General features: G+C 38.5%; 1 long non-coding RNA gene across 1 annotated transcript; it reads left to right on the forward strand.

Annotated features, from left to right (window-relative positions):
• The first annotated feature begins 53,144 nt into the window (after nt 1-53,144).
• On the forward strand, nt 53,145-54,243 carry LOC112692142. The gene is made up of 3 exons (XR_003149387.1): nt 53,145-53,368; nt 53,679-53,794; nt 53,888-54,243. It is a non-coding gene; the product is annotated as an uncharacterized LOC112692142 (long non-coding RNA).
• Nucleotides 54,244-72,089: the final 17,846 nt, after the last annotated feature.

Genomic DNA, 72,089 nt, shown 5'->3' on the forward strand with positions numbered 1-72,089 from the left:
ACACATACGTTTCGCCGGAAGAAGTGTTCTTTGCCTTGCGGGCGGGTTAAATTTTATTTCTACGTTCAACCCGTTGACTTGATTATTACTGAAGTTCTAGGTGGACTTCTGAAAAGAAATAAGAAATGAGAATAAAAAATTGACTTGGCGTAAAATCGTATATTTTTCGTTACAAAGCGTACACGTGAAGAAGCGACGTACTGCATTATAATTGGATGACTTTTTGTGATAAAAGTTTTCTTGATCAGAATATCGGTATAATTATTATATTAAATAGTTTTAACGGAATAACGGCTATTCGCGGTGCCGAACTTCCGTCTAGGTAAACTAGGCAGTCGTCTAAGTATACAAAACAACAACAAAGTGTCACTCGAAATGGATTAACATGAAGAGATATTTCGTTCATAGAATTTTTTTTAGGACAGGTAGAAATAGGCTTATAAAAAAAATTGTTATATTGTTATGTTCTTGTGTATTGAATAATGCGTTGTTCAATGTAAATTCACAGTAAAAAAAAAAAAAAAAATTTGATATAAATTATAAACAATGGAGTTAAGTAATAACCGGGTAATGATCGAGCCACGGGTTAACTTAAACGATTAAACGGGTGTACTTTAAACAATCACGTTTCATCTAAAATCTGATAAATCGAAATCCGAGTAGGTACACATGGTATTGTATTCGAGTGCGTTGAGAGACCCATCTCATTTTTGCATTACATTTATGTTCATCTAAAATAATATGTTACATACCCTTCTACCCCCCTCCCATCGTTAACGCGTACCTATATGCAGTTCTATGATAATAAATGCTCGTAAAATATTATCGTAAACGAAATCGTTGTACGTCATCGAACTGTAATTAGTGTACACGCGAGTTTCTTGGTCGTGCTCGAGCACAATTCGAATGACACAAATACAATATCATACAATTATATAATATATATTATATCTATAGAGCGTTGTACAATGCACAATACGTCTAGAATAGAAAGAGGATTACAATGTTAATTGTTTTTTTTTTCCTATAGAACGATTCAAAAGGATAAGGATAATATTTACGCCCACTGAGAAACGTTTTTATTTATTTATTTTTTTTGTTTCCCCGTTCGCCATCGTCGCAGCGCGATGTTTAACTTATGGTTCTGAACCTGCACACGATTATTAATAATATAATATACTCGCGAGAGGATTTTTTTTTTTCCCCAGTGGGGGTTGTTGAGATATCGATCTTATTTCCACTAAAGATGTTGGTACGTACGTTGATTCTTTTTTTACGTTTCGAATTCGAAATAATACTGAAAACAATATGAAAACAATAAGAACGAAATAGAAATTAATAAATAAATATAAATAATAAGCACCGACATTTTTACAAAATCATTCCACTGTAACAACCTTGTACATAATATTTCAGATATTTTCGTATTGTAATCACTCGGGAAAATCTCCTGCGTTCGCCTTTCGTCGTCAATATTTGATAATGTATCGGTGGAAATAAAAACGGGGAGAATTGTAGTTGATCGTTTATAATTTACCGTTTAATCTTCTAGATTTCAACGTTTTTATGATTATTATTATTTTTTTTATCATTATTCATATTATAAACTACACTGAAATGAATAGGGTTTTAAATAAATCAAAAAAAAAAAAAAAAATGTTTGCGCTTAATAGTTCCGTTTGGACTTTCAAACACCATCGTTGTTCACACATTAACATACATCATTAATATTTTTAAATATTTCAAATAAGAACTGTTGCGTCTGACCATCCAAGTTTTAACCGACGTGAAATATTTTCTTCCCCACGACCAACCATTAAAACGCACATGAGCGCGTCTATATAATATGCGCCTATGTACACGTTTCATTTGGAACTTATGAATTATTTTAGTATGTTATTTCGTTTGTTTATTAATAGTTACGACGTTGCGTACACCTATATTTACAACGTCCGACGTCTAAACAGTGTAACTCAATGATTTATCTGACCATATGGTATTGTTTTAGTCATTGCGTGACGAGAGAGTGATAGGACCACCCAAAGTTAGATCTAGAAAGCTTTTGATGAAAATTACTCTGATCATATTTTATTTATATACGCGTTTTATAGATATTATGTACACGTTTTGGATGATGTATACACGTTTCGCGTGCGTTTATGTATGATGTTTAAATAATTGACGTTACGATAAGCGCAAGACGAATAATTTCAAACTTGAAATTGTAATATTTAACAAACTTTACTTACGCACGCCATACACGCTGGTACGTTTATTTCACTTCGCTTTCTTTCTAAAACGAATACGTTTTTTAAGTATATTTAATAGATTTTATTGTGTATAGATTTCGTTTCAGTATACTTGTAAAATATATTTTCTAAAATTAAAATATTACGTTTTATCATTTCTTTTACCACTCCAATATGTTTAAGTGTTTTTGCTTATGCTTCGACGATTAATATTGACAATAAATTACAGGGATTTACGCTAAATTATAAATCTATAAAACGATTATATTAATATTTAGATATTATAAGTAGTTTTTGCTTGAACATTGAAACACGGTGGAACTGTTTACATTTATGTTATTTTTATTACATAGGTACCTATGTTATTGTTATAATTTGATCACAGTTTGTTAATTTTGAAACTGAATTTTAAGATAGACCATTTTTCGTATCAATAAATATCTATAATTACCTATGATTTATGCGTACTAATTAGCCTCCGAGCGATGATCGTCATTATTATACAAGCCCGGTTCTTTATTGGAACAGCAGATTGATTATTATGGCTTAATGATTATAATTAAATTAATTTACATAATACATCGATTTGGGGAATAGGCCTTTCGCCGATGAAACGTCAATGCATCATCGTCAAAAGGAGATCATCAATGAAATTTTTATACATAATTCACTTCATTGTGTGCTACATTCTATTATAGAACCGTATAACGTGTGACCGATAAATGCGTATTGAACGCAATAGTGTAAACGAATAGTGTTATGAATTACGAACGGCATCGCCGAAACTGCAATACACGTTATTATATTTTAACGTGCGTGCGTCTACAAACAAAACATATTATAACCCGTCGACACGTGCTCGCAGACCAACGCAGCATTATATAGGCGACTGTAATAATGACTATATTATTATAAGCACGTTCGTAGGCGGCCGAGGAATGGAGGGGTGGTCAGCCGACTGCACTCTGTTGCGGCGTCCAAATAATATTAGATACTATTATTAATAATAAAAATGATCACATATTAATGTGAAATAATAACGCGTGCTTGCGAGAAATGGTTGTTGACGAAAGCTGACGAGAGAAAATTAATGATATTCGATAGAAATATAATCCGGACCGTATGCATGGGCCACGATTCGAGCAAGAAACAAATACCTATGAAAGGAGATGAAACGAGAGTCACAGAAATTGTACAACGGACCAGATTTCTTAGAGTTTATTAGGAGTAAGCGACTAGAGTGGTTTTTACACAGTTGAGAAGCAGATGGACAATCGATGAAAAAAAATACTCGTCGGAAGAATGAACGAAACAAGGCCCCTCGGAGGATGTAGTCGATTTGCACCGAAATTGATCCAAAATATACACAACAAATGCAATTTGCCCCAAAACAAGGATATGTAACTTGCACCATCCTCAGGTAGTAAGAATTAGGAATTATAATTCGCATCAAAATGAAAATCTATTATTTTTTCGACAGCATCTCCATAGTAGCAACGTACAAGTTTCTATATATCGAGCTAATAACATTTTAGGTTTAAGGCGGTTATTTAACTTATTTACACCGAGGTCTATACGATACCTGAAGTATTGACCTCAAAGCTACCTTTTGAGAATAGTCAAATAATTTACGATAACAGTATAATTTCATTATTTTAGGTAAAAAATTATTATTGTCATTCAACTCTATCTAGTCTTGACGTCGACGAGGATACCGAGGAATAATCGATTAATATAATATCGAATATTCGATGATCGAACAAACAGATACTCATTTTGGTACAAGTTACAAACAACACTTTCGACTATCTGCAGTGGTGCAAATCACATATATTTAATTTAGTGCAGATTATAAACTCCCCTCTAGGAACCCGGTAGATCGATGTAATGACCAGACACTTGAGAAAGATAGACCAGAATGGAACCTTTTACTTATAACAGAGATGGATTGCAAGACCTATTGAACGAAGCAATGATCCTTAATGGACTGGTTAACCGAGAACAAGAAAAATCATTAGCATTATTATTATTATTATTATTGTTGTTGTCTTTACTACGAGTGGACCACACGTTGTTCCGGATGACGGCGTATGTAGGTACACGGTTTGTCAAACAAAAACCCGAACAACGTCTACAGTCCTATTTCGGAAGACGATACCCTAATTTAGATTTTAATTGCGGTCGACCCAGCTAACACGTGTCCTTATTAATTAGCCCGCACAGGCGGTAGCACTACACTTAGGATTACGCGTTCACCGCAGCGATCGGTTTGGACTTCTGTGTGTATTTTTATTTTTTATTTTTTTTTTTTAATTTTTTTTTCCTAAACGTTTTACCGACGCGGTGATGGGTTTTTAACTACGAACCGTGAAACTCGTTATTATTGATGAATTGAACACGTCACGACAAGATAGCTGTGGGTTTTCTGTGCTCAATAAGACTATGAGTAATATCGACGGAAGGAAGGAAAACGACGTGCGCGTAACAAACGGTCGGTCATGTATAATAATATGTTATACATAAATATATGTTTGTGTTATAAGTGTCAACCGTTAACGGTTTTTTGTTAACAATGCTCGTTCTTAAGACTCTATGGAAAATCCATGGGGCCCGAAGCATCAGGAAAGCCAATTTTAAACCATAACTCTTGATAAATGATAAATGTATGTATATAACAGGAAACTAACAGGATTTAAAGAACTGTCGGAGGCTCGGATGCTGTCCGTTCGATGTTACGCGTGTTCACTTCAACCGAACGGATAAATATCCAAAGCGATCTTCTGCGATTCGTAAGCAACAGGCCGCGGGGCCGTGGCTGGACAAATAGGTCGGGAAGAGCAGTATTTGGAGTTTTCAAAGACAGCCGTAAGAACATCCACGTTATTCTACGCTCTGTTGTTCTTAGTAGTCCGTCGTTCGAATCACGCAAGGTTCTCGTCGTTGACCTGAATCAGGGGCGTATTTATTGGTGAGGGGTAACTCGGGCCCCCTCCAAAATGAAAAACACCATTGTTAAAGATTGATATTTTTAACATGGATATGTCTTAATGATGGGGGTCTCCGAAAATTTGTCGCGACACTGAGAATTTTGCTTATGCGATAATTTAAAATTTTATATTTATAAAATATGTTTATTTCGTTAAGCCGACAACGTGGACGCGGCTTAAAGAGCAACCTCCTCTCGCATACCGTCAGTGCCGGCTTTTCGGGGCCCCATATACATGTTAATTTATTGAATGTTTATAGAAATCTATGTTCGTTCGTTTTTATATATAACAAAATATACACATTACATTTCGAACCGTCGTCGACGGTAAACAGTTTTGCGAGTGCACGCACGTACAACACTTCATAGCCATGCGCAAATGGGTACAGTCCTTTAGTTCTCGTCGGTAACGACACGTTCTCATCGGAAAACCACACGGGTTGGTGGCGATTTGCTTACCGGTTTTTACTCGCAGACGAATCGTGATATCCGTAATACATAAATCAGAGGTGGCCAAACATTTTTCGGCCACGATCTACTAAAAATAGGCTTCACCTCTGAAGATCGACTTTCTCGGAAAATTTTTTTATAAACCAGAATAATGGATAAAAAATATACAGATGAAACTTATCGACGATTTGTTCATAACCACCACGATTAATTTTCGTGCACGTGGTCTAAAACTAAATTCTAACATGATCGACTCCGAAATCGTCCGTTTGACCGCACTGACATACAATGTGATATCCGTTGGCCGATCGCACCGCTTGTCCCCATCTAGGGCCGGCACTGGTTACCGCGTGACCGTAATCGTCACATGTCAATGGCGCAACCAGGGGGGTGGACTCCGGGTCTAGACCTCCCCTTTGGTACGTATAGTAGTATATTAATATCATATTCTAGATGTATATATATATATATATATATTATTTATTTATTAGTTTATTTTGTCAACCCCCCCCCACCACAAATGAAAAAATTCGTGATCGCGCTACTGTCACTCGTACAACGTTGTTCCCCCTCCCCCCTCGATCGTTCCGACCCGCTACCGAATACGTTTGTTCGCGCGCGTGCCCGCGTCGGTACTCGTGACCGGTAGGACACCCGACCACGCGTGTAAACGCGCCGCACGTGCGGAAGTGTGCACGTGCTGCTCCTCTCGGGTGCTCGTCGAACGCGCTCGATCGGTGCACCGTGGGCGGTGCGCGCGCGCTCGTCAATGGATACGCAATCTTAGACGACGACGACGACGATGAGATGAGTTTTTTTTGTCCAGGTTCCGACCTCGTCCGCCCATCACTTTCCACCGGATTCCCGTCGTCCGCACGGGCCCCCACGCGCAAAGTTCCTCCGCCGAACCGTAAATCATTACCGTCATTATCGTTACGGTTTCGACGCGACACTCGTCGTCGAGTGTTTGGACCGAATTTCGAAACAAACAAACGAACCGACTCGAGCGCGCGTGTTCACACACGGTCATGCGTTACTACCGTTCTTCGTGATACGAACAAATATTGACCACGAATCGTCGTCGCGCTACAGCTGGACTGCGACGGTTCTACGTCGTTCGTCCTCTTCCTCGGGTCGTCGTGCGCATTCTCGGAGGGTCGGGTGCGCGCAGAAATCCGTTTTAAGTAAACGTTCGTGCCGTCCGGAAGGATTGAATTCACGTCGGACGCTAAGATTTTATATCTTCTTTTTTTTTTTTTTTTTCGTACGCCTAGGCCACGAATAAAATCTCGCCGAACCGCAGTGGCGTCAAACCAGTGATGGTATGAAATAGCAGGAGCAGCTGTAACAGCACTGCCGTTGGTGGCAAACAATAGCTAAACTTCGTATTGTGGTTTTTACGTTTTCCAACGCCGCGTTATATAGCTGCTGTTCCGTTGTAACGCGTACAACGTGAATCAGCGGCAGCAGCTACGCGACGGAGTGGCACGGCGTACGATAATTAATAATGCGCGTTCTAACATTAGTCGCTTATAAAATTTGATATCTATATGTAAATATCAATTTTAAAACACACAACACGCGGTATAGAATCAGCGGTTCTTACGAAATGGCCCCATAGCTGCTATTTCAAAATAACAACACCATTAGCAGATTCAAAAAAAAAAAAAAAATAATAACAGTTTACCATTACTACGTCAAAGTCCTCTAGGACGTACTCGAAATATTTCACAACTTAGACGTTTCGGCTTCAACTTTTCTACGTTTTTACATAGATTTATATAAATGTTACCATCAATAATCAATGTGGTCTCCAAGCTCGGTCTTTGCACTATGCATTTCGGTGCTACCAGATCTCCATTCATCGCGGCATTCATCGTGACGTCTTGTATCTGTAGTCGGTGCACTGCGTAAGACTTCGCGATATTAGACCCAGTGTTTGGAAAGTTCTAAACAATAAAACGGTGCACGTTCGTTTTGTTGAAGAGAAAACTAAATCCTATTACGATCCTGTCTTAAAGTTAGGAACTAGTTACTTTGTTCCTAAACAAGGAATATTTCTTGTTCCACAATCATTTTATAATTAAATTTATATAATTTATGATTGAATGATTTTATTAGCCTTTTACGATTTTACACCAATAAAAGTTGCTCTTACATTATATATATATATATATATATATATTATTAATTTTATATCAATAAGTTCCTGAAAATTGAACAAAATCAAAAGTTTCAAACGACTTTTTCAACGCGTTCCTACTAAACATTGCACGGGACCATGTTTCTTCAAAAAGCGTTTTAGCACTATAATTGGCGATAATTTAAATTGTCAAAAGTGAACTTTTACCTATTTTTATACTAACCATCATGTACAAGTAGACGGATTTTCATTGTTCGCTCTATACCGCTGTGAATTTATAATGAAACGACTAAACATTTATGCAACCAAGAAACACACAATAAATTATGATGTGTATAAAATCATTTTATCGTAGGCATTGCATTCATTTATAAATTCAGTGGCATAGCTGGGGGAGGGAGTTAACGGGTTATAACTCCCCCTAAATGTTTCTCTTATTTTTTAAGGTATACCATCATTTTAAGACGAATGTGTAATGTTATATAATTTTCACAGTTTTAACGAACTAAATCATGGGTCGGCAACTCGCGGCCCGCGAAGCCATTTTTTATGACCCACACAAAGGTGGTTAATTATTATGTTTCATTTTTGTTCAATAAAATTTTTCATACAATTTTCAATAATATTCAATTCTTTTTTCTTTATAATTAAAATCTAATCTAATCTTTAATAATTTTTGTTAGTTATATATAGTTATATAGTCAGTTTAATCTATAAAACTGTTATTATTATCTAATCGGAGTCGAAGATAATGATGGCTGCACTACTCAGTCATAGGATAAATTAAATATACTTATATATATATATTTAAAAATTAAAATTTTAAATACATTTAATCTATGTATTTAATACATATGTATCTAATATATTTAATCTATGGGCATAGTTTCTTTGCGTTTGTAGCAATTATTATTACACTGTGATTACGCCCGTACGTGTGGCTGTTTGCGTTTGTAATAGTTTAATTTTACAAGTAAATTCAAACACTATGGTGACTAAAAAAAGAAAACTTTGTGATGAACATCGTTTTTTTTAATAATTTTTGGGTTGATTTATACTTTTTCGTCGAAAACAAAGGTAAGCCATTATGTTTAATTTGTCAAAAAATTAAATTTTTTCTTAAAAGCAATTTTTTCTAGTAACATTCGTAATTTTACATTCATATTTCCATGTAAAATAATCAAATATAACAGCAATACAATTATTAGTATAAATCATATGTAAAAAAATAATGGTGCGTCGCGGGACGTACCGCAAAAGAGAGAACTATATTTTCAGGTTAGATATTATATTATTTTATGATGGCATGATATGATAAATGTAGTTGATAATAAAATTGTGTCAATGTTAAGTCATTATTTCTTTATAAATGCAAAATATTTTTACAATATAACAATCAAATATACATATGTCATCTTAATATTAATTATTTTCTACTGATACAATGGTAACACTTTCAATAGCTCTTGCAGGTTCTACGTTAACTTTTAATTTATAAATTATCATATCATGCAATTACGTACATATAAATTTCTCGCTTAAAAAGTTTCTTACATAAAATAAAATTTAAAGCGGTGTCCGGCGATACGTAATTATCCGCGTCGTATATTTTATATAATATTATCCGCGATATTACGCGCCGTGCGTACACAGAGTTGTATAAAATGAGACGAAAAAGAATCTGTGCTTGGCTGCTTGCGCGCGCACAGATGCTGAAGAGAGGAGTGTCGCAGCTGTTATGCGCGCGCCCCGCACCATGCCCCGTCATCGGACGGACGCGGACGTTCGACGAAATAGGTCTCCTACCAAGCGCGCGCAATAAAGTTCTCACTTTGAAAATTTTTATTTAAAGTGGCCCTTGATAAACATTTGAAAAATAAATATGGCCCACGTGGTTCAATAGGTTGCCGACCCCTGAACTAAATGATAAAATATTTTAGATTTTAACCGATGTTTAATGAACCTATTATTAAAATTAAACAGTTTGCACATAATTAGGAGAGAGAATTGAAAATGTAAAACGTCCCCCGAAATGTTTTTCTAGCCACCGCATTAGTTTATACTTGTTCCGGATATAGTTCGTGATTCGTCCGTTTAAAAGATTACTCGTAATTTATGATACCCGACAGTGGTATCTCCAATTAGTGATAATCTTATTGTCGTTTAATATTTTTATGTTATCGAACTGATCGCGTGCGAGTGTTGTTTTTTACAAAAGTTAACACGGAAATAATAGTAAACTTGTGATTTTTTTTCCCGGCTGAACTTGCTGATTTCTCACACACCATAGGGCAATGTCTAATGTACTGGATATCGTATGCACAACTTTTAGACTGTTATAACCGCATTCGATTTCGAGTACAATAATGTGTCTCGCACTGGGCCGATAATATTTTCTTCTCGTGCACCTGGTCAATAAATTTTTCGTGGTCCCCGCCTCACGCATGACGAACGCCGCGGGACACGACCTCCGCTGTATAATACAACATCATGTTATTAGACAATCGTAACAAAAACAATTTACGGTTAAATTTATTCAAATTTTAACCCGACTCGTTTTCATTCCGAACGGACCCAGAGCAAGTGTGCATCGACATCACGGTTTTACGTGCAGATTCGCATCGCTTTTACGCGGCCCACAGGCAAGATAATCCGATGCAGCAAATGGCACGATTGCATTTGCACGATGTTACTACAACGCAATAATATCGATGGTTACTACGAGCGGATCATCATTTGACGGACAAAAAATAAATACACCACGTGACGTAACGGTTTAATGGAAAAGACAGCTTTACGTTGAAATCACGCGGACACACGTCTGCGCGATAACAGTTCACAATTCGATTGCTGTTAATACGTGTTTATAAATCGGTTTCCGACGTAATATTCTCAGTTCAGATTTTAAGATTGGTACGACTGTTTTGGTTTTGATTCGACATCAAGAAAACCGTGTACACAACCAAATCGATTTTAAACATAATATCGGTCAGTTAAAACGGAACAAGTGAAACGCTGGTGATTGGACACAGCGCACGATCACGTTACGTTTAATATCGAAAGCAATAACTGTTGAATAAATTAGATGTTATCTGGTTCTCTTAAGTTTAAAACGTTGTTCAACAACACTGGAGGGTGTGTTCAATAAGTGGACACTTTACCCTAGCGAAATACCTAAACGGTTTTGTGTACCCGGTGCTTCGATTTTCTACAACGTCATATCGAATTCGTTCTACATTAACAACGGAACAAGGAGATCGACGATCCATAGATGGCCCAAACGACGTACATTTGACCCGCGCGCGCGATTGAATTCTTCTCCGGCGGACGCAGTCTCGTTTTGTGTACACCATATTTTTTATTATTATTATTATTATTATTATTTTTTTTTTCAAATATTCCCTACGGTTCGAAAAGCGACTTCGGACCGCGTTTACATATCACATGCTGTACGGTACACGTTCGGTTGAGTTATGGTCCGCGAGCGCACGTATTTATCATTATTATTGTTATTATATGCGCGCGTATTCACAACATGTCTTACGATTAAAATTGATTTTCTCGTGACACGACCGCAACAAGTGAGCGCACGCGCAATAATTCATTTCCGAACCCGGGTCGGGGGTTTGTACGCGGCACAAACGTCGTACCGTGTCGCATTGTATTATTGCGATCACATGCGACGACGTTATAAAAATGTTAAAACACGCATGCGCGTTCGCGAAACACTTGGAACTCGCGCCATCATTGCGACACACGTTTTGCGGTTGTCGTTTGAAAATCGTTCGCATGGAAAATGGTACGACAATCGTCCTAATCACAACGATGGTACGCGGAGTAAGATTTGTTCTCTTCCGCATGGATGATAACGTGTTTTTATATTTTAATCGTTCGTCGTCACGCGACGTTCGTTTTGCTGTCGCAATAGCAATAATACTAATAATAATGCGTAACATCCAGTTTCGTGGCACGTACGCGGTCAAACGTTCGGGGCTGATTTATCGTTTTACCAGCACGCGCGCCGCGAGTGTTCGCCCCGGAGACATCAGTTTTCGCCGGTGCCATACGCTCGACGGGACCGACAAGACAGGAGTGCGTTAACGGTGAACCCGACGGACCGAAAAGCGGTCGTCCCTTTTAATTTACCGTCCCGCCGCCTACCCATGTCCGCCAATAAGACGTCAATCGTCTTCCGTCCGTTTACTACTTCGCGACCGTTCCGCCCCGTGCAGACGGTACTCGCGTACAAATAATACGCATGCACTTGTTCAAACGCGAAACGTTTTGATGTTTCGCGAAACGACATTAATCCGGGTCGTGAGCACTAGCTGCAGGGCCGCCGGCGAGATGGTGGAGCAGTGAGGACTAGAGCCCCGGGACCCGTCGTCTCACCGTTTTATATAAAATGTTTTCATAATCTCATTGTCCGTAGCATAAGATGCGAGTTTGAATATTTTTATTATACTTAAGTACGAACAACCAGTGTGTAATCATTGGCCAAACGAGTGCAAGTAAAAGGGCCTGGAACAGCTGTACAACAACATAGTGTTATAGAATGGCCGTAATAAAAAGCGATTGTTTTTAGGTTTTCGTGTATTTCCACATTTTGAGAACTCAATCGTTTCAATAACCTAACACTAATGAGTCAGTGTTTTCCTCTTTAGTTGAATAAATAACGAGTCGAGTAAAACTTTAAAACGTGTACTTGATATCTTCTCATTGTCAATCACGTTCGAAATAAAAGACACTTTACAGGTACCTGTATTATTTATACTTACGGTACATGTAGTAAATTCTAATTACTCACAAAGTTCAAAAGTAGGATTGCTATCAGCTGTTACGAAGTACAAATGCTAATTTACATTAACAAAAAGCGAAACGGAATCAATTTCTTCCGCGAAAAAATCTTACACACGTTTGTCCGTATGACACGAATGCTTGTCTTTATGTATTCGTACGTCCTAATCGTATTTCATATCAATTGCTCGCATGAATTGGGTTCGCTATCGAGAGGATATATCGGAAACGCGTTCGATAGCAAAGGGACTTGATGTTTGCGGAGATCCTGCAGGATCGCGCACAGTAGTCGCTTATTATTTTTTAGCTTCTTATCAATTACACATCCTTTTGCAATGCTGTAAGATTATTCAAATACAATATAATTAATGCGTCTACGGCATTGTAAAAAATATTTTAGCCGAGTCGGAAAAAAAAAAACCGTATGATATTTCCTTGGTTCGCGTATTTTTAATAATAGCTAAATTACACTCGTACTAATGCATAGTACATACTTGCGTTGTTCGATTCAGTGCGGCGAGTCGGTTCCAAATTCGTTAATCGTCAGATTAAAGCGAAATCGTACAGATATATTCGACTTGTTCCGTGGCTGGGGCAACGCGATACGCGTTTCCGACACATTTCTAGAGCGATCGCCGATAACAGTAGTGTTATTATAGTGATGCGTTGGATCCGTCGACACGCGATCGATCTAGGTTGAACGGCGGGTTGGTGTGAGAAATCATACGGTCATTGTAATGATGTTGAGTCTCTCGCGCGCAGCATAATTTACCATGATCAATAAATTAGTCGTCCGGTAGAAGAATTATAATACGTGTGTTTGAAAACGTTTTTACAGCCGTTTTAATTACGTACTTACATCTCTTCTCCCCGTTCAACACGCGCACAACGAAACCCGAAAGCATTACTCGTACGTACCTATCTTTTTTACTCTCGGTCCGTTTCACGCGTGTAATTATCTTCCTCTCTCTCTCTCTCTCTCTCTCTCTCTCTTTCTAGCGCGCCGTGCCGTCCTTCTGACCGTTCCCAAGTGTACGCGCGTATAATGTACGTATATTTTACACGATATACGTATACACACATATTCAAATGAATGCATAATGCAAGCCGCCGAAAGTCTCTCTCTCTCGAAAAAAAACTGGTTTATAAGCTGACTCACGGAGACTTTTTAATTTACCCGTATTAATAGAATTTAATAATAATAATACAATATATAAAGACTTCGATTCTTATCGCGAACGCGCGCGGGCCGTTACGATTCTTACCCCGGAGCGGGTTAGGTGTCGACGTTTATTAATGGACCCGGAATTCAAATGAGACGTACGCGTACCTCTGGCGGCGGGATACGTACATCGCGTACTTATATATACATACGTATATATGAGTGCTATAATATATATATATGCGTATATACACCTTACCTATGTATTTTTAAGCACACGCGTAAGCTCCGCCGGAGTGGCTGACTGACAGACGACCGCGGGTGCGACGGGGGAAGTTACAGCGAGATTGTAGTAGGAGAAAGGGTTCCGAAAACGAACCATAATTTGATAGCTGTGGCCGACTGCGCGTCATGTTACCTTCGATCTTAGATCGTACAATATGCATCGGACGGAGCTATGTAGGGCTGTAGCAATGGGGAAGGGGGAGCTAGAGGTGCCTACGCCCCGGGCGCAAAAATGAAAAATTGGCAATTTAATCGTTACTTATAAGTAAAAGCAATATTATGTAATTACTTATAAAGCTTATAAACATTATTATGTTATACCTATGAACATACTCATAATTATTATGTATGTTTATATAAAATTAAATAACGCTTACACACTTATAAGGAAAAATCATTATTTATATTACGTCTATAAAAAATATTCAGTGTTTTGTGAGTTTTCTTTTATAAATTAAAATAGGGCCCTGTAGCTATGGGAAATGTGATCGTGAAAGTCGCTTCCGGTCATCCCGTACCGTGGATGACGCGTAACAGCCCCAAAAACGCGTCGATGTGCCAAGAGTTTTTCCGTAGTCCGTTGAAAGTTAAGTCTCCTACTCGTTCTATCTCTAGTCCAATCATACGGAAAGCACAGTTTGTTATTGTTGTTGTTTTTTTTTTTTTTCATTAAATCTACGAATTCGTTTTTTTGGTTTATAATTTTTCGTATCGTTAGCAAAACGAACAATATTTTAAAAAATCTATTCGTATAACTACCACTTAGTGATGATCAAAACGAGACTAAGACCAAGGCTTTCAAAATCTTGGTCTTGGTCTTGCGCAAGACTCTGGTAAGTCTCTTGCTATTTTCACAAAATATAAAAAAAAAACTATATATCTATCTGTTATAGCTGTGTAGGTTTTTTGCTATGACTTCTAAGATGAATCTTAAATACAATATTTTATATAGTATATTAATAATATAAAACAATCAAACAATTTAATTTTTATTATAGGTACTCATTTACTCATTTAAGACTTAACATTTTAAAATATTATGTTTATATTATTTTACTTGTATTTATATTTGATGAATTAATTTACCAGCATAATTGACTTTGTACGTTCCTATTACATTTATAATAAACATCAATATTATTGACGACAAGTTGACGACAGTGATGAAATGATATGCTGTACAAGACACTAGTTTAAGTACACAATGTCTAGTATAGAAAAATCACACAAGCTACGAACGATAATAAAAACGTACTTCCAATCAAAATTATATCTACCGTAGTCCGTAATGACTTCCAGCAATTATTAGTATATTCGATTTAAAGTAGAGGTGTATTATGGACATAGTCATAAATTATTCTATGAGCAAGACAACTTTCGACGTTTTCATCGATTTTGGGAAAAAAGTATAATTTTTCAGTAATTGCAAAGTATGAAACAACTATATTATGTTATTTTGTAATATTAATTCCAATTATTTCTAATCATTTTTTTTCAATAATTCGTCATTTCCTCGAATACTAATCAAATTTAATAACAGTACAAATAATTTCTTATTATTTTCGTTATAAATAATCAGTCAATCAAATATATATAACTAATGTGTTTTCTGGGAAAAAAAAATTTGCAAGACTACAATCTATTTCTATTTCTATGTGGTGATCACATAGAAATTGAAAATCAAAATTTTCAATGTAAGTGGTAGTAGAATTTGCGATCAGTAGTTCAAAATATACTATGTTATTAGCTTTAATATCAAACTAAGCTGATAAACGATGAAACATAAAAGAAAAATCGTTATCTGTATTATTTTGGTCGGTTTCTTACAGTTTAATTTCCAAGCGATTTATGAGTGGTTTTTTTTTTTAATTTCAATATACGTCATACATACTCGTCTGAAAACTAAAATATGACGACGAACCGTAAAGAAGAGTTAATGTTCTTCCCCCGACGTTTGATATTAGGTTTGTTATCACTCCCGTAGCACAAAGCCACAACATTTGAACCGGTCAACGGGTCAAATTGCTCGCCGTCTTACAAACGTGCAACGCAGCGCATACAGGTTTGGCGTCCCCTCGACATATCGCGGTCGTAAGAGCAAGTAACATTTGCGGATCCGAGTAAAATGTTTATCACCGCGAGACGGAAAGCAACGACGGTTTTAATAGACTTGTTTCGACGGACGAGACAACGCGAACGCACACGGGTAATTATATAGAAATGCTATGTTACGATATTATTCTACCCGTAGGTGCGTGTATAGATAGTGCATTATAAACGGCCCGAGGGCGTCACCGCCGAGAGGAGAGCAGAGATTAATGTTTACATTGCGATGGTTTTTCTGGTGCGTTTAAAAACGCATTTATCGTGCTAATGCTTACGAATCGATTTTCGTAGAACTTTTTTAAATATTCATTCCGCACCGGTGCTGCAGTTGTACAACACGAATACATATATATATATATATTTGTATACACATTCCAGGTGTAATAACATATACGTTTAACTGTATTCGAACACAGCGAGGAGAGGTCGTCCGCGTGAAACTCCAACGTGTTCGTCTGCGGTCGTTTTCCGCTCGCGCGCGCACACTCCTTCTCCGTCCCTCGCACGCTCGTATAATTCACTCTGCACGAAACTCATAACGTATACGTTGACGTGTACGGTATGGTCGGGCCTCGTTTAATTTCGCCCGTGCACCCTCCGGCACGTATTTCCCCGGCCCGTTGTACGCGTACTGGGTTAGTACATGCGAGACGTACTCGTTCGCGTGTGCGGTGGAGTCGGTGTTTTCGCCGGGGACCTGGTAGAAAGACGACGAGCACAGGAGCAGCGGCAGCAGCAGCAGCAGCAGCAGCACCAGCAGCACCAGCACCAGGAAGAGGAGGAGAAGGAGGAGGAGGAGGATCAGGACGCGGAATCGTGGAACGAAAACGTGTTTTTCGGTCGGAGGAGCGTATATTATACGTATTTTCGAGTCATGCGTGTGTATAATATATATTGTGTATACACACACGTGCGGGCGGCGGCTGGCGGACTGACACTTATAAGCAATACACGGCCGTGTGTTGCTTTAGGCAACATTTTACATCTCGTGTGTTGTTCTGCTACGTGTGCGTGTGTGTATTAAACGAAACAAATATATATAAAAATACGAAACGTAACAAAACGTTGTTCCAATAATTTTCGAAACGTTTGACAGCCGGACACGGAGACCCATTACACGGCCGTAATGCGTACGGGAGGGGGGGGGGGGGGGGGAATAGTTATAATATAATAATAATGATAAAAAAAAAAAAAAACTCCAGCGGTCTCGCGCGCGAACGACTTTTCGGATTTTTCAACACGGTCTCACCGTTTATCCTTCGGGACGCGCTGGTAATACAATGAAACGCAAATTCCGCGCCATTGTTCCATTATTGCGCCGACGTGTGCGTGCGTTTAAGACGACGGTGTGCGTAAAAAACCGTTGTTATAATAAAATATAAACGTCCAGCTGAGCGGTGTACACAGGTAGTGGTCGTCGCCGCGTGCACGTGTGCGCATCTGATGCTCATATTTTCCCTACCATATTGTTCGTACCGGCTCCGGGGCACTTCATCACCCGGCGCGCGTGTGCACGTGTGCGAATGCGATTACGTTGCGTGCGTGTGAGTGACCGGTGCACGTAATTTTGCATAAATATCGTTTTATTATGCCCGAGCCACATTTACGCGCACGACGGAAACATTATTTACGAGAGATCCCCGGGACGAAGGAGGATCGGGGGGGGGGGAGGGGCAGGACGATCGGTGCGCGTGCTGTTGACCGCCGCGATCGGTTCGACGGCGACATCCGTACGCCGTCTGGTGATCGCCGCCGAGTGAAAGCGTACACGGGTACGTTTTGGCGCGCGAGCCCGCGATGTCGGAAAAATCGACTTCCGACGGTACTTATTACTCGTTACCGGCGTGGCTCGGTTAGAGGTGCAGCGCGCGCAATAACAACAACGATAAGAATACGCTAATGTGTACGGCCTAACGCGTCGCACACGTCCACACGGTATCATTCCTTGTTCCCCCCCCCCCGCGCCCGTGACGTGTTGTTGTTACATTATCATCGTGTCCATCGCCGGTATATAAGCACGCGCGTACCTGTACCATGTAATGTAAACGAAACGGACGTTTACGATCCAGTTCGTTGCACCACCGGCTCTACTCGTGTAAAATGTATTTACGTTACGGGTAACGTGCGGTTAGTGTGATTTTTGAATCGTCGAAACGTCGATGACGGGAAAATAATCGAATAGAACAAGACGCGATTACATATAAACTTATCGTGCGTAACGAGGAGATTTCTCGCCACTTTTAAGATGCGTTAATCGTACTTAAAATATGAATTGACCTCGTAGTTTTTCCCAGAAAAGTTTTTCGTATAAACGATTTCCGTTTCAATCGAATGAAAAAATCCAAACACTGTACTGCACTCATCCGCATCACACGGGAGAATCAACTAACTACACATCGGCATGGTGTATTGTACTTGTATTGTATATTAAGTTATAATCAACGCTCGAAAGTTGTAACATTAAAAATGTCACTTTTTTAGCTATTAAATATGCACTAACTCTGAAATATGCATTTAACATGAAAAAATTATAAGTTTATTAGAAAAAAAATTTAATATAATTTTACACATTTTTTGGCTCATAGACGTCCAGACTGGTTGAATTATGTTAACAAAAATGTTAAATTACTTAAATTTATTTGTAAAAGTGTACTATAATTCAATTATTTTATACATTTACCTTGGTTTATTAAAATGTTAAATAATCTAATGCAATGATACAATATGGGAATAACAATGACGTCACTAATTATTAATACATCGAATCGTCGATGAAAACCTACAATAATATTTGATGATTTATTTCTAATAATTTAAATATTTTTAAAAATATAACCAAGGGAATATCATTATTATCAACGAAATGTGATCATTTCCCGCACTATGTGATAATATACCCAAAAATAGCACTATAAAACCTAAACTAGCAAAATAGCAATAAAACCCGTGAATATGCGAAAAATATCAAAATTAAATTTTGTTTATGATATCCGAGTAGTGCGAAACATATTTGTATCTTACTTTGGATGTTCTAAGACGGACCAAGAAAAATATGCATTTGCTAGAACTTCCGAGCCCTGGTTATAATAAAAACATCGTCCAATTTAGATACCTAACTATAATACTAGACCTGTTTATTCACTTTATCGTTAAGATATACTATAAGTTGAGATTTATTATTGGCACATTGCAGTATACAGAATGGTAACAAAAACTCTTGTTTAATTTCTTTTAACACTATCCGGATAGAGTGGATACTTCGTAATCGAACGGGAAAACTTACACATTACTCAAATACATTAACATTACCCGTAACACACCTATAAATATATACGTATGAAATCCGTACGACCGGATGTAGAAAGTACGCAAGTGTAATGGCCATGCTTAGCGTCGTTTTATTGCGACCAGATCGTCACCGGAAATATGAATCGAAGTCATCGCAGTCGTGAGCACGAGATATACGCCGTGGTTTAAATACGATTGTTCGCGGAGCACAGTAATCGAGAAAAACTGATCGTTCGCACGTGTGTATTTACATATGTATTGTAAGTAGTTGCTCCGGAAACTTCGTATTTGATCCGCCGGAATCGAAGAGCATCACATTAGATAAACGATTGTTTATCATTCCAGATGATTGATTCGCTATTACTTAACATCGCGGACTGAGGTATACGGGACTGGACGCGACAAGGCCGGAAGGTGCGAAGGGTTCGCCGGTGAATTGTCGTAGCAACAGGGGATTATTTTCCTTTTAGCGAACACTAATGGAACTGGATCACAATATCATATCACCCCGGCACACACGGCATCTAGTTCCTGGAGTATCCTTCGGCGTCAGTCCTGTTAAAAGTAAGATCACCCACCGACCGACCTATAACACTTCGTAAACGTAATAATCATCTCTCGTGCCCTGTACATCATGGTACGTGATTTACGACTCGATGTTTCGTAATATGTCATGACGTACTGACAACACTGCAGTGCACTACTCGGGAAACGCGGTAAAGACGTGTTACGGTTCAACTCTGATAACACTAACCTGTGAATCGGTATCATTAAAAAAAGCAACGGTAATCAAGCCATTTCTATCTCGTCGAGCACATTTCACGGTTTTACGATGGTAATTTCTTCGTATCCCTCGTGGTAGTCGATTCGCTGTCAGATTTTTTGATGATCGTTTCAGTTACATAAATCGTGCCCGTTCCGTTTATTGAACTCCAAATGGGTCACTGATCATGTTGATAAACCCGAACACAATACAATAAATCAATTAATAAATGCATTAGAATCCTTACGCGTCCAACACGCGTGTATTATATATATACCGAAGTCCTAATGGAGTGATGTAGTAAACGATCGTTTTCGCGATTCCAACGAACGACGCGTTTCCAAACACATATTCTTCCTCTCGATATTCGTATACCCAGGGCTGGCGTTACATTTTGCGAGGCCCTATGCAAAACGTATTTTACCCACAACAACAATCACTTATAGCCTGTAGACCGCAATCAAAGGAGATAACATGTGATCGGACTCGGCGACAAAGCTGCACGCGATATCGGGTAACGAGTGATTTCATTTGAGAAACGCGATAAAACAAATCTCCCATGTATCCCGGTTTCCGTATTGTGCGACGTGCCGTACGGGTCGTCGGTGGTGCATACATGACATTTTAGATATAATGTTGTTGTCTCGTTCATTGGTTTTTTTAGTACACGCCAACGGATTTCTCTTTAACTCGTACTCGCCAGACGTTCTACACGTTTCACGTTTTATTTTATGAGATTTCCGTACAAAATATTTTTCAATGAAAATGTGAAGCGTAAGGCCCTTGAAGACGCGACGCCCCGTTTTGCCTCCCCCTAACGTCTGTCATGCGTATGCCTATCGAGTTCACCCGTGTCCGGAAATGTAAAACGAACGTTTCAAAATCACCGTTCCACGAGTGCCGACGACCACGTTGTGTTTTTTAACAAATGGAAAAACGTCGGCTACACGGTCTCGAACCGCTCTTCGGTTTTCGTGCGACACGAGACGCAGAAACGTGTGGTACTCCCAACAAATGGCGTATTTTATCGTACGCGTCAAACGCCGCCGGATGCCGCGCACAGCTATTTCCATCCGATTCGAATAATAATAATAATGTAATTGACCTCAAACTGGGCGCGTAGGCGTAGTACGACAAACGACGTAACACTCGAGTCATTAGCGTACGACCCCACCACGGGTAATATAGTGTTTGTGCACCGTGTTCATGTGCATATGTGCACGTGTACGAGTTGATCCGCGGCAAGAGCCGGGACACCGTTGGCGGACCGGAGGACACCTTAAGCGACGGATGATAAAAGGTCAGGACGAGACGATCCTGCGCTCCGCGGCGTTGGGAATAATGTGATTAGTATGGCGATGAAAAACGTGCAGGCCGTGGACCATGACGAATATTACTCGGCCAACGACCGACTTAACGCGTGCATATTCCAACTAACACGCTGGACGACATGGTTGTCGCCTAGAAGTAATCTTCAACTATCGGGCGACAACGATGTACTGGCTAAAATTAAAATATTTTTTAATTATTTAATTATTTTATCTAGTAGTCGTTCGTTGTGCTTGATTTTGTTATTTGTATATCGTTTCGTTTGACGGTTTGAAGTTGAAACATCAAAATTGTATTGATTATCAGAATGTCAGCATCGGAAAACCGATAAAAACCATATTGTATTATTTATACCATTAGGGGTTCGGATGGTATTATTGAAGTAGTTTCTGAAGTTTGAACAACTTTCTAACACTGGTTTCTAATACTGACACTTTTTTTTTTTCTCATAGGTTTTTCATAGTTTGTTGATGTTGATCATATTGATTTTTATTATATGGGTAGACATTTTTTTTTTTTGTCGCCCAGAAAAAATTTCTTAAAATATTCACTGCCGAGACGGAGTACACCATCCACGAAACCGCGTTCGTCATGTGTTACGTACGCGTTTACTCGTTCTTCCGTTTACCAACATCGAAACAGAATAACGCCGAAGCATACAATTCGAAGACCTTTTATTTAGAACGCGCGAGTCGAGAACCGTTTCGGAATGCACCGTTCGTCAATCGTTCCTTAAATCTATTTCACGACTCGGCTTCGCACGTCCTTTTAACAGACGTTGTTGTTAAAATTTCGTCGTTTTCACCGCACCGAAACGTCGTTTGCCACGTGTTTGCATGCTGCGGTTAGGAATCGTGTACTCGGTGAATATCAACCGTTTTGGATCACGATGCTTTACGAATGGTGCAGGAGGCGTTCGGTCGTCAAGTACGGCGATCGTTATTAACCGTCGAGTCGATTCGCGTTGTCCGGTGAACGTGACGCGTTTGCAGGGAAATTATTAACAATCGCGTTTATTGATCGGCGAGCGTACGACCCGTAGTGTAGCGGCCACAGGCGGAACCAGGGGGGCGAAACAGGGTTTTTAGCACCCCTGAGTTCGAATGTTCTTTTTTTTTCTTCGCGTCTACACGGTCCATAGTAATTGCAGTCGAACGCCGTTTAATTTTATTTTCGGCGATTTCAGCGCCCCAAACACTCGATCTCCAGTGGCGACCGAATCGTCGAGTCCAGATACTCGGCGAACACGATGCCGGGGTCAGGTGCACGAGTCGCGTGGGACCGGCTTAACGCGACCGGTACCGAATACCGTTGTCGAGGTTTAAACATTTTAACGGACATAATACGACAATCGCGCGACGACGATACGCGATAAAAACGTGTGGGCGCGCGCGATCACGTATATGAGTACTGTCGCGCGCGGCGTTGGAACGGACGCGTTTAATCCTCGTCCGAATCCGCTCGGGCTTAATTAATTTTTCTGTTGCGATTTGAATAAAAAATACATTTATTCCGCCGCGGCGTCGTCGTCGCGGCGTCGTCGAGGGCTGTGCAACAACAACAACAGCAACAGCAGCAGCAGCGGAGTCAGGAGGACACAACCGTACCGTATTTATAACCGTGGCCGCGCGGTGCGCGTACAACAATATGAATCATCGGACCTATAAACATTGATAAATGATAACCATTATTATTTTTTTCCTTCTTCTTCTTCTACATCCTTTTATATCATTCACTACGTTGCGCGCACGCACACGCACACCGGTATAAGCACGGACGTATAATGCCACCAACGACGTATGGTTTCGCCACGGATTGTTTTTTTTTTTTTTTTCTTTCTTTTTTTTTCGGTGTTTGTTCGTTACATCGTCGTTGTGTATTTGTTTTCTCCGTCCGGAGATATCGATCCCCCGGACGAATCTCGCGTCCGTCGATAATATCGCCGTAGTATTATAACGATCCTCGATGGGAATCTCGTATCGATTACGACGCGCGCCCGCGACCCCACAGGGGAAAATGAATGGAGATCCGCGGGCTTCTTACGTGCGTGCTCGAGAAATTATTGTACGATCACCCGACGGCCCGGCGTGCGGCGTATTTATTACGTTACACGTTACGCGGCACACGTTTCGCCGAGTTCGTACATTCGAACGGTTTCTCGTCCTTAGATTTTCTTAAGCGAATCGCACGCGGTAGAGCGACGACGACGATGACCCTGATCGCCGTAACCTCGCGATTCGCATGCCATTGTGTGCGTTCCATATCGGAATTTAACGGAGGAAAATTACAGCCGCACATCGCTACGAACGCCCCAGTATTTTTTACGAACATAATCGTACTGGATGTGTTGTTAGGTCGGTGCGTTAACGATGAATTCGCGGCGGTCGTCGACGGTCGTTTGCCGTTGCGAACTGGTGGGGCAAAGAAAAAAAATAAATAAATTAATAATTCGGTATATGAACTGTGATACTTTTCGGTAACTCACTGGTGGTGGACTGGTGTGGGATGAACGGGAAACGCGTCAATAGTACTTGACGTACGCGATGTTGGAACGCGGTGCCCCTCGCGGCGGTCCTCCGTAAAAAAACGTTTACGACTACGGTTAACAACGAGGGCGGAGTACAAAATAGTCACCGTTAAACGTATAATGTGTGTCCAACGTTTCAGCGACGTACAAGTGCGTCACATTGCGGTGTCGAACAATCGTCACCGAGTGCAGTCTAATAACGATTGCGTCGCAAGCAGTATCGTAGACACAAATTTTTCCTGGTCGGAGGGGAGTGTTAAAGAGTCGATTCGTAATATTCTTAGTATATACTGATACGAGGCTCTATACATTTTTTTTTTTTTAAGCTAGATAATTGTACAATCTGTAAAAATTACGGTTTACAATAAGCACAAGTGATAATAGAGTTTATATAAAAAAAAAAAACAAATAGCGGGTAAATTAACAGACAAGTCAAATAATTACTACTATTTACATCTATTCAGACAGGGGGTTTGAGCGAAGAGACCATCCATTGATGGGACTTCGTGACATGTTGTGCTCTATACATTTAAAATGTTATTATTATTATTATGTGTCGTATTTAATGAAAATCATTTTTTTCTTCGATTTTTAATATATACCTAATTATAGTAAAATGAAAATATCGTTTTACTATAATATGTAAATATTAATAAATAATAATTAAATATCATTAAATAAAAAATCTGTGGAGGTGAAAACCTCTTACAACCCCCCACCCCCGTAACTACACCACTAGTCGCTAGTCGGTTCAATTCATTTCATGTCGGTACCGTTTGTAACCGACACGATAACGGTCCACGCCCGGCCAAGAGGATAAATTTCCAATTTGAAGGGATCACAACATCTAAACGGTTTCGTAAAAACAGTGGCGACACGCGTGTTTTTTGATCTAGCACTATATTTTATATGCCAAAATTATAACCATATAGGCCTTAAGGGAGAGGGGGAAAATAAACGTACTTACTGACGTCGTTGTAAACAGTGTTGGAACTTATCTAGATAGATTTGTTGTCATATTTTATCTTATCTAGATAAATAACGCTAGGTTATCTAATTACTTATCAAAGATAACATTTTTACTTATCTAAATAATTGTTTGTATTCTTGTCAAGATTAGTTATTTTTATTTATTCTTGTACAGAGACGAATCCAACAAATTAGAGATCTTCAAAATCGGTCCAGCCGTTCTTGAATTATAAATTCTGTAAATAACCTGACTTTTTCATATACGTATAGATTTTGTATTCATAATCATAATTCGTGTATTATTAAGTAATTATTATTTCTTTGTATGACATTTTGTTTGCATTTTCATGCCGGGAAAATATTTTTGGTATTTTTAAACTTAATTTCCTATTTTTCCATGGAAGTTCCAAATATAGTAGGTATTTGATTTTAGTATACACATGTAACTCATACGCTGAATAGTCATTACTTCACTCTTGGAACCTGTAAAGTAGTAATTACTAATAGAATAATGAAAATCATCAAATTAATATTATATGAAAAACAATATTGTTGACTTAAATAATTTTTTTATGTATTCTATATTCATCCTGACACGTACAGAGCAATTTTCATTTTTTTTTTTTTTTTGTGTAAAATTTTAGTAATTAACTATCATTAAATATTGTACATTATATATAAATACTGCTTAATGGTACACTGCATTACTACAATAAACATTAAACATCTAGGTACCTATTGATAATAATGATTATAATTGAGTCTTCGTAGATATTATTAGAATATGAAATATAGATCAAAAAATAACGTTTTTTTGAAAATATCTTTTTTTTATCTAGATAAAAATGAAATTATCTTTTATCTTTATCTAGATGAATTTGGACATATTATCTTTCATCTATATCTAAATAAATTTTGCATTATCTATTCCCAAAACTGGTTGTAAACCGCGGTTACCAGTACGATACAAAGTTCGATTAGATGCGAGTTACGTGTCGCAATAAATCTACGAAATTAATTAGAGCGATGAACCCCTCCAGAAAACGGTTCAGATCCCTCTCCAGCCTCCTTACTAAAAAATATGTATGATATAATAAAGTCATAAAATATTTTAAGAGCTACAACAAGGAATATACAAAAAATACTTTTTGAACATTTGTAATTTACATAAATATTTTCGTATTTTCGAAGATTTGTGATTTATGTTTTTTAGATATACTCTGAATTATACATATTTATTTTACTTATTTACTTATGATTTAATACCATTTGTTCGTTTTCATCTAATTGTGGCTGTATGCCACGAAAATAATAATGGCTATAGTGTGTGGTAGTTTAATATTGTTTTCCAGTATCGGTAGCCATTGCAACGATGTAAATATAACTCTCATTACGCTATCGAGTTGCATGTCTATTTTCCTTACGTGTGTGCTGTTACACCATATTTGGGACCCATACTGTACTAGGCCCGAAACTGCTATCCTTAAGGTCCTCAGAATCGGCCCCCCCCCAGCCCGTTCCGGTGAGCATTGGTGTTTTATTATTGGTATTTCATTATTCCTTGTTCTTGTCGCGTAGAAGTACCGATGATAGCAGTACCGATTTCGCGACGAAAGGAATGCGCGAACGAAAATTAAATTCATTAACAAGAAATCACGTAGAATATAGATAATATTATAATGCTCTTTTGCTGCGGTGGTTCGACGATAATATCAATTGAAATTCGTAGTACGAGGTCAGCATGTAACTTGATTTATTAGTACGCATGTACATACGTTATGGCCGAATACGTTTTCACCTTAGTGCGGCAAATATTGTTTTCGACTTCGATATTTATATATTGATAGTGATCATTTCAATTCGAATATGTTGCTATTTTCGATGAACATTTTCGACGCTTGTGCGATTTACACAACAGCAATGAACGCGTAATAGAAATCCGTAAAGTGCTTGGGTTTCATCGAGACCCATCGAAGCATCACTTACTATTTAAACGTTCTCGTTGCTTTCGATTATTTGATCTGTCCAACGCCGTCGAGTAGCGCATTTGACGCGCATATAGATCCGTTTGAATCGATATTGGTTGTTTTTGTGACGGAATGTTAAGCGGAAATGTGAAATTCGCGTAAACGCTCAGGAAGTGCTCGAGAGTTGGCCAGTATGTACAGGGTGTAGTAGATGAGCTCGGATAACGTATCCGAATCGAATTACCGTATAATGTATTATTGTAGCGTTTTCCGCGTTTTCTATACCATCAATCAACTGAATACATCGCGAAAATCGATCGAAAACTATACTGATATTACTGCGGAAATTTCGATCACGAGTTGTGCGAGCTCTTTTTCTCGAAACCTGTTCATCGACACGCTTCCGGACGAAGAGTAGTCGAAATATATTTATAAAATTATCGTGCGTTACGCGTCCGATATGGAAGCGATGTATTTTGCCCGTTCCTTGTGGACGGGCGTTAAGGTCAAACGCATAAACGGTACGGAAAGTATGTAAAGCGCACGCGCATTAAAAGCCGCGGAAATTTGGGCCGGACGGTCGAGCAATTCAAAAGTCAAAAGCAACCGAAACAAAATCGAGCACATATCTATGGTCGGAGTGAAATGAGAAAAAAAAACGAATTTCGATCTAATTTACCGTAATTTCGAACGCTTACGCGGTAAGTCACATTACGGTTGTCCCGGAACAGATGTAAATGCGTTATATATGAAAAAAAAAAAAAAATTTGTAACGCATACCAGTTAGAATTGCGGCCCGTGGCCATCCCTTGCCGACGCTCTCGCCGCCGTACGAAAAACCGTATTATTATTATACGGTCCGGGGAGAGGTGCTCGGCGCGCACAATTCGTATGACAAAAGCATTAATAATATAGATCGGAAAGTATTTCACGGGTGTCCGTCGTGGCGTCGCGCGAGAGAGTTGAGTGGAAAGGAGAAAAAAAAAAAACCAGTTTCGATCGAATTCTTCTTGCGAGCGACCGAGTCCCGGCGGACTCTGCGGCGCTGCAGATAATATTTCTTCTCCACACGGTATTAATGTACGTGCCGTACAACAATCGGACACAATGCGCGTTATTTATGGTGACAGAGAGAGAGAGAGAGAGAAATTCAAATACCTTTCGCGTATATCAATATAATAATAATATACGAAAACGAACGTGAGTCGCGTGCGCGTTTTATCCGGTAAACCGTACGTGCGCGACGAGCGATTTATCCTTAGGTACGTGCTGCATGTGTATAAATATGTATTTGTTATTTAGTTATTATTTAAGTGCTCCGGGAACATAACATACCGTACAAGCGGTCGCGATATTCGTGCGCACATACGTCAGTGTAGTACCTCTGGGCCCGGGACACGTGTTTACAAAGAATACTGTAAATGCGAAAATTTCAAGAAACATTTGTAATGAACGTATTCATTTTCGTACAAGCGTATCCTGCGCGCGCAATACTCGGCTGCGGCTGTGGTGACACGCGTTCCCGCCGAATCGGTCTCTCGAGTATTTCGACGCCACTGTCAGACTGGCCAACGGGTTCGCGCGAGAAAAAGAGAAATGCATAGTGCACAGGGAGAGGGATAAGTATGCGTAGAACAACGCGTTATTAGGTTATGTGATTCTTCGGCGCCATCCCGTACGTTCCGGTAGTTAAAGTCTCCGTTTGGGAATCGTGATGGAACCACGGTGTAAACGGCGACGGTCGCTTTTGATATATTTGAAATATTTCTACGTCGAAGCTCGCGAATTCGAGAACAGTCCGCATCGATCTGCAAACCTCACGAACCGATTTGTTGGACCGATAACGTTGTACGCACCATGTTAAACGCGCAAAAGGTCCCTTGTACTCGCGGCGTATAATTGATTTTTTGACGAGAGAAAAATTAGTAGTAAATTATGTGTACATTTGTGTAAGAGTTGGTAACGCGAAAGAAAAATTGACACCGGTTCAAATGAGAAAAGAACTAAAAGGAACAGCAACGGTATTGAACTGGAGTAAAGTCTTTGAAGATTTCTGTTGGGTTGTTGGCATTACGATGACTGGTGATTAAAAGGTTAAGACTGTTTGTTGCGTTTTGTCGGTTACAATTATTTTTCGTTCGTTATTTAAAGATCATCAACAAACAGTTGTACGAAACGTTGTTTTTTTTTTTCGAACGCGTATCAGATATTTCATCGTTTTTTCGACGTCTAGCGTTCCGAGTCCCGATTAATAGCATTCGTTCAAACCGTTATATCGTCGAAGACGAGAAACGACGCGAACAAGAACAGTGGTCGTAATGAGCACACGAGGCAGATATTATTGTTACGTCTACTAAACACTGCACGCACACCCACGTGTATTGTTTGCCAATCACGGGGCATCAAGCGATGCAGGTCCGACGACGACGACGACGGCGACGCGAGAGGATGTAATGTTACAACCATTACTACCGATAATAATAATAAAATATCTGGACGTAAAATCGCATCGTTTATACGTATATATATATATATATATTTGTGTGTTTTTTTTAATTTTTTTTAAACGCGGCCGTTATGTACCGCACACCGATGATAAGATAGTCGCGGTGATCGATCGATCGCCCGGAGTGTTTTACATTATTGTACCATCTGTTCGGCGGGAAATCTGTTTCTAATTACCGGCTCGTACGTACCTGTTATACGAGTGCAGCCGGTAATACTAAAAAACGAGTACGAAACAAAATACGAGTGTACGGCATTATCATTTTATTCATTTATTTATTGTAATTTAAACGGGCCGGAGTCCAATACATGGTGTACACGCATGCATGTAATAATAGATGATTGATAAAAAGAACCCCGTAAAATTGAACGACGGTTAAAAAAAATTAATATTAACAATAGTCAAATTTAACGAATTTAATGATATTGTTATAAAACGACCAAATTGAATTACAATCAAAAAGATCGATTCGGATATTATTAGCTAATCTAGTGGACATAAACGAAGGAAGATTTGTAGCGTAATTATAGTTGTGTGCAGTTGTGCGCAAAAAGTTAGTATAGTTTTTCGCCGAGGGACATAGAAATTTATAAATTTTACCAATTCTAAGCATTCGACTGACCAAGTAGCAAGGCTGCTAATAATTAATGTGCCTAATAACAACTTATAAGGTGACTGAGGTTGATGCGGGATACCGGGATACATATGCAGGGTGTAAAATGCAGAAATCGATTCCGGTTAACGTCGAGGCGTCCGTTCGAGTTGTTGAACCCGTGTTGAGCAGTACGCGGTCAGTTATTTTTTTCGCATCCTGTGAGCTGTTAGTGTAGCTAGCAGGGGTGGAACTAGGGGTGGAAGACGGGGATTCATCTCCGGACGTAAAATTTTAGAAGGTATAATATTTGTAATTAATAACAACTAATTTGATATTTTTAACTTTGTTAAATACTTATATTAGGTTAAAAATCAATAAGTATGATTGTATATCAATTATTGAAAAAAAATCCTCGAGAAGAGTATTTAATTATTAGTCTATGATAGGGCGTAATTTAAACATTTTCTCCGGGCGTAAAAGTTTCTAGTTCCACCTCTGGCTGTTGGTACAGGAGAGAGATGATCGGAATTCCTGTTGAATTATTACGAAGTCATCCTTGGTTTATTGGCGAGTCATCCGATCCAGCTTCATCGATTCAATCGATGACGAAATTCATCTCAACCCGTTTCTTGAACTTGTCGATTTCAGTGTTCCTGCTCGTCAAACGCGTGTATTGGCTCCGTTCGCACATTCTATGCCCTAGATCAACACCAACTACCCTGACGCATCTGCATGCGATTGGACCAACGGCGGTGACTTCTCTTTCTAATATACGCATACTCCGTTAATTTGTTTTTTACTTTATTCGTGTATATTTATTTAAAACCATGATCCCAATATTGTTTATTTATATTATCTGCTCAATGCGTACACGTTGAGACCAAATCCATTTGCCCGCATTAAATGATTGGCCATATAAACCAAACCTAATTTGAAAATGCCAACATTTTTAATATCGAAAAGTTTTTATTTTGCACGCGTACACCATACAATTGGAGAAAAAAAAATGTAAAAATAAAATTAATAGATAAATAAATATACAAAATTATAATGAATAATATAATCTCGAGACGCAAAATTTTTCAAAGATTTTACGTTGTTGAGTGCATAGAGAACGAGACTTCACTTTGTCCGAATTTTTTCCTCGAAAGAACTTTTCGAGACATAGTCGAAAACGTTCACGATCGCGCTGAAACGGTAAAACTGTAACGATTAACTCGACAACAATCGTTACAGTTTTACTGTAATGTAAACGTAATGTTTTAGTTAGTAGAATGAAAGCTAAAAGATTATCGTTATATTTTTATTTATTATTTTTTCTGTTGCTCTCGGCAGAACTATACACCATTGTTTTTTTATACACTGCTACACATTAAATTCAACTGGCAATAAAATCCCGATGAGGTTAAAAAGTTATCGATTTTTACTACTTTTACTTTTACTTTATTACTTTATTTTTACTTTTTACACATTCTCGTAGGTACGACCATAATAATTATGATCGTACCTACGGAAATGTGTAAGAATCGTTGTACTAGTTGTGAATACGTATTCTAACGTTACGATGAAATAAATATTGCCCACATAAACCGAACCGAAGGCCAGGTTATATGGCGGTAGTTTTTTTTTTTTTTTTTTTAACTCGGTCGGCACACATTGGTGTCCCAAGTGACTGGACCATTTTACCCGTATCAACCGGTGCTTACGCCAGATGGAATCCACTGCATATTTGTACGGATTAAGATTAAACGAGGGCGGCGTTTCTTGTGTTGCTGTTCTTCCCCTATGTCTCAAGTTCGTGCCGATCGTAACGCGGACTGCGAAATTTCTCCGCGTCTGAAAACATTAGTGTTGCACGTTACAGCAGTACACCCGTCGCGGTACACGACGGTCAGAAACTTTCGACAGTGATGTAAGACCGTCCGGGGGATCCGTTGTTGGTTTGAATGATTATCGATCCAGCCACACGACCGGAAACCGTACGCCGATTCATCACCGATCGATATCGGTCTAATCGCCGAGTGTTTTCGCGGGGTACCCGTTCGGGCACTCCGAGTGTTTACTAAAAAAATTAAAATCCACTCTTCGTCTTTTCACGGCGTACACCTCTACGTCCACGCGGATACAATCGACACGATCGATCATCGCACGAAACGAGGCCCGCGACGTTGCGGTTAAATCGGTCTCGGTCGTTTTTTATTCTTATTTTTTTTCCCCTACACGACGTTTATTATTATTATTCGTTTCGTACGGCGCATGCAATGGTTCGTTCTCACGGCAGACGGTTGCTCCGACCACTTCCTTCGGCGTAAAATCATAAATCGGACCCATCAAGCCGCGGAGAAAAATAAACGCTATTACACAATCGAACAGTTATTTCCGTTTCGACTTGTACGAGTATACGGTACATAATGTTATGTACGCCTGTTCGCCGCGCACAGCTCCGAAAACCGTTTGGACGCACGTCCGTTGGTCGCCCGCACTCGATTTCGGACGTCTCTTGGCGCGCGTGGCCGTTGTAGACGTGCGATTTCCAAGCCGTGAAACGCTAAACCACCACTGTCGGAAAAAAACGTATTTATTACGATCGTCTTTGACCATTTTCTTCTGTACTTTTCCCCGGCTAAACCGGTTCACGACCGAAACGTTTAATACAATCGGTACGATGTACAATGTTATGGAAACCGCCAGTTGAAATTGTTTTACGTCGAGTTAAATGCTAGCCCTTGCTTATTGTTTGCTTCTTTTGTTACGGTAATCTCGGGGAAATGTTTTTCGGTCCGGCGTACGTATGATATCTCAGACGACGATTACTGATTGTAAACTGTTCGGAAAAAATTGGAAATTTTCCATCTTCCAATCGGCTGTACAATTGCTGTTTTCGGTATTTTCTACGGAATATTTGAAACAAAACAGAATACCATCGACGATTACTGCACAAATGAATATTCTATCATCTTAGTGAATTGTAATGTGTCGCGTTGTTGTTATACGCGACTAAAATTGAAATGGAGCAGCACTCAAACACTAATAGTCATAGGGAATAAATGCGCTTGAAAAAAATAAAATAAAATGTATCGCAACGTGCGATACATCATGCACGACACTGTATTATAATACATTATGTCTGACGCACCACTCCAACGTTACAACTGCACAACAGTGTTCATGAATATATTAACAAGCATTTGCAATAGATTCGTTGTCCTGTTCCTGTCTTCCATTTGAACGAACCGTTGTTCTTTATCCAACTTTATAGGGCTCTCTATCTAATCGCGCATCAAATCCACTCTGTTGGTTTTCGTATGGTTTCCGATAAATTCATCGAGTTCATAAAGTTCATTTCTAATTCAGTCAGGTCACGTAATACTGTTTATGTTTACTTGGTGATTGAAATTGTTGTTGTAAATTATAACTATAAATTTAGTCTGTTTGCCCGCAATGCCAAGAAAACCTGACACGAAATGTTTCACCAACTTTATCTAGCGAGATTTCGGTGCGTTCAAATCGACGTTCTTCCGGTCGCCTCGCCGTTTCGGAGTGCACGAGGAACGCTCCGGATCTACAAAACGTCGACGGCAGCACTCGCGTTCACATATCAGCTGTTTACAGAAAACTACCGTTTATTTTCTTCGCACGGCCCCGAAAAAATGAATCTCCGGTCCTGTCACCCCCTAGAATTACCGGCTCACTGTCTCGAGGAGGGCTAGAGCCCCGGGGCCCGTCGTCTCAGCCTTTTATACAAAATCTCATTCGCGCCGTAGCCGTAAGATGCAAATTTGAAAACTTTTATCGCACTAAAGCATGTACAAGTTTGTACGAGTGGTGTGTATATCTTGACCGAGCAAGTGTAAGTAAACGTTCTCGTCGATACAAAAATGATTCTCGCCGACCCGGTGCACCACCTGTCAAATCGTTCGCGTCCGAGTACACGTCCGGGGTGTCAGGAAACGAACGAACGAAACGTATCGGCGCATCGCGGGTTTTCGCATCGGGAACGGCTGTTGCAACGATAGTCGGACGTATCCGGACGACGTTTTTCAAGATCACCGTAAAGCTACACACGCGCCTACGGACAACGGGACACGTGTGCAGAAAATATTTTCAAAAGGGACTACTATGGACAGAGTTAAATTACCACCGCCGTCTAAGAACTATTAACAAGACGCAATAGGTACTTGTCTACATTTCATTTACAGAATGTCCCAAAACGATTTGACGTTGGTCGCAAATTCTAAATAAGCATAAAACACCATTGAAATGTAACGAAAGTTTAAAATAATTTTTAAGTTTTTTAAAACATTTCAGTGAGGTTTATAGGTTTATAGTGTAGCCCACTAGGCCCTCTCCCATATACGCCACTGGTGTGCAAGTACGTACGTACAGGCGTACGGTGAACGCGCGCCGAGTCGAGTTCGCGTACCGATCCACATGAATCCACAATGACGACCGCGACCATCGACGGTGAATCTGTAAACGCGGTCGTACGCTTCAACGTGTAAGAAAAAAATCGAAAAAAATCGTGAAAACGAAAACGGAATACGATTTACGAGCACCCGTAATGGATCTGCATTACCGCCCATTAATCGTCGTGATACTCTACGTCCGACTCGCAAGCGGTCCGACCCCCCCTTCCTCCTTACGGGCGCAAACCGTTGCTCGTCCGAAACCGTCGCCGGTACCCGGGTGCGAATTCCCGAGGTCGTGGACGTGTTTCCAAACGATTCGATCGGTGATCTGGAGAAGGATTTCTGTCGGGAGTTAGGGGTAGATGGACAAAATCATTGCATTCGAAATGTGCTGCATAATGCCTAGTCGTTCGGACGTGTTCGAAACGCCATAGAGAACGGCCCTGGACACCTCTGGTACGGCGCGACACCTCGGTTTCCTTTCTCGTTCCGGTCGCAGCGCGTCCGCCAGCCACGTTGGACTGCCGACGGTTCGAACCTCGGTAGTTCGAAAACCCTGTACGGATCCAAATGAATGGCCCCGACAAAAACATCGAAAAAAACACGTAGATCTCCTCGAAAACGTTCGAATACTCTGGTCGGAACCTTCTATAAATCGAGTTTATTAACCGTACATAGATTCGAATAAATGTGATCGTTATGTATTATTATTATTATATCATACATGAGTTTTATTACGTATTACGTTATTATTATACGTGTTAAACGTACGCCGAAGTCGAATTCGAAGGGTCTCTTTTAGCCGTCACATCGAATTGATTTGTATTTTGTGCACGATTTGACGGGCTCATGTTTACTAAAATAAACGATAAGGCGAAACGATCAACGTCAGTGCCGCCTTCAGTCTTCGATTTACGATGTTAAAAAGAAAAATGTGAATAAAAATACCTTATAAGTTCGACTGCATTTCAAAATGATTTATCTGTTAATTTATTCTAGTTTGTACTTATTTATCGAATAACATTATGAATAACTAAGAGTGTTATAAAAAATGTTCAACTCTCTTTAAATCGAATAAAATCAAAAATTTTATTTATTTTTTTTTCATCGATACAATTCTAATCCTCGCTAAATCGACAAGTCATTTTTTCGTGATTGATATCGGAAGAAAAATTTTGTTCAGTTCAAGTGATCGGGTATTGGGTGTTATATTCCACTTCCAAGGAGGGGATGACGCGAGGATAATATTTTTAAATATGAGCGATTTGAAGTTCATTAGGTCTGATATGTTTTTGTTTATTTTTTTGATACCGAGAATTATGTTGTGTTTGTTATAGGATTTTCTAATTGAATCTGAAGTTTTGTCATTTGATGTTTTAAAAACGATTATTTATTAACCCATCTAAACGAGCAATTTTTTTCAGCAGTCACCCGGACGGTATAATAATCGTAGCATATAACTGAATGACATGTTAGAACACCGAATGGTGAAAAAAAAATTCACTGCCGACGAGATGGATGAAAAAATGTTAAATTAGAAGTATCCATTATGGATTAAACTAGTACTATAATAATAATAATAATAATAATAATAATAATGTATTGTACAGGTGCGTCTGGACGAGCTCAGATATAATTGTACGGCCGCAATGACTAACGTCACGGAACGAATGTCGACATATTTTTTGTTAGGAAAAAAACTTAACATAAATTAAACGATGGAACTGGTATGTATTGCTTACACTATACAATATTATAATACACGTAACGCGAGCACATTATATACATTTGGTATAAAATTAACGACTTAATTATGTAACGTAGTCGACGGTCGTATAATACAGATATACGTACTGGACCGGGTCATCATTGTTTGTAGAATGTAATTAATTTACAAATCATTTTGATATACACCTGAAGATTAACATATACTATGTATACATAAAATATACCGCGTCGGCCGTTGATTAATTATAATTTATAGAGTACGCGCGTAACGTGTAATACGTATATATATATACATACGTGAGCCGCGGTACGTATTCAAATATTGTGTTGTGTAAATCGTATTTAAATTTATGGTGTTATCGAATGGAAATCCGCCGAGCAAGGCGATATTAGACGACTCGAACGGAGATAATATAATGAACGTCTACGGCCGGGATTGGAATATTTCAACGTTCTCCTTCTTGCCCTTGTCGTAAAACAAAAAAACAATCTCGACATCGTATATTAATTCGTCGGGTACGCGAGTCGGGCGCGTACCTACCGCGACCAGCGCGCAAGATAATTATTATTATATTAAATAATTAAATATTATAATAATATTATAATATTCGTGTTCGGAGTCGGTCGAAGAAACGCGGTGCTTATGGGCGAAATACGCAACAAAAAAAAAGGCCCACGGCCGATTCGAACAACGTCGTGCGCGCGTGTACCCGTACGGTGTACGCTGCGCCGTGCGTCGAGCAAAATACTATCCATTGCAACGTTAGGGATCCCGTATTTGAATAAAGTGTCTCGGTGTCCCGACGCAAGTATAAAAATAACACTTCTGTCCCGTATTTTGTACAATCCATTTCGTGTGCACCTTATTTTGAAAATTAATTTTTTTAATATCGTTAAGCTTTGTATATTTTTTTTAGTATTGATAAACCATAATACCATAAATCAAATGATAATTGATAATATTTGATTATAAAAATAAATCTAAAAAAATAGCCGTCTCCTAATCATCTGTTTTTAATTTTAATTTTAATTATGGTTTATATTTGTTCGAAGTAACGAATATTGTGTTTATAACTTTATTTTATAGTGTATTTAGTAACTGCGAGGAAAATGAAATGTTATATCCAGGCCGAATGTAATTTTAGCTCCTAAATGTTTACAAAGAATTTGTGTGACAAACATCACACATTTCATTTTATAAAATATGTTAATTGCTAAGTGCCTTCACTCCCTCCCCAAATTAACAACAATGTGAATTTCAAAAATAGGTACGATTTAAAATATCCAGTATTTTTAAAAAACGAATCCGGGATCCCTGTGCAATACCGGTATTCATCGGACGGAAAGAACAGTGGAACGAGGTGGTAGTGCTGGACGGGGCAATGGAAGAACAGGCGCGCGTTATACGATAGCGCAAAAGCCGGTATGGGGACGGAACGATTGGGCGCGTCTGCTGCGCGTCGCGACGGTCGAACGAAAAGTCGTCGCAGGCGATCCAAAAAGCCGTTTCGAAGGACTTGGGTCAAATAAAAGTAAGGGGAAACGAGTCGCGGTGTACGCGGGAAAAGACGGATTCGAGGAGCTGAAGGGTTACCGGACGGAGAAACCGCAGCAAACCGATCAAACGGTGTTGCAGACGTGACGTCTTCGTCACGATATCATAACGTTATGTGCACGTAATACTTACTTTCTGAAAATGTATCGTAAAAAAAACGTTTCTTAATACAAACCGATAGTAATATCTCGTCGGGCGTACGTAAATATTTATTTTTTTTTTTTTTAACTTTGGCGCTGCCTAACGACGCACTTCTCCTAGCACGACAATGGCTTATCTAACGACGTGCACTTCACTGTTGATCCCGTCCACTGTTGTTTCAACGATTTTTCTTGGTACTCCACTCGTCTAGTTTTCCGTTATCTTTCGTTTTGTTCCGACGCAAAATGCATAGAGTAGTATTCGGCGATTTTTTTTTATTAGGTTTTCGACAATAATACAATCATACGATGTCGGATTATCATGTCGTTGGATTGCTTTTGAAAATGAACCAATCGTTTATTTTTACACGGCAGTACACTTTTTACAGATTTTTTTTTTTTTTTTTGGCTGTACCGTAAGACCGTATGTTTCCATAATTAATGATCGACTAAACCGAATCAATACCTGGCCGCTGACTATTTCGTCTGAATTACTCGTCGTGAAATCAACGGAAGAACTAAATCGTCAACAGCGTTTCGTATTCGCGTTCGTATTGCAGTACGATTGTTTCGAACGTTCAGACAATAAGGCTATTCAAAAGCTCAATAAGAAATCTTAGCAATAATTGCAATCGATAGAGCTGACGATCGGACAAAACATCGGACTTCGCACCCCACACCCCGAGCACGAGATCGGTGTTTCGAAACACGTGTTGATGACGTGTACATGTTTGTTTCCGAGGTTCTCTAGGATGACTCCGGAAGCAACGCACAATAACAGGACGGAACCGCGATAATATTTCCATCGGTGTTCGACTAAAACTTACCGCAGTCCGGGGCGACGGTATTTCAGTTGCAGGGCTACGCGACCCGGTGACTTTTGGAGTTTGAGCGTTTTTCCGAGCGAAACAAGTGCACCGCGAGATACAGACCTAAAACGCCGACGAACGAATGGGTATTGTAATTTATTCACCATTACATCATAAAAATACACATATGTTATCGTGCGAGTGTTTCGCGTCCGATGCGGACCGACCTCGAGCACAATGCACCGTCAGCAGTCGTAAATTCATACGGTTTTACGCGAGTACCTATAGTATACCTATAGTTTAGTATAGAGTACACTCATTGCGCTATACCATTACACGGTCACGTCGCGGTTTATATTCGTATCGTATGCAGAATAACTTACCTATCAATAAGCGATTTCATACACTTCTTATAAAATATTGAGTTATAAGAATGAAAAAAAAAAAATGTCAAGAACAACCGATCTCCGCCGTCGTCCGAACGTATTGCTCGTACGTATGTAATATATTATATTCCGATGCAATTACACGTATTTACAATTTCCTTTCGGGGCATATGTAAGTCGCCGCGTGTATACACGTACGCGCGATACATATAAATAATATTATTATACCGTCGAAGCTCATTAATAACCGTTGGGTGAGACGTTGAAGTGTTTTAAGCAACAGATAAAAACGTGAGGATTTTTTTTTCTCTCCCCTTCAACTCTCTCTCGCTACCACGTATTATACCACGCAATATGTGTACACAAGTAATTACAAATGTTTCAACACATACGGACAAAATCGCGTGGAAATCAAAACGAAAATGTTCACCTGATACGTTCCGAAAGAGTGGCGAGCGCGTGTCCGACTGCGAAACCGATCGTAGGGTTGAGTACGAGAAGAGAGAAGGGAAGACAGATTACAATATAGCTTTTATTGCCTCGACATGTGTTACGTGCTTCGAGTTTGAAAAGATTTCTCGGCGATTTTAACGTCCGGGAAAGCACGATTGAGCATAAAACGATTGAGCATAGACCTTTTTAGCAACACGATTGAGCATAGAATACTTTATGCGATGTCGCCACATTCACGTTGCCAACATTTTGTAATTTATTATTTTAACTTATTATTACACCAATTATTATGATATCTGACGGGAGCCGTGAGCCGAGCCCCTCAGCTTTATCGACAATGTTATCGATTAATAAATTAGTTCCGGAGCAAAACGACTTTTTAAATATTTTGCATCGGGGGAAAATATAAGATAATTAAGATACAATTCCAAAATTATTATAGAAATAATATCAGTGTTCGTTCGTTATTTGCAAATAAACACATTTCATGTTGATTTTGAAATTGGAGCTCATCAGGCAATAACATACGTGTTTGGATTTATTAAAATAATGAGATGTAGATTTCATTTAGGACAATCATGGTGGAGAAAAATAAGAAATAATTATATAATATAGTACTTTTTTACTAAAATATAATAATTTGCTTATAGATTGTTGGCGAACCTTCTCTCAGAATAGCATACATGGACAACAGTTATTGACTATGAAAATATGATATTTTATATATATTGAATTATTATAATTATTTAAATAAATATTTTTGTACCTATAATACAGTTCAAAATTGAAAACGTTGCAGAGTTTTTTATGCTCAATCGTGTTGATTTACTTTTGTGTTTCAATTTTCTTTGATACGCTGACAATTTATGCTCAATCGTGTCGCAAAAAAGGTGTTTTATGCTCAATCGTGTCTCAGCCTTAACGTCAACGTATATTGTACTGTAGGTTTTTTTTTTTTTTTGTACAATACGATGGTCAAAATAATATTTCAATACAGTTTCTCGTATTTAAAATATAAATACGTGTCAAAATTACACCGACGTTTTTTTTATTATTGTTTTTAACAATTTTTTATCGGTAAGTCGATTTTTTTCTATTCTACATCAAGTATTATTATTAAAAACGTAATTATAAATGTTATTCGTAACATTCGGCAACATGTATGAGGCGCATTCAAAATACAACCGGTGTGCGGTAAACGAATCGAACAAACATTAAACGTACATATATGTACGTTGTTACGTTGTTGGAAAAAAAATGGATTTTAATAGTATAACGAACGTGTAAGAGTAGGTACCGAGTAAATAGTAATGATACAATTAAATTATAAATACGAGTACCAAATATTACATAATACATTTACACAAGTCGCATGCAGTACGTTTATGCATACATGTACATAATTATTATGCGTATAATATGTATATTCGCGCGCACACACACACACACACATAGCACGCTAGTTGAACAACTTGACTGATTAAATATTTATAATTCAGCGTACGCTGTTGGAGACGGTACCATAAATTTTTCGCGAGCGGTAGCCTATTATAAAATGTGCACGGTATAGAAATAAAAAAATAAAACACATACGAGTAAACGAACGAAAAAAATAAAAAAAACTGGATCGTACAGTCGGCTGACGGAAATATTCGCTGCACCGATCAGATGTGTCGTTCCGCGTGCGGTTCGTCAGGGCTCCGGACTATGATTATCGAATACCAATGGAACCGTAAATGACATGTTCTCGTGTCGATCGAACGTCATGGACGTTTTAAGTCCCCCGCGAAGGGATCAACGAGCTCCGGTGCGGTTGTGTCACGGATGGTGACAACGAAATAATAACAGTAACTCCGATGTTTCAGGGCTTGATGTTTTTCCGGTCAAAATCTCGTCTCCGCGCGCCATTAGCGTATTGTCCGAAGGATGCTGTACTCGGGATGCCGAAACGCGCAAAGTCACGAGTGTATTACGCAAACTGGCTTTAAAATTTGCCTGCAAGTTCGTCTCCGACCGTTTCCCTCGGTATTTTTTTTTTAATATTTTGTTTTTTTCTGTTCTTGACGTGTATGTTGACGTTTATTTGACATCCTATTGTATTAGTTCAATCGTTTCCGAGAGGAGAATAATATATAGACAACAAAAATCGTATCCGCTTAAGTGAAATCGATTAATAGGCGTTGACAGCAACCGACGACGGACGTCTGATGCATGCAGGACGACGCCGGTCGAAAATCGCTGCTAACATTTAAAACATTCATAGTATAAAAAACGATTGTGGCGTAGCCAGAAATATATTTGGAGGGAGGACGGTTTAAGTGTTCAATTATTTTCCACATAAATACAAACTTTTTAATTTTAATAAGTCGATTGAACCAAAAGTCGAAACGAAAAAACGTGTTGTTATTTAGTTTATTGAAACCTCGAAAATTGTTTGATGATGACATGATATAACATCATACTTATGTCTTAAAATGATTGCATGTTTTGCAAAATAAGAGACATTTCAGGGGAATTATAACCCGTTACCCTCCTCCCCACGGTTACTCCACTGATCAACGGATGATACAAAAAGTACGTACTCAACTGGTTAAACATTTTATTTGTTACCGTACTTGAAAATTTACTCGAAAATACGTTGAACGTTAACAATAAGAAGGCACGCGGGACGATGCGAACAGAAGGATCTCCGTGAAAATGGTAAAATTCTGAACACGGCTCATAAAAGAAAAGAAAAAAATTTAGTTACGATAATTTAACTACTGAAAACATAATTTTAGTACGTAAACCATTTGGAGTATGATACGATTAAAAATGTCATAGCTTTATATTGATTTCCGTAAGATATACTATCCATTTGCACGTGCGTACATTTTAGAAATGGAAACGTGACTAGTCCGACATTACGTTAAGATGTCAACAAGATCGGGGTCGTCAGTTATCTTTATTTTGATTTTGATTATAAAAATGTATACGATATTTGTACAAGCACAAGTGGCTTGAATAGACATTCTACGAAGCTGTGGCTTCAGCCTTCGCTTGCAGAAATGCGAGTAGGCAATATATTATGAGTAGTAAGAACCAAACGTTTCTCCAAAAACATTTAAATTAAAATCGAGTTATGTAGGTGCAACTGAAAACGATTTTCGGAATATCACATTTATAAGGATAGAGACGGTTTCGGGCTCCGGCCTAGATGCGCACATTTTTTTAGTCGTTCGTGTTACAACATGGATAAACACGGTTGTATTTAAAATGTTCCGTAAGAACGGTATTGATTTAGAGACTATTCGACGCAAAACGATAAAGTATTATTTTTTTAAATTCTTCATTTATAAAGTGTTTATACGTAGTCCGCAACTCGAGTTACTCGAGATGATTTTTTCTTTGCACGGATGGCAAGTTCTTCAAACGAAAAACACAAGGTTCAGTGGCGGTAATGTACACCGTATCGTGATTGTCTGCCTTGTCGCGTTCAAATATCGTTTCCCGGCACCCGACGGACGGTGCGATGCGAACGCAGTTTCATTGTTCGGAAAGTTCAAATGTTTTACGTTCGTACCTTATCCGGGATTCCGAACGCTATCGGTGCGCGAGTATCAGCAACTAACTGCGTTGCAATTAAAAATAATTATGCTTACACTGACCAATCGAATACTAAGTGATATGTTTTGTTAAACTTGTATTATAATACCACGTTGAACGTTTTCCGTGCCGTGTAAATGTTTTAACGAACGTGTTTTTAAATATTATTATTGTTACTATCGGTTATGTGCGGAACCTGATTAGAGTTATGTTGGAAAAAATCCGATGTCATAATTTATTGAAAGTTACGGAAAAATATCGTTTTTTCTGTCGACGAGGAAGACTTAAAAAAAAAAAATAAAAAGTACTGGTGGTATCTCACATGATACAGAAACGGGTGACTAATATTGATGTTACGACGGTTCGATGTCACCCGATAATTGAGCGAGAACAAGAAAATTTTTTATTACCAGATTACGTGATTCAGATCCGGTTGGTTCTTAACTCGTTAATTTTGACGCGTGTCAATTTCTATATGTAGTTATTTACGATTTCAAATGCACAACAGCGTAACGCATTTTGTAGTCGCTCCTGCGCTGTTGAAAAAAAAAATATTTATATTATTTAAAAGAATAGCTCGGAGTCATTGTTTTTTTATTTATTATGAATTTTATAATATTTTTATTACGTAAAAAAAATTACTCGAAATATTTGATTCATTGACTATGCGTTTTATTTTATTTTCACTATGTGCCTGTGTTATTGTTCACTTTTACTATAGTAACATTTATTTTAATCAATCATTTATACGCTTTTTTTTTTCACATAATTTGTTTCATTATTGTGCGTAAAGATCTCTGTTTACCTGTGCTCATTTATTATTGATCCACTGATATTGGTAAACGGTTCTTATGAAGTTGAAATCAATACGATTTTGAGCAATGATGCTAGGTTAAGTAGATCAGCCTCTACATCAATAAAAATAGTTTGTATTACTTCAATTTTAAGTTGAGCTATCTAATAATTTCGTAATAAAGATAGCCGAACAGACTTTTACAAAAAAAAAAAAATAAATATTAAAAAAATAGCATATTTTATTATATTATAGCCGTTTGACTTAGATTTGTTTATACATACGGACAGAATATAATTAAAAATAATAATATAACAGTAATAATGAACAAAACCTAAAAATTGAATAGTCGTGAGGGTGACGTGGAATATTGAGTCTGGAGACGACCATGCGGAGAGGATTTTTCTCAGGACCTCCTCGATCGTGTCACTATCAACAGAGTCGTTAGGGTACCAGAAAACTGAGCCGAACTTCAGAACGGGAAGGACGATGAGTGTACAGTAAAGGGATTTAAAATGTGAAAATCTTATGGAATACGGCTTAGTTGAAATCGCCGAAAGACGAAATACGTGAAACACTGGTTTGAACTTTGTTGAACCACATATCGTCGATTACATTGAGCATACATTGCATTGCACCACCAAGTAACGTTAAAATTCGTTTTTTTCACGTTAACTTAGAGTAAACGTTATCATTACTTATCCGAGAACCGCATCATCGTATAACAATCGTAATCATCATTAACTCGCGCCTATGACCATTATCGTCGACTCGCTATGTACTCTCCACGCGCTCCCACCGTTCGTTTTCGCCAGTGGCGCCGAACCCTAATGCTTAGGTCCGACCACAGTTTTGAAACGAGGCCGGGGATCAGAGGGGCCACTCTGCGGTTTGCAAGTTTATTCTCGCGAGGAATGCCGGACGGACTATGTCGGATCGGTAAGTGTACGAACGGAACGGAAACGTTCAGACGCGGTTTACCTAAATCAAAACACGTAATGAAATCATTTTGCCGAACGGTACAGTTGGTACGTGTCTGGCTAGTATGAACCATGTGCTTGATACTCGTAATTTGAGAGCACAGATTATTTTTCCACGCAAAGTGAATGTGTAGGCTTGTGGCCGCTGAGGTGCCGGAGGCCGTTGTACGTTCGCAGCGCCACTGGTCTTCGCTTTCGACCGTACTTCTCGTATCTTTTGACGAAGCGCGTGCGTTTACTCGAAACCGAGATCGCTGCACGTGCCCCACGTGGAAACTCGACTCGATGGCGGTTACGTGTTCCGCTGTGATTTACACGGTGTCGCGACCGACAGCGGTAGTGTTCACGACGCGCGAGGTCTCGTAAACACGCGCCGCCCCGCTGTCGGATAAGATCGGCCGCGTGTCGTTTACCATTTTTCGGCAACGGATGCGAGACGCATATAATCCGGATTACGACGATAATAATAATAACACGTAACGAATGCGAACGAAAATCCCGCAGCGGTCGATAAAAAAATAAAAACGTTTACCCGAAATGTTTCGGAGATTCGACTCGGCTACCGTTGCACGGTAAACGCGCGCATACCGATCGGTTGAGTGGATAGTATTTGGGTTTTACGTGTTCACACGACGGTGTTGTACGGTTATTGTTATGTTAATTTGACGGTCCCGAAGATTTATAACCGCACGCGCGTTTCGCCGTCCGCGACGTTGGATACACAACACACAACACACGCACGGGGGTGTGCCCCGGTGAACACATACGCTGCTGAAATGAATACTTTGGACGCTGACGGAAGAAGGACACGATGAACTTACAAGCAGCCGTGACGGCGCAACGTTTTGCACGAGCTCTGATTCCGGGTGTTCCGGTGGTTTCGGACAACAAACTTCGTTTCGTCCGCCGCGGTCTTGTTCGGGTCGTACTGCGAGACGACGCGTTATCGCCGAACACGCGGTACACGCGACCCTTGCGGGCAAAACACGTACTTCGTCGCGGGCGCGACAAGAACCCAAATATCGGGGGCGCTAAAAATTAAATAAAACGGTATTCAACCGTAATTACTATGGATTATATCAGGCGCGGAACTAGGGGTTGAAAGACGGGGATTCATCCCCGGGCGTAAAAATTTAGAGGGTGTAATTTTTGTAATTATTAACAACTAATTTGATATTTATAACTTTGTTGAATACTGATATTAGGTTAAAACTCAACAAGCATGAATGTATATTAATTATTAGAAATAAATTCTCGAGAAAAGAGTATTTGACTGTTGGTCTACGATCGGGCGTAATTTTACCATTTTCCCCGGGCGTAAAAATGCCTAGTTCCACTTCTGGATTATATAGATCTGGAAAAAAAAAACAGGATTGCTACATTTGAACTCGGGGGTGTTAAAAACCCTATTGCGTTCGACTCTCCCGGACTCGTGTTCCGTCGCAGCAGCGTAGTCGCAGGCGATAGCAATCGAATCATTATCGCGCGTTCGGCACCGTCGAACGTTTTTAGGGATTTGTGCTCGACCCACGGTCGCTGACGTCGGTCGAGCTTAGATATATTATTATTATTATTGAACTATTATTTAAATGATTATAACGTATTTTTCGAAAGCGTCATGGGCGAACGCGTACGAACGACTATAGCGCAGCGCTGATAAGTCACGTCGCTCGGACGAGGACCGCCGTCGGTCGAGCGCTGATTCCAGCCTCGGTGATCCGCGTTCATCACACAATCACGCACCGTCTCGACGCGTCGGGTTAGTTGCCACGCGTTCCAACGCAGCAACAATTCGTGGTCCAGCGCGTACGCCGTGACTCGCGATCCGGAGAGATTCGGATTTTCTAACAAAAACAAACGTATAAACCGGCCGTCGTTTACCCATTACCGTCCGGCTCTCGGGTGTCCGGTTGCAATTTTATCGGTCGTCCTGTCAGGCGGCTTGTTCCGTACGCGCGCCTCACCCCCGCTTTACCGGTAACGCACGTCGCACGCGTACGGCTAAGAGCGCGTTTTGAAATGTCCCCGTGGTCGTATCGCGCGTTGAAATCCTGCGCGCGAGACCGGATCGCGATCTGTGACCTACAGCGGTACACACGTGGTGAGTGATAATCGGAATCCCGATCGCTCCAACCGATACCGTTTTGACCGCCGTCTTAACCGTGATCGGTCACCGAGCGTACAACGTTGTGAACGGCACGAACGTCGGATCGACGAGTTTCGAACGCGTCCGCAGCGGTCTTCCGCCGATCGGTCCGACCGGAGGATAGTCGATCTGCGCGACGCGGCTTTATAGCATTAGCTGTCTGCTGACGTCGACCGATCGATGATTCCGTACATGATTTTACCGTCGTCGCGCGGTCGACCGGTCCAGCAAAAAAACACCGTGTCGGTTCAACAGTTATTATATTATTGCGGTATGTTTACGACTGTATACGGTGTATTATTATTATTATTATTCGTGTTGTTATCGTAATGTGTCCGATTGATGGCGCCCGGGACGGCGGTCGCGGATGATCGCGTATGTTGTTAAATACCGTATCGCACACGACACGCTATCCGTCCGTACGGCTGATGACGGGCCGCAATGAATAACAACAATGAATTCATTTTCGTCGCCGTGGTCGCGAGTTGTTCGATGCGAAAACACGAGGAAAGAACGGAGGAAAAAAAATCGCTCGTTATGCGGCCCGATATCAGTGATGATGGTAAAACGTGCGGTGCGCGTGAAACAATCCTCGTCAGCAGCCAACGGTCGCAGGATCGGATGACTGCGCGATCGGCTTTGAAACATCCGAAAACGCGGTTCGCTGCGGCCGGCTATAAGCTTTAGAGAGATGTTCGTTTTTACCGCGTACGTTAACTTACCGGTTATTCTTTTACAGGTAATTTTTTTTTTTTTACCCAAAAAAAAAATTAACGCGCGACACCACCTCGGATTAAACGTCTTTACGAAGTGAACATTAACAACTAGGCCCCGGATTTATACGCTCTACAAACCTCAGAAATATGCACCGTAAGATATGCACATGTGCTCTTATTTTGTAGTAATAGGTACGCCCTAAAAAAATAAAAAATATGCAAATAACTAAACTAACAAGCCATCTGTTGGAAAAAAAAAAATCCATTGTATTCGGCAACATATTTTTGTTTAGCCTGTTAGGCGTAGTTCCACTGGTTTTCGGCGTTTAAAGTATAAATAGAACGGAATGAAAACCATGCACATTCGCGGATAAGCACGACGAACACGACTGATGTATGATTCACGAAAACCTACTCAATAACAGATTACCACTTGTCCCGTTAGGTTTCAGATAAGATAAGAAAACGTCAAATTACAGGGCACTATGATAACATTATGTACATTATGGACCTGCCGCGCGCGTCTCTTGCGGCTACGTTTCGTGGTTGTACGGAATACGGGTGGGGCTACTAGTTGCGTCCCGCAGTAAAAACTTTTTCCGAATTGCGGCCCGAAATTTAAATATGTAAATTTAAATTTAAAAAGCTTCATTTTCCATCACATTTATTAGTTACTGCAGGTAGGTTAAAAATGATGTTTTATTTTTATTTACACATTTTGGTACTGATAAAAATATATATGATATTTTTCAAGGTTAAAAAGTTTTTTTGACATTAAAATCTGATATTAAAATGATTTGTTTTTATAAAAAAATTTCAGCACTGTTAAAAACGTATATGATATTTATTGAAGTTAAAAATTTTATTATAATTTAGTAAAATTCTTAGGTATTATGGCACTGGTAAAACTTGTATGATGTATAAATTCAAATTTGTCAATTTAGTTTTCTTCTAACCGTTTCATAGCATTTCTAATAAATACATTTTTCAATTATATTTGTTCTGCGAGTATTTAAGTGAGTGCTTCTTAATTTTATATAGGTATCATTCTGTACACTTTTCAGACCATCGATGATTACAAAAATGTTAGCCCTGTAGAACAAACCGTTGAATTTCGAATGAAAAGCCCCGCAAAATATTTTATCAGTCAAGATTAAATCGTCTAGGGTTAGAAAACCCGGGCCGCAACTCGTCTGTACCCAAAATAAATTCGGGCAGCGATTCGGATTAGACCTTTTTTCGTTGATATCTTTGGGACGCAACTAGTGCAGCCCAGAATACCTAACCTAACCTATTCGGTCGCGCCGTATACGGACGCGTCCTTTTACGGTGCGTCTTAGATGAACGCGATTTTGCGAGCGGGCGGGCGACGCGATATTCAACGCGCGCGAGTGAGTGTCCTGGTTGCGGGCAGACGATTTGTAGACTTAAATATTTTTCAATTATTTTTAAGTTGATGATCCAAGTTGATGGTTGTTTGTTGTGAATGTAGTAAATTCTTAAAAATGGATCCAAATAATGCAATACTTTATGAAAATACCTCCATTAAATACTATGCTACGAAGAAACAAACAATGTCAAATAAAATGAAACTAAAAAGAAAAAGTACAAACCCAATTTGTTTAGGTAAGTTTTAATATTGACTTCTACTTGTGTTCTACTTTTGAATCTATGGTTTTCAATAAATGTTCAGTTTTATAAATTAAAATACACAAACAACTGAACTGTAGTATTCGAAAATAGTACAAGTCGTCCGTCCGCCCACTTGTTTACCATCTAAATAGGACATTCCATAAATTAAATCTATTTTGAATTTTATCGCGTCGCCCGCTCACAAAATCGCGTTCACTTGTCATATCTTAGAAACCGTAGCTTCAGGAATCGCAACTTAAACCTAGTCGTACCGCAACGCACCGCGTACGACGTGCGAATGATCATTATTATCCTCATCGGTCCTGCGACGGGTATGCACGTGTCGTTAAAACGAGCAGAGAGTACTTGCACGGGTTCGAATAACGTTTACGCGATCTCCGGCCACCGTCGCGAGCTTATCGATCACAGGCGCCGTACGTCTAGAAGCAGTGGCGTACCTTTGAAACATTTTTGGGGGGGGGGGGGGCATAAATTAATTGTACAATTTTTTATGGTTATAATAGGTATAATCTGAAACTTTATTGTAAATTATTACTAAATAATTAAAACTCATGTTGATCACTTCATGTCAACGATAACCACATTATAAAATAGTGACAATATGTGACTATCACTGCTAATCCCGATTCGATCGAATATTGATATTTTATATTACATCGATGAGTGAAACTTTTGATATCAAACACGATTATAATCAATGAAAATTAAAAATATTTATAATTTACATTATTTAAGCTTTCTATTATGGTATCAAAAAACTTATCGGGGGGGGGGGATGCCCCTTGCCCCCCCCCCCCCATAGGTATGCCACTGTCTAGAAACGTGTACACATGCACGCACACACGCACACGCACGTGGAACCCATCCGCGTGTACACGGAGACAAGATACACGTCATCGGTTTCGCCGCACAATCTCTTACGAGTCATTAGCCGGCGGAGTGCACGCGCACAGTCTCGCACGGTTACACGCGGGCGGCACGGATGGGGGGGGGGGAGAATAAAATCGGCGGCACAGGTTTCGTGTAATAAATTCGTCGTGTTCCATACGCGCGCAAGCACGTCTCGGCCGGTCGACGGGCGGATAGTGTCGTTTGCACCGCGAGTAATGGGCACCGCGCGTTATCCGTCGGCCATCTACACATAAATATCGGTTAATTAAACCGCTTCCACGGCGGAATGATAAAATCTCTGATTAAAAATAAGAGAAGTGAGAGGGTGAGAGAGAGAGAGATATAGTGAGAGAGATGGCGCGATGCGGAGAGGAGATATTATCGAGGGCGACGACGGGGAGCGCGTGCACGAATATTGTACGTCCGACAGGTGGGTGGGGGAGAAATGAAGAGGAGAAGAAATATTGTTCGCGTAAAAAGAGATAGTAAGCAACCGGTGTCGACGTGTGTGCCGTTATACACAGCTGTGGACACCGACTTTGACCATAAAAAACGAATTTACTACCGTTTCCCCGTCCCACCCCGAAAATAAATCCTTCCCGAAGATACACTCACGTACGCGCTCGATTGCCTCTACCTCCCGTCCCGACGAGTCCCGTCCAAATGTGTTTCGATGATGTGGAAACGTGTGTACACTGTTCCAACGGTCGGTCGAGGCCGAGCGAAAACATCGACTCGATGTCATACGCTAATTTGTTCGACGTCGACTTCGGCACGTAGACGAACCCTGCGGTACCCGCGTCCCTTTGACGTGAAGATTTTCTCGTGACGTCAACATTTTTTCTGCAGCCGCGCACTCCTGTAAGTTTGTATCGCGAGGACTCCGTTACAGTTTGCGATCCAACTAGGTGGTACCTAAGGAGTATGCGCAATTACGCGTTTTTACGCGATATCCGAGAAAAAACTCGGTCACGTTCGTCTGGAGATATCTGACCGAACGAATAAAGGTTTTGCAGTAGCCGTACTGGGAATATAAGTCTTAAACGTCTAATCGTTATATATTGGTACAACCGAAACACAAACACGTTTGGGTCGCAAGTTACGCGAGTGATTTAAACTTGAAAATAGGTGAGACAAAACTGTTCAGCGTTGATTCGTAGTAGATTTTTTTGTTTTGAAAGGTGTAAGCTTTATCTTTGACGCAGCGCTTTTATTTTTTTATCAAAAAAAAAAATAGATACCTACAACGTTATTTATATGTTAATAATAGAAGTATTTAAAACGTTTGAAATAAGAACGCTATATCGTGGATAACGTTATTTTCCGAAAAGATGCTTTTAAAATCAGGAGCATAATTACGTGGGGGGGATATGAGTGATATATCCCCCCCATGAGCTGTATTTATATGTTGTCTTATACCTACAAATAGTTCAAATAAAAACTTATAAATTATTATGAAACTAAAAAAAAAAAAAATTTAGAAGTTGTGTATACTTAAATATTACCCGTATATAAATATTTACCCGTTAACGATAAGCATGATTTCAAAATAAATGGTCTGATTCATTTTAATTCTTATTTATTAATAAACGTTGGGTGCCTTGCCACACACTGTACCTAATTATGAATAGATTGTAAATGGTAAGTTAAGTAATCCGATAATGGAAAAACCACCATTGCATAAACATAATATAATAATAAAAATGTAACTTCAAGATTTACATTTCGTAGAACGAAAAATAGCCATAGATAGTAGGTACTAAGAACGCGCTCCGACACAAAGTATCTTACATTGATTATTGCGATTACATATAAACAGTAAACACTACACAGTAGGTATACACACCGTGTCATTCTCTCATATTCACAGTGTCAGTTACATTTTTATAAGCTAAAAGCAAAATGGAGCAAAAAAAAAAAAGAAAATTATCAGCAACTAGCAGTTATTGAATTTTTTTTAAAAAGAAGCCTGGGCCTGACGTAAGTATTACAATTTAAAATACTAAACATTATTAGACCCTGAATTAAATGTTTAAATATTATGTATGACGTATTCAACTTATTATAATTAGCATTACAACTCGCGCTAAAAATATGCAAAATTAAATTAACACCAGTTAAAAAAAGTACCGATTAAAAATATAATTGCAGTCCCCGCAGTTTATTCAATAACTATTAGTTATGTCATATTAATTATTATAAAACATTTAAATGAGTTTATTAAAAAAAAAAAAATAGAATTTAAAAATGTATGATAATATAATAATAATTAGTAATACCTACCTAATATTTAAAAACAATTTAATTCGATTTTACCTATACATTTTCTTGTTTATTATTTAAGGAAAACATAGAGAAATCTGATGATGTATCACGTGAAAAATATCATGTTGAAATAAAAATTTGATTCAAGCTGTCCAAGAAACAAATAAGGTACACTACCTATTGTTCTATCGTTATATGGTATTATACCTTTAGCTTGACTCCCGCCTGCTAACATTGCATTAAAATTAATAAATTAAATTGTGCTTCGTAATTTTTTAGAGGGAACATTTTGATGCTCCTAAAAATGACATTGCTTTGTTTATTAAACGTGATTTATTATCAGACGAAGAAAAAAATACTGTAAGCTTTTCGAATGCTAATGCCTTATGTCGGATTTAGTCAGAACTATAGTTAAAACCTACCAATATATCATAATATAATATAAACTACAATGTAATTGTTTTTATTATTTTTTGTTTAAAACCTGTAGGTACTTACCTATTTATGGTTACCAAATCATAATTACGTATTTCCATTAAATAAAAAAAAACAAAAAAAGAGGTTTAAAATTTCAGTATAAATGGCTGAACGAATTCAATTGGCTTGTTTATTTGGAAGTTGAAGATGGAGCTTTTTGTAAGCATTGTGTTGTTTTTGCAAAAACCGGTGGAATAGGAAATCAATCTTTACAATATTTGGTTAGTGAAGTATTTGATAGTTGGAAAAAAGCTAAAGAGGTATTATTGAATATATTAATGTTTTAATTTTTAATCGCTTATAATTTAATATTATTTTAATTTTAATTTTATTTCCCTGTGAATACATGTTATTATATTGTTATAATTTTAATTAAATGATAGGTATTTCGAAATCATTCTGCATTAGAGTACGATACATTTTCTGTTTTGAAATCTCATGAATTTTTAAAAATATATTAAAAAAAAGAGCCAACTATAGTAGAACGATTGGATACAGATAGGTATTTAATCATTTATTAGCTTAAGTCTGCAAGTATGTACTTACTTTGATATTTTTTTTTCGTTAAAGAATTAAACAAATCAAGGCGAATAGAGAGCGACTCATTCCAATCGTTGATTGTGTCTTACTTTGTGGTCGTCAAGAGATTGCTCTACGAGGACATAAAGATTATGGAAAAATTGATAGTATGTTTAAAATTAAATGATTTTATAGCATTACATATTATATAATAATGCTACCATTCAACTCAACCTTAATATAAATTTTTCATATTATAGTGGAATGTTCATTAAATCAAGGCAACTTTAGAGCCATATTAAAGTATAGAGCATATGGTGATGAGATGTTAAAGCATATCATTAAAAGTAAAGGACGAAACAAATACCTAACTCCTCAAATTCAAAATGAAATCATAACGGCATGGGGGGACATTATGCTGTAAAAAATAGTTAAGAATGTAAATGCTTCAAAATGTTTCTCAGTTTTAGTTGACAAGACTACTGATATTTCTACTATTGAACAAATGGCTATGTGTGTTCAATATGTTGACGATAACGACTGTATCCATGAGAGATTCCTGAAATTTATTACTTTTAACAGTTTAACTGGTTGTGATTTAGCTGAATCAATACTCAACGGTAAATTAAAATGATATTATATTTTTAATAAATTAATAATTGTATGTTTATTATTAGAGAACTGATTTATATGTAAATGCATATTTTTATTATATTAAAACGAGATATTTAAGAATCGATAAGAAATGTTTATGATTTAAATCATTCCTATCAAAATTATGATACTTTTATTTTACATATTTTGGTATAATTACATATTTTTACATATTTCACTAATTTTTAAATATTTTTAAACATATTTTTATCATTTCATCATTCATACGTCTTCTTCTTACGAAAATACAAGAAATTATTTCAAAATTAGATCCAGAAACTTTTATCGCTATTGGAAAAGCTCAAAATACTATGCAAAATGAAACATTGAAAATTATTTAATTTTAATTAAAAATAATTTAATAAAATTATTAATAAAAAATATTTCCCCAAATGATAATATGCAAAAGTCTTAAAAGGATAAAAACGTATCTTCGAAACAGTATGTCCGAGGTTAGTAATTATAATAGCTGTGCACTTGTACTTAATAAAATACATTTTCATAATATCTTATGAGAAAAATGTTTTAATTTTTTTGTAGAAAAGACTTAAAGGTTTGGCAATGTTGGTAATTCATAATGATGTTACATTTTTCAAATGAAGAGGTCATTAATGAACTTGCCAAAAATCCTAGGAGTCTGGACATAATATTGTAGCGAGTGTTGTGCAGGACACTACGATCGGTAACACATTAATTATTTAACGACGTAGCACGTTGAACGTAATCTTGAGACGTGTTGAGAGAGATAGGTAATATTAATAATTGAACATTCTTAATTAAATACTTAGAAAAATTACTGGTTTATTATAACATAAAATATTAATAACAGTTAAAACTGGGTAGAGAATTATTACTCGCGGCGATGTGGCTGTTACAATGTCCACGACGAGCAATAATTTATTTAACAGAGGAAATGATCAGTCTCACTACCTATCTACATCTGAATAATGCTAAATGCTCAACCCGTATTTATACAGGTTCCAATGACGTAAAAGTGGCCTAATTCTAATATTACTTTATTTTGCCCTCTATTTAGCATTATTATGTAAAGACGTGAAACTACTGTTGTTTACACCTTTACCCTGGTTTTCCTGCGTATATGCGAATTTAATATATTATCTATTTTATACATATACTATTTTAATCTACCAAATAATCAAAATATTATTTTGATTATTAAATTTAGCTGAACCTTGGCGAATTTATTAATATGCGTAATAAGTTATTTTTGATTATTAAATATTGATTGATTAAATGCTGATTATAAAATACGCCTAGCCTTGGGCTCACTACAATATTGTAAAATATTAAAACATTTTAAAACATATTTGTAAATGTATAATGTTATGTAATATAGAATGATTATATTTACATGTGTTGAGTTATTAAATTATACAAAATATAGATAAGGGGTGTGTGGGCCGTGGGGGCAAAGGCCCCCCACAAGTTTACCCTGCAAATTTATTTTGATCCCCCCCCATCAAACATTCTCAGTTACGCCACTGTTTAAAATTAATTTACACCTAATGGTTTTGTCGAGGTACGGTTTAATCGCCAAAAGGAAAATCGTAAATAAATAATCATTTTATTTGTACGCGATCTACGGACGCGATCATACCGTCGTCGATCTACGGATCGCTATGGAAACTCGGGACACATTTTTGAGCGTCAGCGATTCGACCGTCTTGTTCTGCGCGCGATGGGACAACCCTGCACCCGAACGTTGTGTTTTTTCATCGTCAGGCGATCTACGGTACCGCGAGGTACGTTCGTCGTTGGCCTTTCGGAGACACGATCACGTTCCGCGCACGAACTGAACGTTTCATCCAGTATACAGTATACGCTGCAATTGTTGTTACCGCGCACGCACGTACGGCGGTTTAGCAGTATTTTTTTGAATTTTTTTGAAGTGAAACTTCTATACGCGCGCAGGGAGTAAATTTTCAAGGTCGCGACACACAGTAATGCAACGAAAATTCGTCACGTTTTATACTAATACACGCGCGTGCGCGTCATTTTCTAGGAGATGGCAAACGCAGACACCGGTAGTAACGTAGGCTGTCGTCGGCGCGCGGCCTACGTTACGTACCTTTATTTTATACCTATACACACGCATGCGCGTGACATTAAAAAAAACCAAATGTATACCTAATTTTTTTAAGTCAGACTTATCACTTCTAAAATTACCATATTTATAAAAATTAATTAATTTTTGTATTACTTACCATTAATAACTATTTAGTATTTACTGTATGTTACATTACTATTAAATTGTGATATTATTCTACATACAGAAATTTGTGATCTGTGAAGCACGAACAGTGGTATTTTAAACTTGAAATAAAAAAGTATGGGCGGATAATTTTAACGGGAAAGTATGCAAATTTTTAATTTTTCCTTTACTGCACGGATAATGTTAATTTCTTACCGCTAGGGGCCTCGAAAAATCGATTCGCCCGGGGCATCCGAAAGCCTAAATCCGGCCCTGTTTCCCTCCCTTTACAGATCTTCTCATTTCGATCACTAAACAACTCTCTGCAAAGACTAATACAAGAACTGATACCTCTACGACAGTAACCGTACATTGTACATTAATAGTTTGATTTTATCACGACTGTTGTCGAAGAAGTTTCACTTCTATGACCTGCGCCTGCACAGAATTGTTTGTTTTTTTTTCATACGCATAACAGTATACGTCAACATAGGTACGCACGTGCGCGTTTACGTGTATTTTTCTTCTACACGAGTCGATGTACGCGTGTCTGCGTCGTGCCCTCGGAAGCGCAAATCACGCACTAGCGGCGAGGACCGTCGGTGAAACCCGCGACGAGTGGGCGCAAGTGTGGACGCGGACGTGTGTTTGGTTACAGGCGAACACGAAGATTCACTGCCGATATTTGCGGAGCACTCGTCCGGTGCGCAACTATCACAACGTTGTTATTGTCCGGACGAGTCGGAGGCACTTGGCGCGCACGGAGTTTCCTTCAGCGCCGCGACGGTCTCCGCGTCCGTCTCGTTCAACGTTCCGCCGTGCAACGCGCTCGCCGGCCAGTGAACATTTCGAAGAGTTTTCTCTGGACGACGATAAAAAAATAAAAAAAAAAAACGTCCGTGCACGTATAATCGAAATCGATAAAATCAACAGAACGGACTAAAAAATGTTTTCAACAACGTGAACATCCGAAGTGTGTCCCGCAGGATAATCTCATGCGTTCCGCATACGTCAATGAACAGCAATCTCGAACTGTGTTTAAAACCGTTTGTTTTAAATTTTTTTTCGACCAATGGTTTTTCGATGAACGATTGAAAAATTACGGTTGAGTTGAAGTGTGCGCAAATGACACGTGTGCGCGCGCGCCCCGAACCCCGCACGGACTACGGCGGAACGCGAGCCGAAAGTCATCGCGAAAACGTGGAAGCCCATCCGTCAACCCTCTTTCCCCGACACTAGACCTAAGACCATAACATTAATCCGTACACACACCCAACATCCCTGTGTGCCCTACGCAAAGGTGTAAATCTGCTGGTTCTCGCTCGTTACATTAATACGATATGTACCACGATATTCTGCAGGTACTTAGATATTTCCAACGTTTAACCGACTGCAGTGATTGAATAAATATCCACCCGCGTGCACACTCAAACTCGATATCGGACAGTTTTCTTAAAAAACATATGACGCACCGTGTTTCCTGAGTATAGTCCGACAAGACGTTCTTGGCCGATCGATGGTTGAACGCATATGATCACTCGAAACGTTTTATTCCAAAGTGGCCCAACTACACTCTCAGATTTGACCACGTGCTTCAAAAACAATATTTATAGTTTAGGTAAGTCCGTATATATATATGTTACGGTAAATGATGTAAAACATGAAAATTAACGTAATTAACCGGTAATTATCGTAAACATTTACATAAAATGGAGATTTTCGATATTCACCAAACGATTTGGTAAATGTTTATTGTACTAAAATTCGACTATAACGCTACTTTTATGTTTTTCTGCTGCACAGTTTTACATTAAGTAATATTCTAATAACTATAAATATGTTTTTGCGCAAGATATCTGATAATCGTTACTTCTTGACATACCTAAACCCATCAAAGAAAAAGAGCTTACTCTTCGAGGGGCAGTTGGTTTGAGCAGTACTCCGGGAACTCGAGGGTACCAACGATGTCACTGCAAAACTAAATGTAAAAATAATAAATGTGCTTGTCGTTCTTCAGACAAACTTTGTACTTCAAAATGTCATTACCGTGTGAAAACAAATAGTTAATAATAGTTAATATATGATATAAATACAACAACAACCATTTGTATAATTTTTTATCGTACATTTCCGGCAATTTACGAAAAAATCTATTCACATAACTAAAAATGGATACTAACGATATTTTATGGTAAATTATGTAAATAATTATTTTTCGTCTTTCATATGTATTACATAAAAATATCTAAAAGAGTATAAACTGTATATACGTACAGGATAATAGGTATATTACAGTCACGCTAAGAATTCATATATATATATTTCCTTCGATGAAGGATATCCGTACACCATATGCACACGTACTCGCAATCACACACACACACGCACTCACAAACATACAAGTATATATATTCAAACGGCCTTGGGAGAAAATCGGACGCGAAGGGCCTGCAGCCACAAGTCGTACCGGGTAATGGATACCGTTAAAGCACATAACTAGGACGTTCTACGACGATGGGTTTAAACGGTTTTAATTGTCTGTATTGTTAGTACTTAATTCACGTCCTCGTGTGCGTGTGTGTGTGTGTGTGTATGTGTGCACGGTTGTTGTGGGCTCGTGTAAACGTGCGTTAATTATTTATCGTCGAGAAACCATTGAGCAATAAAGATTAATCGTCCTGCGCGACACGAATCCTCTGTTCGCGATCCTCGCGCGCGCAATTACATCCAATTAGTGCTGTTTTATCGCCGGCGCGTGTACCTGCGTGATCCTTTTCGTCACGTGAAATATATGTCGTTCCCGGCAAGGGCGCATCTCTTGTTCTCCGTGCACACGGATAGGTGCACCGTACTCGGATCGTGCGCCAGGCCAAACGCTTTCGGAACGCGTCACGGGAATTCGCGTACACGAGGCCGCGGTGAAAACCTAAGCGTACCGTGCACGTACGTCGTCCTTTATTAGGATTTTTAAAAATTCTCTTCACCGATGATCAATACGGGATTTTCGTGTGCGTTTTTACGACCATTTTCAGATGCTGTACGATCTCGATTTTCCCGTTATCGAACAAAAACTGAAGGCGATTGGCCTTGGATCAGGCCCGTACTTTGGCATGGGTAAGCACATGTCCGGGGACGTCAAGTCTCAGGGGCGACAAGATATTTCAGTAAAATTAATTTTAACAATGATGTACCTAATAAAAAAAATAAAAAAAACAATAAAAAAAGAACATGTTTTATTATGTTATAATTTGTAAATTAAAAAAAAAAAAAATTGTATTTTTATTATATTATAATTTGTTAATAAAAAAAAAAAAGAAAATTGTATGTTTTATTATGTTATAATTTATTTAATTTGTTAATTAAAAAAAGAATTAAACGATTTTCATTTAAAAGTTATATTTTAATATTAAAGAATCTCGATTATGGACGAAGTAATAAGTGTTATATTATTATTATTATTTTTTTTTATGGAGAGGCATAAATTATATGCTCGGGGGTGCCAAATTTTTAAATACGAGCCTGTCTGGGGTGTTATGTTACATCACGTGACGTACGTGTACTGTGCATTGACGATGCACGTGCGAGTATCCGTCGGACGGAGGTTTTTTGTTCATTTATTATAATTATTGTTTATGACGATGTGTTTGGTTTTCCTTTTTTTCATCTGAAAGCGCCGGTGCGCGATGAGAATATTGTAAGTTCGTTGGCTAATTTGTCGGTTACGCGTCGGGTGGCACCTGATTTCGAATTTTCGTCAGTTCAGAACGGATGGAAAACAAGAAAAGAAACCTTAACAGTTTCGTTTCACCTGTCACATTTTACGGCGCGCTAATACGTTGTTACGAAGACAGTGTTAGATCGAAGAAAACACCTCGCGACTCAAACATAATCTGTTCGGTATACCGACTGGTGTCGATTGTTGAACACCGCAAGTGGTTCGTGTTGACGATTTTTTGGTAACTGATTTTTGGACATCGAATATTTTCTTTTTAGCGATAACCTGAAATCAGATATTCAAACGTACGGTAAGTCGGTAAAAAGTATAATAATAATAATTCGGAAACTCCGGTAAGGCGGCAACATTTTGATAGTTTCTCCGCATAGTAGACGTTATAACCACGTCGGAAGAGAAAATTTAGAAATTCGCGCATGCTGTTTGTACACGAAAAAGGTTTTTTGAACGAAAAAAAAAAAAAAAGGTTCGTCGGTCTTACGAATCGAAATACTTGCCCAAACATAAGCGTGTTTTGCGTTCGAACGATTGCGTGGCTATAATACACGATTATCCGTTACGATTTGATTTGATCGTGCGATACACAATAATGAATAATGATACGCTGTGTTTGCATACACAATACGGGTCGTCGGGTTCTTTTCCATTTCTAGTGCAGTAGGAATGTTTCGCGAACGCTGCAATTAAACGCTATAACATCAATGAGATTATGCGCACAATACGCGTGCGTTTAGCATTCGAACGGATATTGTTCCACCTGTTAACAATCGCATATTGTCGATCGATCGATTATTGCAGGAACGCAGGCGCACGAATTAATCGTGAACACGCGACGAGCGTTAAACGATAGTTGTTAAACTATGCGCGCACAGTACACTCTCGTGATGTGCACGAGCGGTGTAATTTTGACGTAATCATAATTTGAAGCTCGAGGAACCCTCGCCCATTGTTATAGTTGATGCACGCGGTTATACGTATACCGCACCTACCGTTGACCTGATGACCTGAAAACGACGAACGGCTTGTAAAAATATTATTACACGATCGCGCACCGCTCTACTTACCGTGTATTGTTATGATTGTGATACTGATAAACTCGCGATTACTATTTCTCGATCACATCTATCGATCCGCCCAACGGTCTTAGCGAAACCGTTCGGCGGGACACGCTCACATCGATTGCGTACACCGCTGCGGTATTCGTTCGTACACGGCACGCACGCGGTCCGATGATTTATCGCAATATGCTGACGATTTCGTAACGCTGACTACGCTTTGGCCATATGCATGGCGTCTGGGATACAACGCGTTGAAGACGCCGTGGTCGGGTATCGTAATCGTAAACGGTGCATTAAAAAAATATTCAGAACGAACGGAAATGTCGTTGTTAAGGTACCTCATCCGAATACGAGAGGATTTTTCGACGGTTTCGGTCCATCGCGGATTGAATTCACTAAAAAGTCCATCCGCGTGTGGTGTTTTCGGGTTTCGATCCTTGCAAATTGAAAATCCGACGGATTTCATCCACCGGATCAAGACTTTCGCTTTTCTACTGATTAAATATACCAAGTCCGGCGTACACTATTACACGTATTCATTGATGATAATTTTTCTTCTGTTATCATTATCATACGATATCATCTGTTTTTTTTTCATATGGCGTGAATAAATTGATGAAAAACGAAACTAAATAAACATTAAATTAACAAAATAACGAGAACTAGGATAGATATATTTACATCAAAGTATATTGTTTATACATCGTCCTAGAAAACTTGTAATAAGCAGTGTTGCGTGCTAGTGGACAGGACCGTCATCATTTTTTTGGTCGAATGATCATCGATATCGTCGGTATCACTTGACACCTCGTCATTTACATTTGGAATTATATCTTCATTCCTCGATCGTCCTGGGTCAATCCTCCCATTATATTTAAGCTTGTCTTGAAACAGTAAGGTAGTAATACGGTAGATAGTATATATATACACGAATACTCGGTGTTTCACGCATCAAATGTGAGTGAAATAAAAGACTTTTTTTTTTTAATCCATTTTTGACAAAATGTGCAAAACACGCATTTTTAATTTTTGATTTTTAAACTAGTCGTTCTGCGGAATAGACATCCGGAAAATCCTTCAACTTACCGGTCCTAGTCGTAATTGTCTCATTCTTGGGGACTACGGCCGTTGGGTCTGCCGAAAAATTACGCATCGAACATTTATGGGACGGAAACGAAAACAAACAAAATAATATTTTCGTTTCAGGTAGAGCTTTACGGTAGATAGCGTACTAAGTATAAGTGGCGCACTGCACGATTAGCCAACAACGTTTAGAAAACTCGAATCCGAACACGAACACTAGAGCGTGGAAATCTGAAAATTCTCGTTTCGGATTTGTTCGCGGCCGTTCACGCAGCGGCGATCTGACCGCGCGATGACGATGCGGGTGTACATTAGGGTGGTCCTCAAAAAAAAAATATCAAGACTTTAACTGCGCCACCCTTAAATTTGGTTCCTGTCTGTAAAAAAAATAATATTTGTGCAATTTAGTAACGGCAGTTAAACTTTAAGGCATGCCTCAAAAGGGTTAAAATTTCTTTAAAAAGGCGTTTTTTCGTTTTTTTTTAATTTATCATAAAAAATATTATAATTAATGAAAAATTCAAAATAAAAAAACTCCATAGACAGGTGATTAGTCTCGGTGGTCACCAATTAATATTTTTGAAGTGCCACATTAGGAATCTGAAATTTTTTCGCGGACCATTAAAATTCTTAGTACATATTTTCAACATATAATAGGACAATAGATATTATTTTAAAATTGGATGTAATGAGAACACTATTTATTTTATTTATTATTTGCTATTGTTTCCAAACATCGAGAACATAGTTAATGTTACAAATATTATAAACATAGAATGTTGTCGTAATATGTGTTTTTATTTTTTGTCTGCGGGCCGGATAAAATTTGTTCGCGGGCCGCCATTTGGTGACCCATGATTTATCTAAAAAATTGTACTCATTAAAACTGCACGTACGTACGTCGTCGCGTTCGACCTGAAACCCGGCGCGCGCGTACATCGCCAAATAGTCCAAAACCGTTGAGATATATTGCTATAGACGCACGATCCGACACCTTCTCACGATTTTCGGCCGTGGCATATGATGTGAAAACCCATAAATTTCGTTCGCCAAGAAATCAATTTACCTCGTGCGCGCGCGGGGCGATGGCATCGAACCCTGTGGCGATGATCTGAAATAAAAAAAAAAAAAAAATCGTTAATAATAATAAAACGGATTTCAAATCCGTATCAAGAGTCCCAAAGCGGGATTGAACGTCTTGTAAACAAATAATGAAACAAAATCATTTTCACGAACGCGATTTATTTAAAAACCCATAACTCGCATGTCGATGTGTATAGTGACGCGTGTGAAGTACGATTAAAAACCATCAATCTCTCACTTCTTCTCATTGAATGCGTATTACATTTCCCATAATACGTATTTACTCGTTCTTTTCATATTTCATTATACATCTTTTTATACTTTACGAACGTTTCTTGTAAATGAACTTATTTATTAATTTTCAATCCTATAACGATCTCTTTAATAACTATACGAAATATGTAAATCGTTTGGAGATTATGAATAACGATAGCACCAGTGGACCAGAACGATAAGCACTTTATCATCGAATTATTTCAACGTTGTGCACACAATATCCGCACACGTTTCAAAAACATTATCATTTTTCGTTATGTTAACAGGAAACTGATTCAATTTTCATTCAGTTTTTAATGCAACGCAATAAGACTGCTACGCGTAACGTCATACCATTTATGTTTCTAGACGGTGGTAAATATATTTTAAAAATATAAAAAAAATATGACTTCATAGTGGACAACATGTGTACGTCTGCAATAAAAAAATATAATAATATATTTGTGTGTAAAAAAAAAACTGCATTACATAAAAAAACTGTACAGGTACTCGGCACGACAACACATCTGATTCGAAAATCAATTTTCATTTATTTCTCAGAAAATCTGCTGGAAAAAAAAAATCACACAACATGAGTACAATTATTAGCGAAGACCGGAATTTGCATAAAATGCATGTTGCCATTTTCAACATTATGTACTTGCAGTCAACGAGTGTCCACAAATCTTTACTCGTTTGACGTTTTTTGACGTTGATTCTGACGTTAGTGCATGTTCTGCATACTTTTGCATATTTTAACAAAAAAAAAAAAAAAAAAAAAAACCGTACAAATAAACTATCCGAAAAGGTGTTGAGTAAAAAAATCTGATTATATGTAGGTACGTGTAGATTACTAAACTTCTATTGGTTGGTTGTAGAGTTTTATAGTGAAGACGTGGCTTTACTTATTTTAATTAATCTTGTTGATGAAATACCCAAAACAACATAAATAGATACATTACTACATTTGTATACTGCTACATTTATACAATTGTTGGTAAGAATTACGTTGTAGCCAAGTTAGCGCTGAGCGTCCCCATATAGGTATTACATGTATTGTTTTTTTCACAACACGTTTGGAGAAATAGTATTGATATTTTTCATTTATATATAATTATATATATTATTTTATATAATTACATATATTACATATATGTAATTATTACATAATATATAAATATATATATATATAAATATATGTAATTACATATACTATATATAATTACATGAGTTTGTATGTTATCTCTTCTTCATTTCCATACAATATTTAGCAACTAATTCGTAAACAGTGCCTATTGATGATATATTTTTTCAACCAAAACTTTAAAATAAGCGATTTATTTTCATTTTTCCGGTATTCGACTACAACTAGTATGAACCATTATTATTTATAAATAGGTGATCAAATATTTGCATCTTATATGTTCTTACAAACATTCATTTGGATATATTTTTCAGTTTGTTATTTCTATAATTTCTATAATTTAACAGATTACATTTCTGTAATGCATATTTGCATCTTACTTTTTGTTTTTAAAATTTTAATAAAATTAATAAATAATTATCACTGCATAGTTAAAATCAAATAGAAAATATAATAAAAATTGAAATTTTATTTTGCATGTTTTGCATTTTTTTCTTGCATATTTTGACTTTTATTAGTGCAATTTTGCATGCATATTTTATAATATAAAATTCATATAAATCCGAACTTTAATTATTACAATAGTTTAGTGTATTTATATTTATAATACGAGTACGCGTTGAAATCAATTCGAACTGACGTTTGTGTACAACTGCCGGCCATTACGTACTGGTCTGTTCCCGTTGGTTTTTCTTAAAAGGCGATTCGAGTTGCTTTTGCATACCGAATAACCGAAAATCATCACATTGCGTTAAATACAATTCGTGATAAGAAAAAAAACGTATACTACGCGTCATGATTCATGGCAAACTCCTTTGGCCTAGCAATGTAACTATTTTAAGCGTTACATTTTGTATTACGAATTACAAGGTTTAGGTTAGAAATCAAAACAAATCGATTTATTGTTTTCTACAATGAAAACATTGAGAGTGATGGTCCGAACATATGATGATTAGTGCTGTTTTACGGAGACCAATGGTTAGGTCTCGGACCATATAACATATTGTAGGGTGTTCGTCAAGAGAAAGGGTGGCCAACCCAAATGATCATGCGGGCCACATATAAAATTATATTACAGTCGAGTCGCTATAACTCGAATCTCGATAGCTCGAAAAACTTGACAATTCGAATTGTGTTTTATTCCCCTAGAAAATTCTTCCCCCATAAATAAGTTAAATATCTCGAAGTGAATTTTTATCCCCTTCAACTTCCAGTTATCGGGACTCGACTGTAGTATTTGAAATAAACAGAATGAATTATTATTGTTTCAATCGCCGTATTCTGAATCCAATTTTTTCGAGAAACTCTTTAAGTTGTCGGTGCGGTAATTCACTGTTTTTATGACTAATTGCAACTACTACTACTAACTACTAACAAGTTCATCATACGTGGGAACAAAGATTTTGTTGATGAATCAAACAGTTTGTCGTTATTACGTTGATACGGATTTTATACGGATTCCGCGTTGTCCGAGCATTCCAGAATATTTTATTGTGACAAAAATACATTTTTTTTTTTATAAATGTTTTATAAATCTCGCGGTCCTCAAGTTTTCCGAGGTTAGCCACGGGTTGGCCATCCCTGGTCAAGAGGATAATCGCCGTCGCATAATATCCGCACGCAGCCATACAGTTTTCGTAAATTTTATCGAAAAATATCTTATCACAAGAACATGCAATACATAAAATATGTATTTTAAGCGGTTCCAACACGTGAAGTGTGCGCCGTAAGGGTGCCGATTTAAACGTAACCGTACGAAAATTATATTACTGTACAGTGCATAGAGTACAGTAGAATGAGCAGTGTTTTAGTTTTTTTTTTTTTTTACGTACACGTGTATACTTACGTCATCGTTTTATTTTAATATTTATCTAATCCAATAGCCTCACGATATAAAAAAAAAAAAAACGAATAAAAAACCATGTCCAACAGCCACCGGGGACAAGTCGTAACAGATAATAATATGGCACAGGAAATTTAAAAATCGTGATAATAAATCTGGACAATAATTATTGTTATTATAATTTTAATTTCTCTCCCGTTCACGCTTGTCTGTCCGCACAGTCAGAATTGATGGAAAAATATGTAAATTCTTGTTGTTAAAACATCTTCTCGGAACGGTTAATTTAATCTCTCAACACGTCTGCTGCAGTTGAGGGCGCTGCGCTTTGTTTTATTATTATTATTTCTCCACGATCGTTTATTCCACGCATAGGTATTATTATTATTTTATTATTTTATACAGGTTCTTACGATGTTGTACTCGACGGCGGAATGAATCGTTACGCAGATTCGCTCGCCTTGCAAACCGCTCTGGTGCCGATTCGTTGCTTATTTTCTATTGCGACATTAATATGGACCGAATTTGAATCGCTTAATATTACAGCTGTTTATACAGAACTAACCGTGTCAGTTTCTTCGTATCATTCGTATCGCGCTGTCGTGTGTGTTGAATATATTATTTCCGTGTATACATACTCTAAATCAAAATCATAAAATTCATATTTTGAATGACTTTTTTTTTTTCTACTATGCTCTGGCCCACTAGATTTTAATTTTTTAAAAATCGGCCCTCTAGTAACTTTGAGTTGCCCATCCCCAGTACGGACGAATAAAAGTGTTCGATCGTTTCTTCGTCGTGTTTCGTACACGGCATTCGAAATTCTTGAGCTGAAAAACTGACGATCGCGCAGTAACGCGGTAGACTCGGAGCCGCCTTGTATGTACGTCCGAAAAACATTTTCGGCGCACGGTTTAAGTCGTAGAACGTTATCGAAACGCGTATTTTACATAACATCAGCAGCTGGTTCCGATATGATTGAGTTCGCGTCGTTACAGTGCGTGCGGAAATAACTCGATATGAAAATATGTCGAGCGCGATCCGAAACGCGCGCGCGCGGAGGAATTCGTACCAATGCGTCGGGGAGCGCTTTTAACGATTTTTTCCCCGTTTTTCGGGGTGCAGTTCGCGCGCCCTCTTCGGAAAACCCTTTCGCACACCGTTTACACGGGTGGTTCTCGTCGGAAAACCGAATAACGCGAGTTGTCGACACGCTGACGGTTTTCCGGTTCGGCGACGGATCCGCGGACGGGGTTCGAAAGGACGTTGGTTTCAATCATTTCATACCGGGAAGAAAAGGGCGCGACGGAAGATTTCACCGGAACACCGTGTCGCCGCTTTTTACACCCGCGGTGCGTTGTACACGCGTAGTACACGAAATATGCGACAGTGACACAATAGCCCTGCGGAGTTCAGTCGCGGAACAATCCACCGGGTGCACGGAAAAAGCGTACTTGACTTTTGACGATGCGCGTACGCGGTCATCCACCGTCGGGCACGTAACATAATCAATGGCGGATTTAGCGTTTTGGCGACCCTAGGCTTAATCACTCTGCCTCCTCCCCCCTATCACTCTACTAAAGTACCAACAATATTTGGTTTAAACCTTTCTCTTAAAATTGTATTCAGATTTTTATCAAAAAAAAAAAAAAAAAATATAAAATATAAAATATTTGAAATAGAAAACTTCTAAAAATAAAATATTTCATGTCTATTATTTTACTTCAGATATCCATTATTACCAGTATAAATAAACAATGCTTATACACTCACATAACGGAAAAATATAAATAGCCAGATATGAAAATACCTATACTCGGATAGTCGAATGTTCCCAGTAAGTAATAATAATTCCCAGTAGGTACTAATAAGTTATTAATAATAACTAGTAACTAACTGTAATTATTTTATTACAAATAAAATATTTTCAAATTGTAATAATAATTATAATATTCTTACTACAGCCTATAGATACGCATCATACAATGTACATATTAATATATTATTATAACTTTTTAGAATTATTTTTACTCGTGTTTATATGACAAATATAAAAAAAAATATACTAAAATAAGTATACCTAATAAGTCAATAATAACACTTAATTTTATATAAAAAAAAAAAAGCCGCCCTAAGCTATAAGCCTTTTAGCCTGCCCCCTAATCCGCCACTGAACATAATAACGGTGAACGCGCGTGTATTGTTCGCATGTTTTTTCGCGAAAACGCGTCCGAAACATAATACACGGTCGAACCTTTGTGCGGAAAACGTTTGTACTTAACAAAACCCTCTGCGTCTTTTCCGTGGAACCGTGACGTTTTCATTCCGTTTAACGAGTTGATCGTATACATTATTATTACTCTATTACCATATAATAATATTCGTGATTCCGGGCTTTCGAAATATAGCGAGAGTTTCAGCAAACTGCTTTCAACGCCGTTCGTCGTCTTGCTCCCTCGAATCCGTTTCGAATTTCCATTTCGTTCAGTTCGTCACAACCGCAATGCATTTTTTACTTTTCCTCCCGGATTCGCGATCGTATATCCTTTCTTGTGACCTTTGGTCCTCGGTCTTGTGACCTCGATTTATAATTATAAATATCGGTTCGGTTTTTAAATTAAACTATTACTGTAAAATGTATGTTCATAATTGAAGGTAGTTAAAAAAACTTACTATATTGAATTCTTATATTTTAAACGCTACGAATGAAGCTTGACATGTGTGCGCACTGTTGGTTTGTCTTTATTCCACGTACGTTCATGACGAACTTGACCCGACACGAATTCTATGAAAAAAATAAACCATGTTATTCTGAACGAAACAAAATTATTAAGTGCAGATTATAGTAGCCGCAGCTGCAACTGATTTCTTATGTTAAAACGGAATTTAAACTAGTAGCGACTCGTTCAGATAAGTGCGACAACTCGCAGGGAATGTTTTTCTTTGCCGTAAAAGAGTTTATTTCTCCGAACCGAGTGCACTTTTTTCCGTTTTCCGCAGCGCAAGCTCTCCGACTGTAAATCTAACAGTGGCCCGTATTGTTCAATCGAACAACAAATAAATCACGAACAGACGAAACGCTGCGCAAGACGTACTGTAATAATAATGGTAATGGGTTAACGTGCGCGGTACGTTGGAAAATCCATTATTTCGTATTCACACTCTCAGTCATGGGATTTATGATAATTAATTTTTCGTGTTACCGCGCGAGAAACGCGAACGCGATTGTACAACCGCATTTAGCGTACGTACCAACACACGCACACAATACGATACGGTCGAGCATAAATCAATACACGACGCGTCGATAACGATTATTCCGTTCTGAGCGCTTGAATGTTTTAATACGATGTTCGGGCCGTTTTCCGCTGTGGACGACCACCGTCATTACGTTATCCTGCACCAGCGCCTTCGGGACCAGGATCTCGAGTAATTGTCGTTTTTCTCAGACGAACCATACGGTTTTCAACAACAATCGACGAGACGTCATGGCGCGATAAGCGCGCGCCGGGTACACACGTAAACGTACCAGTTGGCTCTTCACAACAACACGCGGCACACGCCCACGTGCTAGCGCGGACATCGTGCACTATCGGCTGTGGCTGTCATAACCGTCCGTCTCTCGGCGCGTTTTCACGTTTATATCCTTTTACACGTTTTCGTCCACGCGATACCTGTTGCGGTCGCGAGGCATTCGGCCACAGATCCGTTTGTTCGTAAACCGATTACACACGGTGTTGTGACAGCAACGACAAGCTACAGTTCCGTAGCTTGTTGCGCCACAGCGTCAACACGCTACGAAACAATAGCGACGGTACTTTTGAATAGTCCACTTCAATGCGTACGGACATAGTGGCGGATCCGGACCAACACAAAGGGAGGGAGGAACGATTTTTTAAAGACGCCGAAACGAAACGTCACCCGGCTTGTAGAACCGTGGTTCGAACGATACTTTTACGTGCGTAGCCGAAAAACGATCGTCTGCTTTTGCAAACGAAAAGATTCCAAGTTGTACTCCACTCCGACCGGTGTACGGTGTTTAACGTTGTGCACGGATAAAATGGCTAAACCAACAGCGCGCGTATGTGCACGACGGTATAGTAGAAAAAAAAAAACCGTTTCTCGTCCCCGTCGACATGATGGATTAGAGGGGTACGGGAAACCGGAACAGGGCCGGTCGGAAAAACAGGGTCGCCGCAGGGAAACGAACGAGTATGTGACGGTCACGACGGACCCTGGATCCGGTTGACAGCAGCTCGGTCTCTCCGATCCTACACGCCAAAGTATGGTCAGATTCGGCGTTCGAAATGTGTCATACGACATTGTGTTTGAACGAGATGTGTGCCGCCGTCCCGTCCGTGCACACCGTCGTGTTCGTTTTCCGTACATCGTCATTTCCGTTTTGGGTTCGGCTGTGTGACGTTTTCTTTTTCTACGTTCGCAGACGATTTCCCGAAAACCCGATGACATATTCGCGTTTCACTGCGCAAACCGGCACTGTGACTACGGTAGTTCGTAAGCGTTGGCAGTTCGTACGACACTCGTTTTATCAATGAAACGCCTAGTGAAACGCAAATGAGTCGATACATCAAACCGTACGACGGTAGTGAACGCCAATGGACACAACGGCCGGGCGCAAGAGCTGCATGTCCCCAGCCCCCCACCTCGGACTTTCGACTTAAAATTTTTACAGTCGAATGTGCTTCGTTTGTGCTTGCTTGTGCTTAACCCGTTTCCAAGTTATTGAACTTTCAAGATGGGGGGACTGGGGACATGCTCAGCCCCCCCCACTGCCTCGGACTTACGAGTTCAAATTTTTACAGTCGTTTGTGTTTCATATGTGATTGTTTGTGCTTTTATTCCCGTCGGTTGTGCTTAACCCGTTTCCGAGATGTTAAACATTGAAGGAGGGAGGGGCCTAAGGATATGCTTAATAAATTCAAAATATATTTAAACACACTTTTAGTGTATATTGTTTTATTAACACATTTTATAAAGTAAACTTAGTATATGTAAGTAACCAATTTTTTATTTATTATCGACCTGTTTGTTTATTCCGAGTTTGTGCAGATTTGTGATCAAATTTTGGCAGAAAATTCTGATTTACTTGGGTTTTTTTTTCATACTTTAAGTAATGACCTACATCATATTTTTAAAAATTAATTTGCATACGAAATAATAAGACCTTTTCTCTTTGTCTATATTTGAGAAAACAAAAACAATACGTTCATTATTGAAGAATATCTATTTTCCAATTTATAAATGCTAATCACCTTTTTTAAATTAAATAACATTCAAACAATTATTATTATATCATTGCCTTTTTAGACAGCATATATTTATATAATAAAATATTTTTCATATGACAAATTTTCTTAGGTTATATAATTATAAATAGGT

This window comes from Sipha flava, unplaced genomic scaffold, assembly GCF_003268045.1.
Source record: "Sipha flava isolate LNK unplaced genomic scaffold, YSA_version1 70_pilon_pilon, whole genome shotgun sequence".
NCBI lineage: Eukaryota > Metazoa > Arthropoda > Insecta > Hemiptera > Aphididae > Sipha > Sipha flava.